Raw genomic sequence first — 72,089 nt, forward strand, 5'->3', positions numbered from 1 at the left:
TTTCTTTGTAAAAACCTTGACTTCAACATTCAAAGCTGCAGCAATTATTTGCGTTTCGCGAAATTTGCCTGGCTCTTGGAAAGGCCCGTTTCAAAGCTGTAAGATATAAATATCGAATACTTGGCTGCTACCTTTTACAACTAAACAGCAATAATAAATATTGTGTAAAGTTACTTCTACCCTCAAAATACCCATTCGTTGAGTGACAAAAAAAATGATCACATTTTAAAACTTCTAAAGCGGTATGCTCCGCCTTTTCTTTCCCAGAAACCTTACTCAGCTAAAAAGTAAAATATTTAATTTGGACCGCCAATCTCCGTTTTTTTTAATTATTAGCTCCGCTGAAGATGTACTAATGTAAAACATTAGTTTCCGCGGTCATAATTACACAGGCGAAAGAGTGCTTATTTTTGCGAATTCAAGTCAGCATGCTTGAAATTTTGAAAGCTTTCAGTGCCTTCATCTGGCCCTTTGTTAAAACATAGAAAATTTGAAGCATGGCAGAAAATAATCATATATAGCCTCCCCTCATAATTGTCACATACACTGTTCGTGTACACTGGCAACACAGCGCACAAAAGTGCCGGCAGTGTTGAGGATTAAACACGCACTTTGTCAATTAAAGAAAGCAAAAAAATTTAAACTTCATGGCAATTGATTACCTCTTTTGAAATCTGCGGATACTAGACTTCATGCGTTTGCAAATAAAAAGAACGAACACAATACCATACGAAGCAGGAATGTTGCAGTGACCCTGACCTGGTAGTCCCGAGCAGTATCCATTAAAACAACGGCTTACTAATTAGGCTCTCCACCATGCACTCTGGACCCCTGGAGTAACGGTCGTATGCGGCACATTATTCTCCCCAGGAACGACGCAAATTTTGTGTCCCTGCCGCCCCTCGGGAGAAGTGGGAAGTGTTTCACGGGCCCCATTTTACAGCCAGCCGGTCTTGCCCAGAGTTACAGAGGTCAGTACCAGATTACAGGACACCCCTACGAATCTGTTAAGTGCGGCTGCCCAATTAGTGCGGCCGCCAAATTAGTGCGGCCTTGCGCGTGCGCCGCGCTCTAGAGCTTTAGAATTTGCTACGTATTACTTTAAAAAGTTCATTCTGCTGCCGCGATAGTACATAGTCCACACCTAATGAGCAGCGGCCAAAGCAGTGGGGACACCTCTCTCTTCTGTGATAATTATCGCAAGAGTCATTATCATGCGCAGCTGTTTTTTTACAAAACCTGAGGATAACAGCCTCCGTTACATTGTGCCTAATCTGGATTATCTCATCGTCAGCTTTTTTGCACCTTTTTTTGTCAAGCTTGGGTATCCTTTTTAAAGTTCTGGCATTTAGTGGAGCCGCGAATGAAAGACAGCCCCGTGATTCGGTTTCACTGAGTGGTAAGCGATATGATTGCGAATATTTAACCACGATAAAAATTAATAATAAAAGGCGCACGAAATAAGGTACTACATTATCAAGCACCATGACAGGTTTAATTCAAGCATGCCATTGGTGCTGTCGCTATTTAAAGCAATCTAAATAAAAAAAATTTCTTTTAAAGAATAAAACCCATGACATTTTTGACCATGTTGAGGTTTCTCTTACAATGTGGCTCTCTGTTTGAAGCTTTTCTCTGAGTCTATCAAAATGCAGCAGCAACAACAATGCCTCTACATTAGCGAAGATTCAAGCAAGTGTCTTAAGAGAGCGAAGCCTGTATAGACTACTTAGTCAGCCGCCAGTATTTCTACATGTCCTAATATTATTCTTCTATTTCTGCATGCATTTTTCCAATTTAAAATCATGAGCCTGGAGTGTTAATAAGCATTGTTTTGGCTGAAACAGATCTGTGACCCTATTAGTTGGTCCATTTATTTCTAATGCGGAAGCCAGCATACAGCATGGTCTCCTGGTTCAAAACCAATATATCTTACGCGCTGGTTTTTACTGGTAACATGGCCGCTCGGAGAGATTCGATGGCGTGACAGTGGAGAGACAGATTGCGCAGGCATCGTGGTGAATTAACCTGGAATTTGACCATAATGATAACGTCACTGATCTCTCTGGCAAACACTGGAACAAATAGAGGAGGCGTTCCAACAACTGACCTTAGAGTCAATTTTATCCCGAAAAAAAATTAAACTTGTGAGGTGTCATTAAAAATGATATACTTTTCCTTTCTAGATATAATTAGGCTACTCAATCTTTCTTCAATCAGCACGATCGATGTAGAAGAGACCCATATATCAGTGACAGCTGAGCATCCTGCAGCGGGAAGGTGAAAAAACGAAGTGGAATAAAAAAAAAACTACAGGAAAGTGTTAAAAATACCACAAAATGTTTTGCCGTTTTATCGTAACGAGAGAGCTCTCAGTTGTTTTCAACTATTTTTTTTGTAGTACTGTGACTTTTTCTGCAGTACATTCTGCAGCGTGTAGTTCTGTAGCGCTCATCTATAGAAACTGCACAAAGTTTTATCTTTGCACCAGAATTTGTGCTAGCGCAACTTCAGGGCCCAAAACATTGCAGACACTGCGGTGGCTCGGCGATTGATTGTAAAACATTTTATTCGCCGGGAAGAGCTTGGCAAGAGGTCGCGTTAAGTGGTCGAGAGTACATAGCCCTCGACGACTTTGTCAGCCCACTCCACCGCCAAAACTTGCGTTCTGGGGTCAGAGCTAGCCAGCACGGTCTCCCACCGCTCGAGAGAAGGAGCTGTAACTAGATCACCCGGAGGTGGCTCTATTTTGCAGTCCCACAGGATGTGATCGTAGGTAGCACGTTGGCCACAGTGTTTGCAGTTTGGGTTGTAAAGATCTGGATAAATGTGCGTGAGGAGCGATGGGGTGCGTATCGATCTCGTCTGTAGACGACGCCACGTAACCTCTTGTTCTTTAGTAAGTCTTTTGTCTGGAGGGGGGAAAATTCTCCTCTCTAGTTTAAAATGATTGGTGAGATCATGATATGTGATCATTGAGTCCTTCGTGAAATTCAGGGAGCCAGACTCATCCACTGCCCGGTCGACGAAACCTCGGGCTTTATTGTGGGCTGCCTCGTTCCCCGGATTCCCCGAATGGGCTGGGACCCATATCAATTCGGAATAATTTGGTGAGAATTTGGTTGCGTTAAGGATTCTAAGGGAGGTGCTTGTAATTCGCCCTTTAGCGAAATTATTGATACCCATTTTGGAATCGCTGAGGATGATGCTCCCTTGGGTATGTGCTAGGGCGAGGGCTATAGCCGCCTCTTCTGCCGTTTCAGAGGATTTCGTTTTGATTGTCGCCGAGACGATGTGGTCACCATTCTCGTTCACAACCACAACTGCAAAAGCATTGGTATGTTTGTATTCTGCCGCATCTACATAAAGTGTTGCAGCGCACTGTCTGTATTTCTTATGTAAGGCTTTGGCTCGTGCTTGTCTTCTACCCTCATGGTGTAAGGGGTGCATGTTTTTGGGGAGTGGTTTGATTAGTAGGGCCGTCCTATAGGCGCGGGGTAAGTCTACTTTAGCATCGTTATTCGTAGGTTGAAAGTTAATTCCGAGCCTGGTAAGAATACTCCTGCCAGTTCTGGAATTGGCTAATCGCGCTGTTTGAGCCATTAAATGGGCTTCTTTCAGTTTATTGTAGGTGTTATGTATTCCTAACCTCATAAGCCTTTCGGTTGAGGCATTTAGTGGGAGTCCTAACGCAGCCTTATAGGCCTGCCGTATCATGCTATCCAATTTGTCCTTTTCTGCTTTCGAAAATTTCAGATAAGGGGTGGCATAGAGTATCCTGCTCAGTGCAAAGGCCTGCACTAGGCGGCATAAATCTCTTTCCCTCACCCCTTGTCTGCGGTTAGCTATGCGGCGGAGTAATCGCGCCGTCGCTTCTACCGTGCGTTTTAGCTTAGTGAGTGTGTCAGTATTTTTCCATTTGTTTGTAAATACAACCCCAGTATTCTCATGGTCTGTACCTCTTTGACAGATCGTCCATTAACATAGACGTTTATTTGCGGGGGGGATGTCGTGGTACGCCTACCTCTTTGTTTACGACGGATCACGAAGAGTTCAGATTTTTGCTCAGAAAAAGTGAGGCCGGAATCCCATGCGCATGCCTCGATGGTGTCCACTGCTGCTTGGAGTGTGTCTTCTATGTAGCCTTCGCATCCTTTGGTTACCCAAAGTGTGATGTCATCTGCATAGAACGTGTGATGTAGGTCTGGTATTTGTGCCAGTTTGGGGGGAATTTTGATGAGGGAGAGGTTAAAAAGGAAAGGGGACAGGACGGAGCCCTGTGGCGTTCCTTTACTTCCTAGTTTGATTGGGGCAGACTCTATTGTTCCGACCGTTATCACTGCTGTTCTGTTAGTGAGGAAGGATCGGATGTAGTTGTACGTCCTTTCTCCGGGGTTGATTTCTGACAAGTTTGTCAAGATGGCTTTGTGGGTGACGTTGTCGAAAGCTTTAACAAGGTCTAAACCCAATATTGCTTTCGTTCCTGTTCCCTCGTCAGCTTCAATTATGTCCTTGTTAAGCTGCAAGAGAATGTCCTGGGTAGATAGTTGGGCCCTGAATCCTAACATTGTTTCAGGTAGGAGGTTCATGTCCTCCGCATAGTTTTGGAGCCTATTGAGGATGACATGCTCCATGAGTTTGCCTAGGCATGATGTTAATGAAATTGGGCGTAGATTCTCAGTGCTGAGTTTCTTACCCGCTTTAGGAATAAAAGTGATTTTCGCGTGTTTCCACTCTGGTGGTATGTTGCCTGCATGCCAGTATTTGTTCATAAGGTCTGTAACCGCCGCGATCGACGTTGCGTCTAAGTTCCTGAGAGTCTTATTTGTTACTTTGTCTGGTCCTGCCGCAGATGTTGTCCGCAGTTTTCCAATTGCGTACCAGACCTCTGCGTCTGTGATGTCTGCGTCTAAATTTGGATTAGGAGTCCCCCGGTAGTCTGGTTGTGTGGTACTATCATCCGTGTTTAGATAACGTTCTGCTAGCTCTTTGATTAGGTCTTCAGTTGTACCCTCATATTTATGTATGAGTCTGTACAGTTGACTTTGTTGCACGGGACGTGTTTGTTCTGGATCGAGCAGGTGTCTTAGAAGATGCCATGTCTTCTTATTTCCGAGCTGTCCATTGACGCTTTCACATATTTGGTTCCATTGTTGTGTTTGGAGAGTAAGTGTATGTTCCTCGATTCGCCTCTCGATTTCAGCGATCTTTTTGCGTAGTCGCTTGTTGTGTTTTTGCTGATTCCAGCGTTTTTGGAGGCCTTTTTGTGCCTGCCACAGGTGTAACAGTTTTGAGTCTGCAATCTGCTCCTCCTTCTCAACTGGCACCACAACGCTAGTGGAGCTGACATCCTCATTCAGGGAGATAACCCAGTCGCTAAGGTTAGAGATCTCCTTTGGAGCTGTTTTGTCGCGAAGTTGCCTGAACTTGTCCCAATCCGTGGTTCGTATTTCTTTTGCTTTGTTTTTAAGTTTTGTCGTGGGGAAGGTGATGCTAAGGATGAAGTGATCACTACCAAGGTTTTGCCCGGTGTTGACCCACTTTGCGTCCTTGACGTTTTTAGAGAGGGATAAGTCTGGAGATGTGTCTACACATACACTGTTACCAATGCGTGTGTGGTCACTCGGGTTGTTTAGCGTTGTGAGCCCTAGTGACTGTATGATTTGCCAGAGCAGGTTCCCTTTCGGAGTTGCTTTGGTATATCCCCATGCTGGGTGTTGAGCGTTGAAGTCTCCCACAATTAATAGTTCAGCCCTAGCAGCCAGCTTTACTGTGTTTATCAACAAGTGTGGGAGTCCATTGCCTTTGTTTCTGGGAGGGTTGTATACATTAAGGATGAAGAGATTTGAGCCTCCTTTTTGCCTTGGTACTATTTCAAGTAGGGTGTAATCTTCTTCCGAATCATTTATAAAATGTTGAATTGCGGTGATATTTCTATGCACCAGAGTGGCTGTGAAGGAGCCGGCTGCGTTACTAGTATCATAATGAGGTGGCAGATATGCTTTATAGCCTGGCAGTGTAGCCCTGCCGCTAGCTTCTTGCAATGCAATCACGTCTGGGGTTGGAACAGACGGTGCTTGTTGGATGTGGAACTGCAAGTGGGCCCGCTTGCGGCGGAAGCCTCTGCAGTTCCATTGCCAAATTTCAAATTTTTGGCGTGGTGCCATGTTGGGTTATAGATGGTTGTGGCGTCGCGGACAGATCCAAGGTGGGGGGTATCCGGGCCTCGATAGTTGTAAGCCTATCCATTATTTGCTGCATGCAGGTGGCTATTTGGGATACCTGTCCCTCTAGTGTTGCAAAGCGAATATCTATCTCTGCAAATTTGGTAGTAACGAGGCCTTGGAAGGTTGCTTGTTCTGTTGATATAGCGCTAGTTCTCTCTGACAGAGTATTGATGTCTGCCCTGAGTTTGGTAGGCGCTTTCGACGGCTGCGGGGTGTCGGCTTCCGAAGCCTCGGCCTTTCTTTTGGATTCCTCGCCTTCTTTTGTAGGAGGCGGTCTTTTAGTTGCTATTCTGGCGTCTGTGTCCGTCGCGTTATGGGCTGAAGACTGGGACGCGTTGGAGGGAGTGTGGCAAATAGCGTCTGTTTCCATCGCATTATTGGTCGAATCCTGGGACGCGGTGGGTGGCATTCTAGCCGCAGTGGCATTCTGTACCTGATGCGCTTGTAACAGGCGTTTAATGTCAGTCAACTCGTTTTTAAGGCTGGCAATTTCTCTGTCTCGGGATTGTAGTTGGATCTGAAACTCCTTCTCTCGAGCGTCAATAGATTGGGAGGCCTCTGCTGGCCAGCTCACCGGCTCGGCGGTTATAGTGTTCGGCTGCTGATTAGGAAGACGCGGGTTCGATGCCGGCCGCGGCAGTCGCATTCTGGTAGAGGCGAAATGCTAGAAACCCGTGCACTTTGTGATGCTAGTGCACATGATGCTAGTTCTAGTGCACAAGTGGAAGAAATTACGGAGTCCTTCTTTACGGCGACACTCTTAACCTGAGTCGCTTCGGGACGTTAAACCGAACTAACGAAACCAAAAACATTATAGAAAATCTGCTGTGAATAGAGTAAGTTTTGTTGTGTGTTTTATACAAGCAAATAACGTAGATCATCGTCAGCAATGTGAAAAATAATCCCGGTAGTTTATTTCTTTATGACAGGCTCCGTAGTGAATGAAGTTGCGAGAATACTCGGAATTCAAGTACTTTTTCGAAACGTTGACTAAGCAAACTGAGGCTCCCCCTCCCCCCTCGACACTTGTTCCTTTGCTTTTGTTCCGTCAAAAACCCCGTCTTGCTGCTGTCTTTATAGAAGAGAGAATAAGTGGCATATTATCGATGAATCAGTGTTAAAAGAAAAAGAGAGCATGTGTTCTGGTTCTGCCTAATTTGTTCGACGTGCCTATATTTTTTTCGCAAATTTTTTTGCTACATAAAATCTAACTAAGCTATCACTCGCACCCGCGATTCTGAATATAAATATTTTACAATGTTTCTTGGAAGCGAAATACTTGCCACATTCGCTGGCTTTCAAGCCACGTTAGGCACTCCGAAAGCGCTTTCCGAGCCTGAGCTCTCTGTGCAGCGACAGTGGCGCTCATATAGCGCGACAAAACAACCTGCCGTGAAAAAAAAATTGATTCTCATAAACGTTAGACCGCTTTTCACAGTGTATCAAGTTTCAGAATATCAGTGGTCGCTCCTAAGAGCCTTCAAACAGATTCAATGCACTTTCTTGGGCAGTTTTTTAGCTCTGGGCGCGAAGTGTTTTACGTTACAGGTCTTTCTACAATCAAAGGCACTTCTTGTCAATAAGCTAGACTGTCCCTCAGTTGAATATGAGGCCGCAATTTGAATGGAGTCTCAAATAAGTTGTCTATCTGATCGGCTTTACCTAAAAATGCGTATTATACTCACAATTCGACATCCCACCAAAATGCTGCGTGGTGCGCGGCTTGAGAAATCGTGAACTAGATTTGCTGGTTACACGTGGTGCATCCTACTTGGGGATTGCATTTCCGACAATGCATTTCTATTTATTGTCTCGATTAAATATATGCTACTAAATAATTTTAATTAAAGAATTCTTCTCTCTCGCAGGAGGCTTCTCATCTTTGCTTATAAGGAGTGTGTGCTTGTATGAGGCCGTTCTGTCGGCATCTCGTGGTTCCCGTGTGAGAGCAAGCATTAAGTTCAGCGCACAGCAGATTATAATTTGGCAGTGAAATGACCTTCATCACTCTTAGGTACAATACAAACACATCCCAGACGATATGCAGTAGCGTCAATTGTGCTAAATTAAAGCGGACTAAAACCTTTTTTATTCAAAACTTGAAGTTCTGCCTGTTGCTTTCGATTCAGAGAACGGAGAAGCAGCGGGCTTCCGAGATGTGTTCTGATGACTTTTGTCTTCAATGCCATACTGCTGATCATTTAGAAATTCCAGGAAGAAGTTGCTCTGTGCACACTTGTCACCAGTTTACAGCCACAATCGAGTACTGGGTTCGGTAATCTAAATGTTACTTTATTTCATACTTTTTGTAAATTAGGCAGCGCAAAATTGTATTTTTCAGACATGTGTTTGTGCAATTTTTTTACAGTCAAAAATATATACCGGTCTCTCAGGTTAGTGTCCTGCAGAATAGTCCAGTAAGACGAAATGCATGCGCGAAATGTACTACGTGATGACACAGGAATGAACATACATTGCGTTTAATGATCTGAAGTCGGATCTAACGCATTGATTACATGCAATTCAGGCATTGAAATTCTAGAACAAGAGTGAGATTAGCAAAGAACTTAATAACTGCTTTTGAGATACAAGAGAATCAAACTGAGTTTGCGTGCGTTCCGTTTCACAGTGAAGCACAATTAAATGCCTTTTTTTTTCATTAAACAAGCAGCCACTCGTTTTTTTATACATTGTAACTGGCTGTGTGCCTTTCCCCTTCATTCCCTCTCTCGCCTATCTCCAGTTCTTGGATAATGAGAGACAGGCGATGGGGGACAGGGGTCGGGAAAGGCATACTGTCAGTTACAGCGTTCAAGTCATCGCGCAGCTGCTTGCTTATCGGTAATAGTTCTGCGTTCAATTGTGCTACACTCAGCAATGAAACGTTGCCTTGCAATGTAAATATTAATACCTTGAATGTCTAACGCAGTGCTTCATTTCCTGTTTTTTTTTTTGCAGCCGATATGCTTTTTTTCCCGTTTTCATTTAAAGAAGATAACCATGGGGCTTCGTCTGCAATAATAGCTTTATGCAGATAAAGATATCACGAACACCCCACTCTGTGCAATGAAACCGTGCACTCCTTTTGTTTTACCGCTCGTCTGCCAAGACTAGTTCACCCCAATGCCGAACCAAACGAGAACGAACAACAAATTGTGACCGGAATACAAGGAGTACATCCTTTTCACCCGGTCGCTTACTATGTAGAGTACGGTAAAAAAAAGCATAACTTCGTAAACGCCAGATAAAAATCAGCTAGGCGCCTTCACAGTTGTAGTGGCGAATGTGCCAAGGATCCGGAAACCGCACTAAAGTCGTCTTGCAAGCTCGCAAGGGAGCTGAGCAAATCGATTACAAGCCAATCTTACGGAGCTCCTGCAGGCGCGGGGCAGGCACTATCGGCGTCTCGGAGGCCGATTCTTCTTATCTTTTCTTTCTATCTTTTGTCGCATGCGGTTTTACTTCTGACTTCCCGCGACACACTCTTCTGCTGTCGGACCTTTTTCGTGCTGGAAAGTCAGAACAAACCTAGAAGAGAAAGCACGGAAGGATTTTTACGCCTTTAGCCATCGCTTTAGCTTCGGTGTCTTTTAGCCACTACATCGTTGGAGGTAGTTTTGCCCGTTACGAGCCGTTTGTACGAGTATTGTTCGGTGCTTTGGCAGCTAAGGCAACGTACGCCGCTCGCCTGTGGTCTGACTGTGGTGATAGTGCCGCCCATGGGGAAGCTGAAACAAACTCGGTTACTTGGCTTGCAGCTGCTTCTCGAAGTATACGACATAAAAGAGATGGATCCGAAACAGGGGTGTTGGATGGAAGGACAAACATTCCAAAGGAATGCAGGGAAGCTAGGCGCGGATGTCGGCAGGCTGTTGAAGAAAAAGGGCCCGCAGTTTCGCTACGGCTGCTTCCAAGTCTCCATTACTTTACTCCGATATAAGATGCAGCCAAGAGAATGCCAGATCCGTTAAATTGAACGCATCATGCTGGCTGGCTTCGAGATTATAAAATAATGTATACTTCGAATGAAATCGCACTAACTTAATTCTCCTGCCAGAGGAGGAAATAAAAAAACGTTTACTCCACACCCTTACTTTTGCCAGTCACGCATTGCGCACATGCAGTCACTTTCGACAAGGACTCTGGAGGTTTACTGGCGGAAGAAAGACATCGCTAACAAAAACAACAATATTTATGATACACGTTCCTTCAGGAGCCGATACGCGCGCACATCGCAGTTTTGGGTAAACTCCAGACTGTACTTCAATGAACCATAACGGAATTATTTGAAGTTCGCTAGGAACACTATTACTACCTTCTAATTGAACTTCAAGGCACGCGGATTGATGCGTCCCGCCGCAGTGCTACCGGCGTGATAAGTGACGCGCCAAGTGACGTCAGCAGTGGCTCTACAAAAAGCGAGCACCTGCATGAGCGCAGCCAGAAAGCATCCGAGCTGTCGCCCAGTAAAGTACTACGCAGCGTTCTTATCGCTTCTTCTTTGCCGGGACCCACGAGTAGCACAACTGGCGACGAGGAAGCAAGGCAAGACGCAGGAAAGAAGCGCTGAAACTGGGCAAACGAAGTAGCGAGGCAGCAGTCTGAAGAGCAAGGCTGGATTCAACCGCACCAATGGCGACATAACGTCAGAGATGGGAGCCTCTAGTCAGATTGATCAAGTAGAAGCCTTCGATGAAACTCTGAGTGATTGGCTATCTTACGAAGAACACCAAATTTCTTTTTTCGCGGTGAACAAAGTTCAGCAAGACCTCAAGGTGCATGCTTTGTTAAGCGTCATTGGACCGAAGTCATACAGCCTCTTGAAATCTTTGACTGCATCAAATAACCCTTCTGAAAAGATGTTCGAGGAACTAACTGAATTGCTTCGCAATCGCTTCACACCGAGAGTGTATGTGACCGGACAGCGAGCAAGATTTCACAGAAGATGTCAGTTGCAACATGAGAGGATCGCACAGTACGTAGCCAAGCTCAGAAAACTCGCTCAGACCTGTGAATTCGGCACCTTTTTGGACGAATCGCTTCGTGACTGATTTGTATGTGGTTTACTCCACACCGAAATTCAGCGATACTTATTTGCAGAAGACAAAACGCCGACATTCCAAAAAGCCGTTGAGCGCACACTTGCTTTGATCGAAGCTAAGAAAAATGTTCAGGAAGCGCACACTAGAGAAGCTGTCGCTGACTTTCACAAAATGAGCGCTGAAGGCTCAGCCAAAAGAAAGCATTCGTTCGATGCAGAAAAAAGGTTAGTACTGCGCGAATTAGACACGACAGGAGAGCAGGAACAAACATGTGTCGTGTCTAATTCGCGCAGTACTAACCTTTTTTCTGCAATGACCCAACTGGCCCGCAAGAACGTTCTACCATCGTTCGAGTGTTATCGCTGCGGCTCTGACAAGCATTTTTCCCGCGCCCATCCGCATATCGCAGATAGGTGCACGAACTGCGGTTAAAAAGACCACGTTCAACGTGCGTGCCGTGGTCCCAAGCAGAAGACAACGAGTTGAAGGAAGTTGATACGCAGTCCTGAAAGTGACGACACGCGAAACGTCCAGATGCTGTCTCCGAAAACCCGGCGTCCCATTACCGTCGACGTCGAAATTCAAGGTGTACCCTTGCGTATGGAGTTAGAGACAGGCGCTTCGATGTCTGTAATATTAAGGCAACAGTTGAAGACACTTAGACCGCCTTTAAAACTCCACTCACCGGAACTACGACTGAAAACATACACAGGAGAAGTTTTCCAGTCCTGCAGCATCTTCAGAGCAGCCGTAAGGTATGAACAAGGATAAAGTCGATGACCTTCCGTTGTGCGTCGTAGACTACGGCGGACCAGCACTTCTAGGACGCGAGGCGCTCGAAACTTAGAGCTTGTACTGGGACGAAATCTGCAGTTTGCACAATCTATGCAACAACTCGCACCTTGACGCAAACCAAGACAGATACAGAACGCGACTGAAAGTACTCCTAGACTAATATAGAACCGTTTTTGACGACACCCTTGGCAAAATAGCAGGTGAGCAAGCTTCCTTATTTCTTAAAGAATAAAGTACAAAGTCTCTCACAGCTAGAAACATGCCTTTCGCGCAACGTTCAGTGGATGAAGCAGCGGAGGATGAGCTGTGAAAGCTGGAGGAGACGGGCGTCATTGCATAAGTTTCTCCTAGCGAGTTTTCCACACCCATCGTGCCGGTTGTTAAAAAGAACGAGACAATACGTGTGCGCGGTGATTACAAGACGACTCTGAACCCTGTTTTAGACACAGAGCAGTACCCTCTGCCTAGGCTTGATGACATGCTATCTGCACTTGCCGGAAGGCGGTACTTTTCGAACCTGGATCTAAACAGAGCCTACCAACAAGTGGACATGTCGGAGGACTGTAAAAACTTCTCACGTAGAATACACATAAAGGGCTGTTTGCTGTAATCAGGCTATACTTCGGAGTCTCCTCAGTCCCTCCGTTATTTCAGCGTATTAAGGATAACATAATGAAGGGACTGCCAGGAGTAATATGTTATCTAGACGACATTCTTGTGAAAGGATCAACTGCCGAAGAGCACCTAAGAAATCTTGAAGCTGTGTTTCAACCACTGGCGCGAAAAGGTGTCCGAGTCAAGAGCCAACAATGCGAGTTTTTCAACAAAAGCCTTCAGTATCTTGGGCATGTTATTAGCAAGAATGGCGCCAAACCAACCAACGAAAAAGTTGAACCTCTTCTGAAAGCCCCGGCACCTACAAATGTGGCAGAGCTGCGGTCCCTACTTGGTCTCATCAACTACAATGGCAAATTTACGCCGCAACTGGCAACGTTTGCAAAACCCTTCTACAGATTGTTACAGAAGGACGTCTCCTGGTCCTGGGACCGAAAATGAGAGGACTCAATTCAAGCCATCGAAGCAGCGGTGTCATCAGCCGAAGTGCTTGCGCACTACGACCCGGCACTACCACTGTAGTTGTGCGATGCGTCTGCGTACGGTCTATGCGCCGTGTTATCCCACGTTATGAAAGACAACATGGTAAGACCAATTGCTTACGCTTCCAGAACTATATCGATGGCAGAAGAGAATTATAGCCAGATTGAAAATGAGGCACTTGCCCTTATTTTTGGCATCAACAAATTTCATTTCTTTATTTATGGTCGGCAATTTACGTTAATCACTGATCATTAGCCGCTACAAAGAATTCTTGGCCCGGAGAGCGGTGTCCCAGCGATAGCTGCCACAAGACAACAGTGGACTGTAACACTTTCAGCTTACAAGTATAATCTTGTGTACCGAAAATCAGCCGACAACGTGGACGCGGATTGTTTTTCGCAGCTCCCGTTAGGAACCACGGACGTTGAGGACAACACGAGTGACATTTTATGCGCATCGCTTAGGATCTCTTCAAGTGAAAAGCAAAGAGGTCGTGCGCCACACAGCTCGTGATCCTGTTCTCAGCCTAGTCTTGAAATTCAGCAAGAAAGGGTGGCCTTCGCATATTGATAAATTGCTGAAACCCTATTTTGACAGACGCAGTGAACTGACTGTCCACGAAGATGTCTGATGCATGAAATGTGAGTGGTCGTGCCATCAAAGCTAAAACATCCAGTTTTGGAGGAGCTACACCAGGGACATCCAGGTATCGTACGAAGCAAGAAACTCGCCTGAAGCTACGTATGGTGGCCATCCGTGGACAAAGATCTCGAAACTCAAGTGAGGCACTGCATGCCATGCCTGCAGCAGCGCAACATGCCACAAAAAGCGTCATTGCATCCGTGGTCGTGGCCTACGCGTCCATGGTCACGTGTTCATATTGACTTTGCGGGCCCATTCAGTAATCAAATGCTGCCAGTGGCTGTAGAGGCGCATTCAAAATGGCCACAGGTGTACGTCATGACATGTGCGTCCACACAAGCAACCATAGCAAGATAACGCGATTTGTTCACTCGATACGGTGCGCCGGAGACAGTTCTCAGTGATAACGGCACACAGTTCGCATCATCATAGCTCAAAGCGTTCATGAAAGAGCACGCCGCTCGGCAAGTTTTCACTTCGGCTTATAACCCGAGCATCAATGAACTGGCTGAAATGTTTGTGCAGACGGTAAAAAGCGCCTTACGCAAATGCCCGGCAACAGGAAGCCTTGAAGAAACATCGAAATTCTTGATGCCATATCGGAACGCACTGCATGTGACGAGACTTGAGACACCGTCTTATTTTTTTCCTGGGCCTGCAGCTGCGCACTCGTTTGGACGCTTTAGAGCCCTCCCTGTCGCGTGCAGTCATCGCAAGCAAGCTGCAACAAACGACGCTCCGAAGTGGTGATCATACTATGTTTCAAGTGGATCAACAGGTTTTGGCGAGCAATTTCAGGAGCGGACGAAGATGGCTCAACCCAGCTATCTCGCAGCGCAGCGGGCCAGTATATCGTAAGAGGTCAAGGTGCAGACACCCAAGGGATCCTGCACGTGGAGGCGACACAAGGACCATTTGCTGCGAGCCTCAGCTGCGACGACAACGTCCCCATTTGCGGTGGGGGAGGAGCCTGACCTCTGTTATCCAGAACTTTCAGATTGTCCGCCGCCATCAACTGCTGTCTCCGCAACTAGCCCTGCACCTGTGGTCAGCTGAAACAGCCCTACGGGGCGGTACCCTCAACGAGTCAGGAAGCCGCCTGATCGATATCAGCCATCGTGACTCTCCAAATTGCGGTGTAGGAAGTGATGCGTGCCGCCGCAGCGTTACCGGCGTGACAAGTGGCGCGCCAAGTGACGTCAGCAGTGGCTCTACAAAAAGCGAGCACCTGCATGAGCGCAGCCAGAAAGCAACAGAGTTGTCACCCAATACAGTACCACGCAGCCTTCTTATCGTTTCTTCCTTGCCGGGACCCGCTAGCACCACGCGGATATACTAGACCGACGTGCCAATCATTACGCTGCTGGGGACACATTCGAGCGAAAGAACAACGTAGGGAGAGCTGTTGTACAGTACATATTATTCGCTATCTTGCCAATGGTGAGGGAGTAGACCGTGTCTTTAGTGCTCTAAATACCTTTGAAGCGCGACCGAAATGACAGCTGGTCTTTATTATTGCCCTGAGTCCAATTTTAAAGTGTTTATCAAGTGTTTATCCTCCGCGCACGGCACGTTGTACCACCATTTACATTAATTTATATAGGACAGGCGGACAGTAGGAAAGCGGAAAAACCAGACTTGCCCAGAACCGCAGTGATACTCTGAATCGCTTCGTTGGAAGCGATCGCTCAGAGCAGTGTTGAACTCGACGCTGGTTAGAGCGTACGAGATTTGAATCTTCACTTGAGGGCGAAACACCTTTGCAGGCTGAGTGTTCGAAATTGGGTTTGCCCCCGCAAAGGCGCAGCTGGGTTTGCGGAGTCTTAAGCACCCTATGACAATGTACGTACATAAGGCCTGCACGCTCACTGACTGTACGGCGTTCGGGTCTGACCATGAGTCAACTCATTAGGTCAAGATAACGGCTTTCCATTTCCACAAGGCAAAACGCTAAAATGCCAATATATTGGAATTGCCTTTTTATGGTAAAGAACGTCGCCGCCCAATGGCTTTAAACCATCTGCTACGGCGCACTTTTGCAGCGTAAAATGTTGGTTCGAAATTTAAAACCCCCATAAAGCGCCGTAGTTTTCGTTCAGTGGTCAGTGTTATTTATTTGTGAGCAGGATTGATGATCAATAGAGAATCGGGTGGCACTGATTGTCTTTCTCTTCAGAAAGTTGAATGTTTTCTCATTATTTTTTTTCTCCTTTATATTGTTTCTACAGCATAGAGGCATATGCCACGGGACGTTATTTTCTATACTTTGACGTGACGTTATTGAAATACAGTTCGAGTGCAGACATGTATGCCTAGGACGAGTTGAATGAGAGCTGACGCCATAAACAATAAAACTACAATTCACGCCGTTCCTTCTGAAAACAAGCAGCCGTTCATAATTTTCTCGGAATTAAGTGTGCGGACAACAGCTTGATGACTTAATTTGCAGACGTGCTTTAAAGCTAGTACGGAAAGGAATGCCGTCCGCATTTATGGTTTCATTACGTTTGACGTCCACCCATGTTTATTAATATAATGAAAGGAGGCTACGAAAGCGTTCAGCAGTACATTGCAGGCGGCTGTCGCTGTTACCAAAGCGAGACAAAGGCGTGTCACGCGTTGTACCGCTTAATTACCATTTCAATATTCCTCGTGGTGTTTTGCGCTTGCCTGTCAAACCCAGAACGGAATTGCAACGCGCAGAATCACAGAAGGGACATCTGCGTCAGACGTAGAAAGAAATACTTCCGGAAGTAAGAGAAGAACTGGGCCAGATCCTGGCCTTTTTGTAATGCAATGCAAGGAAAGGCTATTTTTACTCGCTGCTACGACTATAATGCTAGGGCTTGTTCCGTTGCTGAACAAAAAAAGCGCTAAAAAACAGAGAGCAGAAAAATTAATCTAGCCCAGTTTTCTGTCATAATTGTTCCACTGCTCCACACACGGGGACAAATACTATCATCTTAACGAGGGAGGGGAGAGAAGAGGGTACTGAATGTGCGCCTTTTTTCCGACATCAGCATAGCTTCTATTGTAACGCAGACAATTTGGACTTTGCAATTTCATGAGTCTGACCACATTAGCTGCCGAGAAAGTGCCCAGTGAACGGTAGCTACTTTTGCACTTTTCTAGATTTCTTTCATGCCGTTCTCTCCGCTTTCTGTTTTTGGTGTGACCACAATCGTTCTGTTAACTTTCGCATTTAATTTCAACTGGGGCAGCAAATGATGCACTTTGGAATGTTGGAAATCAGATGGCGCTGCTGGGGTCATTCAGAACAATCCACACGATGGTGAACACAATAACAAAACGAGAGTTCGTCATTATAAGGGATGATAAAACAACGGGCGCGCAAGCAAAGACAACTGGTCACGTTAATGTAACTGGGTGGCGTTAAACTAGGACATTTTTAAAAAGAGAATAGAAGACAGCTGTTTTTTAGCAATGAAAGTAAATTTTGTTCAAAATTATGCCTTTTTTTTAAGCATACGACGGGAAATTCCTGTAAGATATTTATGGACGCAGCTTATGCCACCGGGCTTACATACACCAATTACAAGCACACAGATCAGTTTTAAAATTCGTAGACAGAGCAGCTGGCATGCACGCTAATAGTGAGAACCTAGAGGCGGCCACATTTCTGGCTGTTCAGTTTCGTAGAATCCTCAACGCACGCATGTGTAACGTTGAAAGCTAAGGCCTGTGGATGTAAAATTTTTTACGTGCATTTTGTAAATTAAGAGGTTAACGGCAGTCGTTCAACTCTCACTCAGTTTTTCCCAGGTGACATAGGATATGAGGTAGGACAGCTTTCACGTTTCACTCATCATGATATTGATTTTTAGCAATTTTGCGCGTCCTCTGCATTTGCGCCAAAAATCATGATTTCCGACAGAAGAAAAGCAAAGTGGGCGGCCTGAACAATCGTGACATTTGGCTCGAAAGGTAATACAGCACCACCCGTGCAGCAAATAGCGCTATAATATTTACATAGACGAGAGAAGGCAAAAAGCAGTTTTCAAAACATGACATGTTTACGGATCCGGAGTACCTGGGTTCGAACCTGACCGCGGCGGCTGCCTTTCGATGGAGGCGAAACGCGGAGGCACCCATTTGCTTTGTGGTGTCAGTGCACGTTAAAGATCCTCAGGTGGCCGAAATTATTCCGGAGCCCTCCACTACGGCACCTCTGTCTTCCTTTCTTCTCTTAGTCGCTCCTTTATCCCTTTCCTTACGGCGCGGTTCAGGTGTCCGCCGAGATATGTGAGACAGATACTGCGCCATTTCCTTTCTCCAAAAACCAATTTTCATTTTTGTTACATGACATGCATTTCTTTACTTGGGCACAGTTGAGCGAAGATCTTCGCTTCTTTCTTAGTTATGCAATATTATATCGGCAGATCTATAGCCTATGCAATTAAACTACCACAAGGAGTGGTATTATATCATATAGTTCAACGCTGGAATAACATTGCATGCACGGGCTTTCGAACGATCAGTTGCTACACAATGCTCGCCAAGCATGTAGCTTGATGCGAAATAAGAGAGAGTGCGATAATCGGAAAACGCATACAGAAGAAAGAACAGAGCGAATCATAGAGTAAGCGGGTGCTACTTAAGAACGGCTAGAAATCAGAATAACGGGAGATTCTTGTTCTAACCTCAGCACGATATGTCCGCTTGCTTGGATAGTCGGATTAAAGCCGCGGTCACTTTCAAAAAATTGACGGTGGTTTAGCTTTGGTTAAACCTGGACTGACGCAATAGCTGCAGCTGGCCGAGTGGAACTTGCTCAGTTGATATGAAAGTCAGTCTTTCGCCGCTCCGTTTCACTGGGCGTTCCTTCTTCATCTTCGTACCACTTGACACGGCGCATGCGCACAGCTGTTGCAGCTCGGTTTCGCCTGCGCGCCGTGCCGCCGGCAGCAGCAGCTGCGGGGCGCACCACGTGACCAGCCACGTGGTTGGTCAAGTGATCAACCACGTGACGAACCACGTGACCAGCCACGGCGCCGCTCCGCCGGCATCTGCTGCGTTCCACGTGACCAACCACGTGACAGCGTGCCGACGCAGCCACGGGGTGGTGGCGTCGCCACGCTGAAGGCTCGAAATGCTACCGTATCGCTACAAAAGGAACCACAAGAATATTCCATCGCCAAGGTAGCAGCATCTGCTGCTTTAGGAATAACAGATAAAGGAAGTAAGGATCTAGGTATTTATTTTTAACAGGAGGTAAATATTTGGGAGTGTAGCTACCTCTGGGAAAGAAAAAAATACTGCTGCATATTACGGAGGGCCTCGGAGCTAGTGTGCCAGTATGGGATGATTCTTTTGCTTCAACCAGATGTGAGTGCTGCGGTTTGAGCACTGGCGACATTGAATAGAAGGTGAAAGGAGGTTGTCTAAATATATGCTCCTTTTTAAAAATACAATTATTTTAGCTCCTCTCTAAGAAAAAATCTCGCTAGCATGCGTTCGCTAATCCGAATGATGTCCAGATGAAAACTGATATCAATACAGCGAGCAGGATTCAAGCCAGCATAGTGGCGCATCGGTTCTCGATGTCATGGATAATGCGGTCATCACCGCAGCCTATTCGGCGGCTTCGTGTTCTGATTGGTAGTCTCTCGCTTTGCGTGCCCTAAGTTGTTGTCTACATCATCTGATATCTCTCCTGCGCTTGTAACTGATGGGCGGGAGTAGTGCTACCTCCTTGGTTGGACAATAGAGCCGCATGAGTCAAGAGATAGAAATGATTACTTGTGTCTTTACCTGTAGCCTTACGTAGCGACATATAAAGATGAAAAGTGTAGCCAGGGGATTGCACGCGTCGCTTAGGCACGAAGAGAGCCGCCAGCAAGCAGCGAAAACAGCAACGGATGGTGCGGGCACTGCACTCCGCGATCAAGATAAGCAGCTGAACGTGGCGACACGCAAACATTGCAAACAAACTAAAACTGGCGTATCATTGATCCTTCGGTGTTTTTATCAATCAAAGACTTAGCTTTCTTAGGGGCAAGGCAGATTGCGAAAGTTTGAAACTTGTGCACTGTTTGGTAGGTTTTTGTTGTTTTTTATTTTTTATATCTTTTATATTTTAATGTTTGTATTGTTTTGGTTTTCTTCTTTCCTTGACACATCATGACCTTGACAAGATAATCATTGTTAGTTGTTTGTACGTGCGCAATACCTCACCTTTATAAGGCTGTCAGCGCCAAATAAAGACCATTCAGTGGAAGTAAGCGCATGTGTTGTGTCCTGTGTATGCTGTGCGCCATGAATCCTCATGCTGTTTACCCACTAGCCCGAACACTGACCTTTCTAAGTTATATTTCTAGTTCAACGGGCACCTGTCCCCCTGTTCCCTCTTATATGTTTCAACCTGCATTCCTTGTGACGTTAATTGCCATCAGTGTTTCCCGAGTTCGCACGTTCGCCTACTGCATCCGCGTCAAAGTAATACCTGAGGATGTTCAGGCACTGTTTGGGGCTCTTCCACCTTCCATCAATCATGCGAACCGGGTCTGCAAATTCATCGTTCGGAGTGGCAAAGACAAGGTCGCCTTTACGAGGATGCCCTGCATGCTCAAGTTTTCCGTCAACGTTCACCGCCAGCGTCCAAGCGACGAAAATGGAAAGCATACTGCAGCCTGATAGACAGCACCGCAGATAACCTATGGCAATCCAGCTTGTGGAGGCTTCGCTTATTGAAGAGGGATAGGAAACCTGGTCAAGGTTCAAGTGTCCACGTTTTCGGCAACGTAAGGCTTCCGGACGTTGTGCAGCGGAATGTTCAGCTGGGACCGAAGTATGCGGTGCCACCGAAGAAATCAGCGCCTGAACTCTTATCCTTCGTCAAACAAGTCTCAAGTCGTGCCCCGTCCGCAGAGAAGGAATGGTGCAACGTAGAAGGCCTGCATCTTCTAAACAATTGGAAGCCGTCCAGCACGTTGTGTTCCGGTGAGGAAGACAGTTAGGTACTTGAAGGACAATGGCTTGTGTATACTACAGTCAGATAAGGAGGGAGGCTTTGCAGTGCTTCCGATAGATTTGTATCGTAAGAGAGCACATGATGCTGTTAATTCAGTGTTTGATCGGCACCAACCTTTCTTAGTGCAAAAGGCAGTTGCACAAGCGAAGAAATTGTGTAAGCAGCTGGATCTGTCCAGGATTTTGCTCGCAATCACGAATTCAGGAAAATATGCACTTCAAATGTTTTTCTCAGTCAAGACCCACAAGCCAGAGGCGCCTTTTAGGGTCATCGTCTCCGAATGTGACTCTTGGCAGAAGGAAGTAGGCCTGTTTTTGCAGACTAAGCTGAAGCTGTTGAAACCTGACGACCCATTTATGATCAGAAGCTCAGAACAAGTTGTTGACTACCTGAGAGGGCTTCAGGGTGCAGATGTAGGATTTCTTTCAATAGATATAAATGACCTTTCCTACTCTTTGCCTCATCAGCAGCTTTAAAATGCATTGAAGACTGCATTCATAAATATGGCGCCGTATCGTTTCAAAATGAAGCTGGTATTTCAGTTGATGGTTTTTTGAATTTAGTGTGCCTGTACCTCTCGTCAACCTTTGTTAACTAGAATTAGGAAGTATATCTGCAAAAAAAAGGAGTGTGTATAGGTTCGTGCATAGCGCCTGCCCTTAGTGACTTGTTTCTTGCGAGCGCAGATAGGAGGATACAGAGTAATCTAGATAGTAAAGTGGTGACAAAAACGTTCCTGTTTGTAGATGATTACTTGGTTGTTCTTCAGAAGAGCAATGGAAGCCTTCTTCAGGTAGGAGAAAGCACTATATCTACCTTCGCGAAGTGTCTTGAGCCACTGGCCATTACTCACGAGCTTCCTGTTGAAGGAATGATCCGTTTCCTTGATTTAAATTTAGTTTCTGTGAGTCGGGTTGCTGGATGTATGAGCCTAGAGGGAATAAGGCTCTCTTACCGTTTACCTCCGCACATACGAAGTTAGTCTAGAGAGGAGTAGTAAAAACATGCCTGTCCAATGCAGGCAATAAGTCGTGCACCTGCCTAATGACAAGAAGTTTCAATAATCAGGTTCATCGCCTTCAGGAAGCGGGTTTCCCGAGGTACCTTGTAGTAGCAGTAGCAGAAAGCATGCGCAGACAAAAGAAAAACACAACGTTGACAGATAAAAAAGAAGGTACCCGCAAAATTGAATTAATACCTTATATTCACAGGATTTCCCACGGCCTCAAAAACGATTGGAGAGAAAATTAGTGTAAAAATTTGCATGTCAGCCCCAGAAAAACTGTCCCGCATGTGTAAGAACACATGTTCTGACAAGCAGGATAAGAATTCTTGCTCTGTAAGGCATCAGAACCCATTTGTAACTTGTGCCGATAACGTTATATACAGGTTGCCACTTTCATGTGGCAAGTTGTATATCGGGCAGACAGGCCGGTCGGTGCCTGAACAAGCGACTCAGCGAGCACCACAGAAGTGTTAGAGATCAGGGACCAGGTAATCTGGCTCGTCACTGCCGTAGTCACAAGTGCACGCCTAACTTCAAGGAGTGTTCAGTATTAGGAAAAAATAGCAATCAAAAAACGAGGGAAACAATTGAAGCGGCAGGGTTGGAAAAAGAGGGACTGAGAAATTGTATCAGTGATCCTTCGGTGTTTTTATCAATGAAAGACTTAGCTTTCTTAGGTGCAAGGCAGAGGGCGAAAGTGTGAAACTTGTGCACTGTTTGGTAGGTTTTTGTTGTTTTTTATGTTTTACTTTTTTAATGTTTTTTGTTTTGGTTTTCTTCTTTCCTTGACACATCATGACCTTGACAAGATAATCATTGTTAGTTGTTTGTACGTGCGCAATACCTGACCTTTATAAGGCTGTCAGCGCCAAGTAAAGACCATTCAGTGGAAGTGAGCGCTTGTGTTGTGTCCTGTGTATTCTGTGCGCTATGAATCCTCAGGGCCTTGCCAATACTCCAGTACGCCGACCACCATCAATGAGCAGAGTAAAATATGCTATGCCTTTCTTGAAGTGAACTTGACGCAATCAACAACTCTTGACGACGCGGTAGCCAACAGGTTTTTTTTTTTTTTTGGATAGGTACGGACCTGTTACTTCTTCAGAGTATTCTTTAGATGGCTTTCTGCTCAATAGAAACGTTCCGTAAAAAGGGGCATACGGATTTATGCGAATATATACTCATTTTAAGTGCATAATAATGCAAACTCATATGCTTTTCATATCTATTTTGTGTGACTTTAGAATCGTATTTGTATGCTTTCTGCATGATATTTACCTAATATGAATGACGTCTAACATAGCCGTCATGCGTGTCGACATTTCCATATGTGCTGGCCGCGTAATTCGTATAGAGTGCGCATGCTCCAAATGCATTTCATATTAGCCACACAGAAAGCTGCTAATTTATGAGAGTCGTTTTACGAAAAGTTACACAAGGTGTTCCTTCAACACGACGTGTGGGCGTCAGTCGAACATGCTTCTGTGTCAAGGGTAGGGCATATTTCTTCGTGAGGCGGAACTACGGAAATTTTCCAGGCGTCTATCTATATATGTGTGGTTACATTTCTTATTCTCCGTTTCCGACTTAAGTACATAATCTCTGCATCCAGATGTGATGCACCCACTAGTGAGTGAATCTAGGCGTAACAGAAAGACTCTATAGAAAAACATTCCCGCTATATCTAAGCATCAGTATAGGTGCGATTTATTTTGTGTCATGCTAAATTTAGACCCACTAGAGAGAGCCAATTTACTTAGGCCGTTTTTCTTAATAACAAGACGGCATGATATTGTAATAGGTATGTTTTCAACTGCAAAAAAAAAAAAACGGGTGTGATTGGGGCATGATTCGCTAATGATTGTCTTAACTAGCTGTGCTCAGAATCTTCTGCCTATGCTATATTCTTCTTTTCGCCCCGACTATCGAAGAAGCATAGAGAATATACACAAACTACCACATCCGAAATTATTTGTAGGCTATCTTTAAAATTTGGATAATGTGGACGTAGCTTGCGGTCCTAAAATGAAGAAACTTTTTGACAGCCTTAACGTGTTGTCGCAAGAAGCTCTTACTCGCTCTGAAAAAGAACCGGAATGCACTAAAAGCGTCGGTGGTTGCAGCAGAAAATTGAATCGAAATTCCATAAAAAGCGTTCCACGTAGACGGCGAACACACCAGTTGCCAAAGAAAGCTTCTTACACAAAGGCAATAGTGCGGCAGCATTCCTTATCGCATTCCTGGTAGGACTACTTGCTCATAGCGTGTAAATCACACAGGGCTGCAATGTTGGAACTCCAGAGCAGCCTGGCTAGAATAAGCAGCTATTCGCGAAGAATGAAAGAGCTCTGTGCAAAAAAGAAGTTAAGGACATTGCTCTCTGAGATCAGAAATACCAGAGGTCGTTTGAGGAAAACTTTGAGCGAAAAAAAGTGCCATTCAGTCTCGCGAAACTAAGCATGAAGGCTTCGCACTTATCGGTGCGCGTATAATAATAATAATTGGTTTTTGGGGAAAGGAAATGGCGCAGTATCTGTCTCATAGATCGTTGGACACCTGAACCGCGCCGTAAGAAAAGGGATAAAGCAGGGAGTGAAACAAGAAAGGAAGAAAGAGGTGCCGTTGTGGAGGGGTCCAGAATAATTTAGACCAACTGGGGATATTTAACGTGCACTGACATCGCACAGCACACGGGCGCCTTAGCGTTCTTCCTTCATAGAAACGTAGCCGCCGTGATCGGGTTCGAACCCGGGAACTCTGGATCAGTAGACGAGCGCCCTAGCCACTGAGCCACCACCGCGGGCCGGTGTGCGTATCTGGAGCGGTTTTGTCAAAAAGATGCTGGCGGATACCGCATCCGTTAAACCCCCCATATATGGTGCCAGTAGACAGTATTGGATTGGACCCCCCATCGCGAAATATTCCTCTAATAATAAGGTCCTGGATGCGTTCATGTGCAGTTTCTGCAATTCCAGAGTATGCCTTTAGGTACATAGATTCATGGAAAATTAGTAGACATCGTCTTTTGTGTTTGAAGAGCCAGCTGTGAGGAAAAGTTCCATACTGGCCACTGTGAAGTTATAATATTGAGCACGAGCAGTAGTGGCGAAACATATGCTGACAATAGCAGGCGGTTTAATGTTGTTGGGTTCTTCCGTTTTAAACTTTAATAGCTGGATAAAAAATTTCGCCAATCTTTACGGCGTAACTACGATTCCTCTTCAAGCGAGAGTATATTTGCTAGAACAAAAAGCAGCAATATTAGCAATTAGCGAACACGTAATGAGCTAGTTAGGCGGAGCAGGGAGTGATATGGAAAAGGTCCTGCGGCAGCGTTGCGCCACATAATCCGACCACTGCCTACTGCTGCAGTCACCGCATCGTTCGGTGCCGTACGTAGGGAACTATTCTTATGATTTGCTGGAACTGATTCGCACTGTCGTGCATGAAGAGCTTCACCATCTTTTGCGGACCTTCGCAGCCTGCGCTAGGCTCGATTTCAGCTCTGGTTCGCGATATGGTGCAGGAGGCGTCCCAGGATTCTTTTCCTGCCATCGACACACCAACTCTGCCGAGGGACTACCAACGTCCAACTTATGGCAAAGTTGCGATTCATGCGGCTCCCGCTTTGCTGCCTTCAATTGACTCACTGCCTTATGTCCCGCCGCCCTCGGTGCAAACTGTGCAGTAATTCGACAATATTTAAGCACCCCTATGCAAGCCGACGTCTGGTGCACACCTGGCAGTCGGCGCCTCTGCTTTCACAGAAGAGAACCCAGCCATCTTTACTGCAGTCGTTCTTATCGACGCCTCGGCCTGCAGGGTTTTCGCGCAGATTCGCCGAGACGCCGGTTTTGCTAACAATCCAGCGGCATAGAAGACTTCCTTGCAGAAAAGCGGATTCCATCCCGTACGCCGCATGAGTCGGCGTCATCTTGCCCAAGACGCTCTCCCTCGACCCCAGCTTCCTTCTTGAGTGCGGCACAAGAGCGATCGCCCCAGGCTTTGCGGGGAAAGCTGAGACCACCGAGCTTCGGGGTCGAGGTAACTGGAAGTCGCTGCGCTTTAGGCCTCTTGTTGCCACCGCTTCGTTCCAACCGAGAACTGACGGATTCTCATGCGATTCCGACAACCGCGTTTCTTTGGACATCCCAGTTTTTTCTTGATGGTCACATCGTGAGTGCGTATGAGTACAGTAGAGGTACTATTCAATTTAGACTGGAAAAACGGCGACTCTTCTGAAAAAAGTGTTCACCCCTTGGTCACTGGTGTATCTTTGTATCGCCGGTCGTCATTACGTTATCACAAATGGCACCTGCACGGCTCGCTTTAAGATTAACGCATCTTCGTTACCCGCCGCGGTGGCCCAGTGGTTATGGCGCTCGGCTGCTGACCCGAAAGACGCGGGTTCGATCCCGACCGCGGCGGCCGAATTTCGATGAAGGCGAAATTCTAGAGGTCCGTGTACAGTGCCATGTCAGTGCACGTTAAAGAACGCCAGGTGGTCGAAATTTCCGGCGCCCTTCACTACGGCATCCCTTATAGCCTGCGTTACTTTGGCACCTTAAACCCTTTAAACCCGCATCTTCGTTCATCGTAAGTTGCATCGTTATGTGTGATTGTTCCCACGATCTCTTTCTCGGCAAAAACTCTGCGGGAGGGCGGTTTAGTTATCGAGTTCCGCCAACGCATCGTTATCTTCTTGGCCGGCAAAGCCGCCGAACTCTACAGGTCCTGCCATCGCAGTGTCGCACTTTGCGTTTCTACAGGCAGCGTCACGTTGCCGTCATGGAGCAATGTTTTGTTTTAGATCACCTGTGACGACTTGCACGGCGGCGAAGCAGTCGCAGAAGCTAACCATTCACTACCGCTGAGGCAAGAAATCTGCGCCACTCGCTCTTACTGACGCTTCGTAGTGGCCGGTCTGTGATCCTTGGCACTAGTTTTACTAATTATCACCGGCACCTTTTCACAGGACTTGCTATCGCTTCTGTCGAGCATGTTGTAGAAGTTCCAATTTCTTTTTGCTCACGCCCCTGTGGGCACTGAAGAACCTTCCTTTGAAAACACCAACAGCAACTGCCAGGGGAAACGACAGACCTTTGAGCAACTGCTGCTGGAATTCAAGCCGTGCTTCGTTTCATCCTCGTAGGTTCGCCTAATGGCCATCACAAACTACCGCATCATCACCTATGATGACACTCGCCCTATACGACAATGCCCTCATCGTGTTTCCGCAGAAGAACGAGTAGTGATCCAAATGCAAGTTTAGGAGATGGTTCACGATGGTGTTGTTCAACGTGCCCAAAGCGTGTGGCCTTCGCATGCGCGCCTTGTTAATAAGAAGAACGGCTCATTCCGGTAATTTGCAGACTATCAAAAATTGAAGAAATTGAAAAAAAAGATTTATATCATTTGCAGCGCATTGATGTCTCGCCGGACTGGTTTAAGAGTGGCTATTGGCAGCTACTTGAAGAGTGGCTATTGGAAAATTGAAGTAGACGAACGGGAGCGCGAAAAACCGGTTTTTGCACTCTACATGATTTCTATGAATTCAAAGTTTTTTCCTTTTCGCTTCTGCTCTGGCCAGGCTACGTTCGAACGGATGATGGACACTGTCCTCACAGACCTCAAGATGTAAAACTGTCGTTTGCACACAACGTCAGCGTTTTTTTTAAACGTTTGAGCTACATCTTCAGCTAATTCTGGCTGTCTTCGAAGCCTTTTGTTCGACTTACTTTACGCCAATACCTCAGAAATACCATTTTGTGTAACAACAACTCAAATTTATGGGTCATGATGTGAGTTCTGAAGCTCTTAATGAGTGGGGTCTGACCCAGATAAGGCTTCCACCGTAGTGCTTTACCTTGTTCCTAACTGACTAGAAAGCTGGCCAGTGCTTCCTCGGTCTATGTTTATAATATTGGAGGTTTATTGCTGTATTCTCCAAGATTTCGGAGCCGTTCACGCCACTCACGAGGAATAACACCTTCATTCGGACCAGTCAGCAACAGACGGCTTTTTCTGTGCTCCGCCAGAGCCTTAAAACAACTGTTCTTACGCACTTCTGCAAAGAGGCCGGCACCGAAGTAAACACCGACGTCAGCAACATTTGCCTCAGAACTCTCCTTGCACAACAAAAAGACGGCCCTGAGAGAGTAATAGCCCAAGCTTGCTGCACTCAGTCAAGCGCCGGAAGTAATTCCTCTGCCTAGAAAAAAGAATGCCTTGGAGTTCTGCCGGCCACCATGTAGTGTTCTTTTCCGCATGGAGGAAAAACCTGGCACCTAGTATTGCCAATTAGCGCAGAGCTGATCTTGGAAAACGATGACGTTGCACTTGCGCTACCGCGTGTCGGCCGCCATTGTCTTATCGTCTTTCTTGCCTGGCTCCAGGTAGAAAAGCAATCCTCAATAATAACTACCTAACAATACCCTGAAGTATGAACATTTAATGGCGGATTATAGAATTATCTCTTGGTAGAGATCACTTGCCTTCACTTTTTAAATTTCTATATTGTACACAAACTGGAGCCTTAAAAAAGTTTATTTGCAAATAGCTGGCCAGCAATTTCTACTGAAATACTTCTATATGAGCCATGTATAATAAAAGAGTGTAATAGATAGCCTATATGACGCATAGAAAACGTTCAAAAATGTGTATGCTTTCCGTGATTTTTCTTAAAGATTTTTGTCTGATTTCCAGGTGGCTCTAGTTTGTTCTGCACGACGTCGTGCAGGGTCTGTATGTATTCCGAGCTGAACATCTCGGTTTTTCCGCATTTACAGCGCATAAATTTTATGTGGTTCACATATGTGACCTGCATAACCCACGGTATCAATATGAGATTCCGTATTAGTAATGGAGAAATAGTGCAGATTTATTTGCATCGCAATACAGTGCGTTAAACCCCAGAGAAATGTCAATAAAACGAATATTGCTTTTCACCTGTATATGACAATATATTTTACGTTCATAGAGAGCGGGAGCATATCCACCTTATTTGTTCCAAAAGACTTCAAAGTTCCAAAAATATCCGCTAGGAGAAGTTAGACGGAATGAACAGGAAAAAAGAAAGAGAGTGATACCAAATCACCAGAGTGAAATGATTTTGGTTTATGAGGGTGTAACGTCCCAAAGCGACTCAGGCTAAGAGGGACGCCGTAGTGAAAGGCTGCGGATAATTTCGACCACCTGGGGTTCTTCAAAGTGCACTGACATCGCACAGCACACGGGCCTCTAGAATTTCGCCTTCATAGAAATTCAGCCGCCACGGCCGGGGTCGAACCCATGTCTTTCAGGTCAGCAGCCGAGCACCGCAACTACCTAGCCACCGCGGCGGGTCAGAGTGAAATGAAGGGGTAGAATACGGGCGATAAGAGGTTAGAGAAATGTTCGGTGGTGAAGTTTTAGGGGCTAATAAGAAAGAATCCAGACGGATATTGACCGAGCAGGGAAACTCGAGAAACCATACTGCCAGCAAAAAAAAATACAGAAATGAAGATACTTTTATTATGGTTAAACTCGCGTCGATGAAACAAAAGAGGAAGTTTGAAGGTCGATGATTATGATAGGGCGGAACTCTAGATGGGGAAAACGTACAGAGTAGGGCATATCTCGATGGCATTGGACTTCGTTCACGAAGCAGTATTTTCAGACTTTGTGGTCGAGAGAAATAGAAAAAAGAAATAAAATGAACCAAAGATGTTTCCGTATATAGTACGCCGCTGAGACCCGTATACTTGGAACGTGTCTTGTCGGGCAAGAAAGCAAGGCATAAACCGAAAAAGCAACAAGTCGAAAACTTGTGGACTGTGATAGACAGCCTAGGGTCACAAAAGCTGCAGCCCGCGTCTCTGGTTCAGGTGGACAATTTTCAACGACGTTAGTTCGTTCCTAAAATCAGATATTCGTCAGCCAATTTGCAATCGTACGGTTGCGAATTATAGCGGCGAGCACAAGCACGAGCCTGTCAAGGTTTGTTGTTTTGCTCTGAGAGCTTCTAGAATTTGGCATTGAGTTTACACACGTCAACTTTACCGTGAAAAAGAGTGTCATATCTTTAGGAACCATACCTTGATTGTGTGTGAAATTAAGTAATGTCGCCCTAAAACTAGGTACCTCATTCACGACCAGCAGAACTGATCGAAGTTTGAAATGAGGGAGTACGCTGGGAGGCCCAATGCCGATATTATTCAGCATGAAATTGGACCGAGAAAACGTGTCGTCAAAGAGCCACAGTGATTGCCCACAGGAGATTGCTGAAGAGGCGTACTGCATAGGGCAGTCAAAAAAGAACTAAAATTTTTATTCTGAGAACACACGACATAAAGAAGCATTCTTACCACTTTTGTTTCTAAGCAAAGCACAGAGCTCGTCTAAAGAAGGTGCTCTAAAACTTCATTAATGCCTAAATTTTTAAGCACCAATTTCTTCTGGTTGACACGTGGCCACCTGCCCGCTCCATTTTCCGCGTCAATGTCAGTGCTGTATTTCATCAGCCAATACTGCAAATTCATTCTTAAAATTACTGAGGAGCTTGTACACCTCCTTGTGAGCCTGTACTGCTTGTTTTATCATCGATTAACATGAATTGCCTCAGAAAAAAATGAATGACCACAGAATGCTCTTCTATTCTGTACATTTCGAAGTGGGCGGCCACCTTGTAGCTACTCGGGGGATAAAAGTTTTCTTCCCATGCTGACAGATCGTGTAGCTCTGGACAACTCCACGGCTGATATGAAGGTATTGTCAGTAAAATAGTGCATTTTAATCAGAACTTTAACGGCCACTTATAACTTACTTTTTTGGCTAACCATCATACAACTGGTAGTAAACGCATACGCGGAAATGATTACAACAGTTGCGGAGAAAAGTCGTAACTGATTCTCAATAAAAAAATAATCCTCCGCTCCGGAATGAATGGAGGTTGAAATAAAGAAAAGAACGAAAAATTGCTCCCTCTCTCAATTTTTCCTCTATCATGTGCGGATTGGATATATCGGCACAGGGCGCAGTTAGTGCTAATTTTGAGGCTTCAATAAATTTGTTCCTTTTCGCACTAGAGCATCCGCTTTAACATGAAGGAATCAATGGCCACGGTTTCATCAATGCAATTTTCCCTCTACCAGAGTAGCAAGCTTACTATGTGTATGGTTCCTGAAGCCGCCATTCTCAACGGCGCGGCTGCCGATGTTGCGTCAGTGGCACGATTAGGCCCAAAAATTTAATAGTGTAGTTTTCTGGGCCGGCCGGTGAAGCGACATAACCAAGAAAACTTTGCGCAAACCACGACGGAACACGAGGCAGAAACACGCACACACACACAAGAGCGTTCGTGTGTGTGCGTGTTCCTGCCTCCGTCCCGTCGTGGTTTGCTACTTTCTTTGATTACACCCAAAAACGGCGCGCCGTAAGGACGCTTACCCGGTACTGACTCCTTACTAGTCGTTAAGAGCTATCTCAACTTAAAGGAACAATCATAATATAAAGTCATAGTTCATTAAGTCATCTGCATGCTCATCCACATCCGAAGAGAGCTGGCGGATCAGGCCTTCTTTTGCCGCGTTGCAAAGCGCAATTATGCAGAGTTGTCACCACCCAGAAACGCCACCACAGAGGCAAAGCGCGATGCATTCGCAGCCCGTCCGCAATTTGGTGATAGCCGTGGACCAGGCCTCCTCCTGCCTTTATCTAAGAGCTCGTTATTTTTGTTGCTTGGATACGTCCCAAAGCGAGTTGTCAGCTCCATTTCTTTGTGTTTTAAACAGCAAGCGTACTTGTCCATACATTTTCTTTGCCCCTTCTACTAGCAACATTGATACATACTGCAGCGTGTGACAGTATTCTCTACGCTGTGTGACCAGTAGAGGAAAAAAGTGCTTTTGCCTTAATTTCACCATGCTCTAAGACACCACGCCCATCATAATAAAAAAAAACGACGCAGCTCCTGTGCGTGGCTCTGTTTGTATTACCCTCACGATGCAGTGCCGTCATTTACATTATCATGAGGCGAATTTCGGTTCCTTGAAGGACATGTGCGTCTTGCTATCTCGTATGACTCTCATGCAAATAGGCAGGAAAAGTATCGGTGTATTTCTTGCTACACCTAGACTACTCCACTGAAGGTGCTGGAGTGCTTACGTCATAGCACAAAGTTTCAGCGTGTAATTTTTACAGGTAAGTCGAAGTGGCCGTTCCTTCTCGAGCTCTGGGCGAAGTATGGAGGCATTGCGACCAGCTGGAGTGTAGGCAACGAGCACATGCTTGAAAAGAGCGTATCCCATGCGGATAGGCTGGACAGCTGCAAGGCGCATGCCGAGCGAGTTTCACGGAACGAGCGCACGGTCACGTGAGGCAGGGCATGAAGTAGGCAGTGATAGAAACGTTGACCCTAGCTTTTACGCAAGCACCATAGAGGCCTTTAGCATAGCGTTTACAGCGACCGCGACCGTATCGTAAGGCGCCAATGCTGAGGCACTGATTGGTCAACATTACAAATGTGAGTGGTACAAAAAAAGCCGTTTAAAATATCTATAGAAGGGTGTTTTGTTTTTTAATAAGAATAAGCATTAAGAATAAGTGATACGCATTCTGCGCTCCGAGTTGTATTTTCGCTGTACGATCACAGTAACGCACCTTCCATCACTCAAAACTGATTACTGATCGCCGTCGTCATTTGAGCAGCTTTGCACTCGTCACTCTCGGATCACAATAGGCGTGTTCTGCTTATTACTAGAATATACTAATGGTACTTGCATAATGTCTCGTCGGCTGCGAACAAGGCTTCTCTATTTTATAACGCGGTGGTTTAATGGTAAGGCGATAAGAAGTGGTAGAAAGTGCATCAATGCAACCGAGATAGTTTTCTTTCGCTAATACTTGGTGCTACAAACGTCACGTGTTGTGTTTAGCCGACGTGTAAATACATCCCAATAGCGCAGAACCCAGGAGTCGTAAACACTCACGGAATAACACTAAACAAGTGTGCAAAAGCCGACAAGATGAAGGGAAATGCACTAAAAGCAAAGAAGGCGAAACACGCTTTCTTCGTAAGGAGTGTGTTTGTGCAAGGCGTGATCCCCATTTCCGGATGCAATCTCGAATTCTCTTTTGCCTTCCTGCATCCGATCCCGGCAACAATGGATCGTCTTCACGGTCGAAGTCTCAATAGGATATCTCTGTGATCAATAATCCTCCAGTGACGCTAATATAAGTAGCATTCTGATCTCATTCATCTATTAAGCGCCGAGGGTTCATTGAAGTCACAGCGCCATCAGTCAGCCGTGTTCGCATGTCGTCGCTGGCCACATGAAATGCGTAGCGTAATTTTTTCTCAAAAAACAGAAAGATTGCGAGAAACAAAATGGGAGGTCCGAAAAAAGAAATTATCGATGCTGGGTCTCTAATGTCTGTCGTATCAAGGCTTGCCTCTCTTTCATGAAAACTACGCGAAACAAGTACAGAGAGCTTCATTATTCTTTTGGTAAAATAGGAATAGACTTTACCAGTATTTATTCTTTTTTACACATCGCCTTTACTAAAAGTAGCTGTTCTCTCTCTCTCTCTCTCTCTCTCTCTCTCTCTCTCTCTATATATATATATATATATATATATATATATATATATATATATATATATATATATATATATATATATATATATATATATATATATATATATATATATATAAACTGCACTTGGACCGAAGCGGTGACCTAGTGGTATGAGCATCCGTCCCGCATGCGGGAGATGTGGCGTTCGATCCCCATTACCACCGGGTACCCACAGGTGATACAATTGGTACAATTAAGCTTCACCCTGGCCTGGTGCTGGGCTTCTTTAGTTTCAAATGCTTGGAAAAGGGGTCTTTGACCCCACCTTGAGACCCCACTTTGACCCCACCGGCATGGCGCTCTTTGGCCGTAGCAGCCCTTGCGCCACCAAAATTCGCAATCATCATAAAAGCTGTTTAGAAGGTTTTGATTAATGTCCATCATAATGCACCTACCTTGCATTACAAGAAAACAATTGCGTTTTTAGCTAAATATTAAGTAAATGCGAACGCAATTCGCTGCTCAAGGCAGAAGAGCGCTGTTCTAAAGAAAGCAACAATAACTTTATAATAAAGACTATCAAAAACAAGGAGTAGGGCCGGTATTACATACCCATTGCTTGTGTCCTTGTTTGCAAAACTTTCTTTAAGGTTTATTGCACCCTGTGACGAAAAACAGCAGAGTCACAAGGTGAGTCGTCAAGTTGGCACAGGAACACACATTGGTAAAAAAACAAGACGATGAAAGAATGGTGCATCTTTCAAAAAAATACAAATCAGTTCTGACAAAGTTCAACATAAATATATTCTCTTAGAACGTAATCTACACAGCCGTCTTTGACTACAGAGCCTTCATGAAAAGAAATGCGTTATCTTATCATCGAGACAACATGTCAGGTTAAACGCGCTTCAGAAGTCACTAGCAGTACTCCGGAACATCCGGAAAACGAATTCGAGATCACATCACCCAAAATTGAATGACAGGAAAAAGCATAAATCATTGCTAGTGCTTACATGTTACAGACAAGTATGTTCTATGAGTGCCTGATTTCATCTTAGTCTAAACTATGTTTTCATGGGTTGGTGTTTTTTGCCTTTAAAAGGAACCGGCTCAAAGATGAACCTGCTATTGTGTCCATATCTTCATTATAATCTAAATTTTAGCAAAAGTTTGAGCTCACTAAATGACCTTATCTGCTTTCCTTAGATTTCACCCATTAAAAGCAAACTGTGTTTACCTGTATCATAATATATCTTCAGGCTGAATAGAAACGCATGTTCCCCACGCAATAAATAAATACGCTCTGTTACTTCCACAAAATCAAAAAGTGCGTGGCGTGTTTTGGTCAAACTACGTAGCCGTATATTTTAATGCTTTCCTTTGAATACAAATTGCTTTCTGGCGCAATAGAAACAGAGGATATTGACAGTCCATTCCAGCCTAAGAATTTCTTTCTTTGCGTGCTTAGCACGGAATTTACATTTCCAATTCCTTTCTCTCTCTGTGATTTGACAACAAAGCACTTGATAAACAGCCTGATAACTAAAATTGCTTCGTGCATATCAGCCATTGCATCAGAGGCAACAGAAATTAATTCGAAATTATCGAAGGAATAAATCTGGAAATAAATTCTGAAGTATTGTTGGCCGCTGCAAACATTCGGTGACGCCTCTAACGCAAAAAAAAAAAAATATTTTGTCTGACGAGACAAGGCCAAGTAAGCAGATAGCGCCCGAGCCGGTGTGCTTTGAAACAATAAGCGCAATAAGAATAATGTAATTGTGCATTGATCAACACATGCCACTGACCTATAGAAGCCTATTGGAATGCGCAAATGCGTTCATCAGATTTTAAATAAACAAATTGACGACAGGGTCACCATGAAATCCTTCAGTAAGGCATTTTCACGCTCCTCAGTTCCTTCTAGTCAAGTAAGGCATAGTGAACAGTGTAGTTTTATCTGAGAGTACCATCTCTTTACCTTACACCGACTGGAGTACATTTCAGCATAAAACGCACATTACTCACAGTAGCCCGCTGTCGTTCCTAGCTTCTCCATCAGGAAGTTATCTCAAAGAGCGGCGGGGTGATGGCAATGCGCCCTTTCAAGAAACGCAACACAATGGCCTCTATGCTGCGCGAAAATTTTGTTCAGAAACGGCTGACTTCGTATCGTGTTGCCCGCCAAGAGGCTCGTGATACAATGGAAAAGAAAACAGGCCGCGGAGCAGCGGCCGGAAGAAACACATGGTAGGTATTGTGCCGTGACTGAACGGAGAAGAGTTCAACAATCGTTTCACTCGGCAATCACTGCCTCGAGTTCTTGAGTTTAGATGAAGGGCCATATCGACTTTTTTGCATATTCCGCACCTGGCACTTTTAATATGAAGGCAGTTTTTTTATTTTCGGGCAGCGGCTTTTGCATTCGAATCCCATTTGAAGGCCTGTTATACGGCCTAGCATCAGGCATTCAAAGCGCCTTCTTTCACGGGGAAATCACTTTTTTCTACAGTTTGATTCGGCCCACTATAGTTGTGTTCCTTCTGAAGCATAATTTCAGATGCGTTTGAAATTTTAGACGTCATCTAATTTAACTGCAGGTACAATGAATCGCCTCAATATATCGCACATACATGAAGTACCCCTTGCCACAACAATGCAGTGCCGGTTTCGCACCCAGCATGAAATTAGCCCGGTCACTGCTCATTCTTTCTCAATTCCTCTGCAGCCAAACATATTTAATTTTCCCTTTGGTCCGAGGCATAAAGGCTTTGTTGTGCATTTGGTCACTGGTCATGTTCATTAGAATCAGTCCTGGTCTGATGGGCACCATTCTACCAGAAATAACAGCCTATGTCTTCCATTTAAATGCGGTACCATCTAGTCCGGCTAACTGTGAACGCAACTGTACACGCAAGCACTTGCGGAACACTCCACAGAATAACGAAAAATTCCTTTGTTCGCCGTGGTGTGAAATAAATGAAAGGCCTGCTGAATGGACTCCGGAACTAGCACCTGCAATGACATTGCCCTTGATAGCGATGCAGTCTAATTTCACCCGCTTTACTTCAAGCAGCACTTGGCCCCCATTTTTCAGCAACATTGTTACAGATGCCGAGTCGCTTGAATCGCCGGTTAATGCTTCGCAGATGGCAGTATTGATTAACAGTTATTCGTATGGATAGAAACACTAACTGTGTTTATAAGAACACTTCACTGGTGCTTCATCGGCAGGACTTCCGTAGGGAATGCGATAGATGAAGTCGCAACGCAACAGATGCAGTGATAGAATACTGTTGCATACCATGACGCCGCTCGTAGATGGATTTCGTTTCGAAGGAATGTCGACAGGTAGCGCATCGACCGAATTATGTTTGCGACGTAAGGGTGAAATTGAGAAATCATACACGTGGTCACCTAAGCGACAGAACTCAGCGGAGAGAGACGGGACATGGAAAAGCCTAACGTCGATGACGTCATCAGAATAACTTGGGTGCTTTGCGGCGTGCTCGAATCGACGCTCGTGTCTATCCCACTCCTTGTTACCTTGTTAATTGCGTTTTGAGGGCACTCATGTTTTTCGACATACACCTGACCAGAGCGACCAAAGTTGCATGGGTGCAGCTACCGTATTAATGCTGCTCTTTTTTTTAATGACGGTTTGAAGCCTTCATGACCGCACCTACAGCACTATGACTCACACCGAGCAGCGCATGTTAATCAAACATGCCTGCTCTGTCAAGATTTCAATTTTTGAGGCTTAGGATGCAGCTGAAACGGACGAAGTAGCATAAAATACGCGAAACACGGTTACATTGAACTTAGGCTTTGCAGTCGGCATATTTCTTTCTACGGGGATGCTGAACTAATCAAGTTTTTAATTTTTAATTCATACTAGGAAATGGGACAAGTTCCAGACAGCCGAAAGATGACTGAAGTTTGGTTTAATCCCAAACACATGAAGCCTGTTAATGAGGACAATCTTTAATCTATTTATCTTACGTCTTGCCTAGGGGAACTCGTCGAGACGATGATTAAGACCAAAGTTTCTTGGAGCCGCAATAAAGAGAACCTGCTCTCAAATGTTTTCCTGATATTAAGGGACACTTGTCCCTTAATGAATTTATGACACAAATTCAGAAAGAAGAACTGAAACACCGAAGCAGGGAGGAAGTCAGATCAATCCTCACAGTAGACCTTAAAGGCGTGTTCGACAATGTTACCATTAGAAGCAAAACAGACGGTCTAAAACGAATTCGCAATGGTCGGCGAACCTTCAACTTCACTGAGAACTTTCTCAGAAACAGAATCGCAGTAATAAAAGCGGGCAGCTTAACTTCGAAGAAGTGTAAGCTTTGAAAAGAGGAACCGCACAAGCAGTAGTGCTCTCACTCCGGTTGTTGAACCTAGCCTTCATAAATTTACCAGAAGAATCGCACGAAACCTGAGGTAATCAACAAGGCTTGGATATAAACGATATTACTACTCCGTGCATCGTAAGAACTCCGCAGGAGGCCGACGCGATAGATCAGTGGTTACGGCTCTCAGCTGTAACCCAGAAGACGCGGGTTCAGTCCCACCCGCGGCAGTCGAATTTCGATGGAGGCAAACTTATAGAGGTCAGGGTACTGCGCGATGTCAGTGCACGTTAAAAAAATCCAGGTGGTCAAAATTTCCGGAGCCCCTCACTACTGCGTCTGTGATAGCCTGAGCATACCCAACATGTATGGACAAAAGCATTTTTGAGCGGAAAGCATTTATGAACGCAACTTTTTGATATAATTAATATATGACCTCACTATAATGATGCGCAGATCACCCGACGGAGTCTCCAGTTGTTTCTATTGGCGTTTTTGCTAACATCAAAAGCGTTAACCATTGGTTTTCTATGCCACTCTTAAGTGTTCAATGCGACCGGTGGTAAGAATTTGAAAGAAATATTTCGCTACATATGAGAAGAATGAACCGTTGCCTTTAATACCTTTCATTCCAAAATCTTACAATTTGCCAAATTTCAAAAATTTTGTCTCAGAATGTTGGAGATGTCTCTTTGGGACCTTGAACTCCATAAGCCATAAAGCAAACCAGAACTCTGCAGTCTATGACCAGGGCTCTGAATGAGGCCACAAAGGACCTAGAGGGGTGCAATGAGTGCTTCAACCTGACCTGGGCTGCAAAAATGTTTTATTGCTCTTCACTGGAGTCAACAATCTAACCTTTGGGATCAATGTGAAGTCTCGATAGGGGAATATCCGGTATGAAGTGCTAAAAATCTGAATTTCTTGCCTTAAAATTAAGGCGAACAAAGGTAACAGCTTCGCCTTATGAAACCTAAAGAAACGGCTGAACAACTCACCAGGATTACATGCCGAGTTAAGAGTAGAAGGCACGGAATGAAAGAAACCGGGCCTTCAGAAAAATTCCAGGCCTTCGCTGTATACAGAATCACGCAAGTGACGCCACATCTCTCTCTCAAAAAGAAAAAAAAAAGAGATCTCTTGAAGCTGAGCGCAGTCATGAGGAAAACCAGGAAACAAGCCTTTGGAGTTCCCATGCACACCCGAAGCCACCTACTCCTGAGGCTCGGCATTCACAACACGGCGCAGGGAGAGAGTGAAAAATATCAGACAGCACTTCGTTAGACAGCAACGGAAGGCCATTAATAGGAAGGGTGTTCATAAGCAAAACAAGTATAGCAACGCATCGCTCGGAAGCTTCTGTTTCCTAAATTCCTGGAAGTATATGGCGCCGTTTTTAGACTCGTGCGTTGCATTCTGCTAGCGATTCCACAGCTCCAAAGGAAGGCGGACAATGAGAACAATTTCCACTGCCAGGGAATTTGTTTCCTGAGCATGTTTCTATGTGAAAATGTATGCGGCACGAGTGATCTGCTTTATAGTGCGTGCGTTGCCCTTTTGCGACTATAGCTGCTGAAAGTTCTCTGAATTTGTGGTTATTATATAATAAGACTCGTATTCAAATAAAAGTTAAGTAAACAGTAGAGCTTCGTTTAGGTAACTTGTCAAGCAAAGAATAAAATCATCTTGCAGTCGTTGCAGTTATATCACGGAAGATATGACGCGAACGCATTATTATCCCCTCCAAAGGAGAAATACCAACAGGCGTGAACGCAGCCTACTTAAATGTGGGTTGCCAAAAATACGATTAGAAAAGACAAAAAAGAAAGAGGACATTCAGAAGTCACCCCCACCGCATGAAAAGAAAGGCTGCCTTTCGCCGTTTGTTCTGACGCGTACACGATCAGCTGTGGCCTCAGCAGATGTAAGCAGAAAAAAAACTGCAAAGTTGGTACAGAGGCAGGCGACAACACAAGACACACTCCCCGCCAATCGGGAACAAACTGTAGGCCGGCACTGTTAGCTGTCGTACAAAAACAAGTCAGCTATTTTTTTAAGGTCATTTATCGTAATCCTTCCTTTCCAAGTGGCGCGTTTACATGGAGCGCTGGCTGTGCGCTCCTTCTCATTGGTTGCCTCATCTACTATGGTCAAAGAGCGCCATGGCGCAAGGTATTTTAGGTTTCTCAAGGTGGGGTCAAAGACCCATTTTCAAAGCATTTCACCCCTGATAAGCCGAGCACCAGGGCAAGGAAAAGCTTGTTACTATTGTATCACCGGTGGGTACCCGGTGGCACTGGGGATCGTACCGCGCACCTCCCGCATGCGAGGCGGATGCTCAAACCACTAGGCCACCGCTGAGGTCCATCAACTTTTATCTGACTTCATACGTCAGTGCTGTGCAAATCGTAAAACAGTGAGGAAAGTTTATTGTGTTTTGATTTTAGATATAACAAGGCGAAGTATTCTATTGTGACAGGCAGATGCACTCTTAACGTAGGATTTGCATATATGAAATATGGTCACATCACCGAAATAAAGAAGATTTTTAAAGCATTTGTATCTCTTGGCTCAATCGACATAATATTTAATGCCCTTCTGAACTGCCCATTTCAACAGTGCTAGTAATACTGCGCCATAGTGGGTAAATATTCAAAATATATGGATACTCATAACAAAGTATGAGTGTATCTTTCATTTTTAAACGGCCTGTTATTTCTCCTTGCCCACGAAGGCAAAAGACCAGCCCTTTCTCCAAACATGATGATCTGATATGTGACATGTACAAGCCTACCTCTCCTTTACACTGCTGTGTCAAGACAGGCAGAGAACGTGGCTAGCAAGTTTCGTTCATAAAAATAAAAACCATAATGCAGGAGCCAAACATTAAAGAATGCCTGTTTTTGAGATTTTGCCGCTTCGACCTGACTCTGCAGGCTCATTATACATAGTAAATATGCACGTGCACTTAGTCGACTAAGCCTCAGTAGGAGAAGCTTCACATGCATGCTCGGTATTAGCTCGCGTAGTGTTCTACTTCAGATAACGACGAATCCTTCACGAGCACAAATTTTCCCGAGTGGCGGTGCCAGATAAGCTGGCAACTTTGGGAACTCTGATTGCTTCATGAAGGAAATTCGCCTTTTTTTCTGCCCATGGACAGCCACCTGTCAGGTTTGAATAATATCCTGAGCAGAGTCTTTATGCCAATGGCCTCTGCGACGCTCATGAAAAAGCATCATAAGGCGGCAAGGAGCACTCACAGCAGAATCTCTTCATTTTATGGCTCGGAGCGGGAAAACTGCATGTTTTTTGTCACCTGTTCTTTCTGGAGAGGGCTGCGGCACTTCGGAGGCAATTGTTTTCTGAAATTTTGTCAGCACTATTGTGATGAAATTCGTATAACGAAATGACGTGCTGCAATTATCCTTAAGTCGATATTCGGATTCTGCGCAGTGTAAATGCAAATAGATCGAAATAATCAACTTTGTATAATATTTATTTTATCGGAGCGTATATTGCATGCGAAAAGCTTTTTATAAAACTACTTCCCTTTCACTAGACGCTTTTAGTTCCGAGTTGCTTCTTGAATGAAAACATTTAATGTGAAACTCTATAAACTCGATGAATGTTAGAAATAATGCGGAAAATAAGTTTCTTTAGCCGTAGCTTGCTAAAAATACTTTTTGGTTTTTCTTGCGAGCTCCAAGCGCCATCAATACCTGTTCATAAACGTCAGAGGGGAGGTAAAACATCGCACCCACCTTAATTCAATGAAACCTATACTAAAGAAGTGTATTGACGCGCGAGGAACTTTTTGTTTTGCTTTCCCACGAGTTCTAATTCTTCTTTGCTTTCTATCGCCAAATCCTGCCGCAGCATGGAAGCACGCAGTGTCGAATTCTATGTTCGCTGAACATCCCGGAGAAATCCTAACGTGGAGGCACGTGTCACGATATCCAAGGGGAGGCCTCGGTTGTGCTGCGTTCGAGTTCGCTATCTCTGTCAGTGCAAATTCCCCGGACCCGGGTGCGGTGTATTCCGACAAACCCTGACACCACAGTTCTCGATGGATGCTGGAATTGCCTCCGCGCCGCTTCATTGGAAAGGAAAGAAAATTACCAATAAAGGAAGCACTGAAATTTTTCATTCATTTTGGCATCGCCGTTAATCACATCGCTATCGCCGCTTGCCCCTAATTCACTGAAAGCATTGCGGTCACTGTCAACCGTAATCACTTTTTACCGAAACCGCGAATACCATTAGACACACATAATAAAATAATATTAAAATTTTTATTTCCTCATTCCAATACAAATGCGGGCCTGCCAAAGCCTTAGAAGGCTTGAGTGGCAGCGCCCGGCAGCAGACGGCACAAAACGCATGCACCGAGCACAAAAACAAAAAAACAAAAAAGGGGGTTGAGAAAACTAAAATGAATTCGAAAACCGCGGACGCAAAAATGCACACAAGCGGAGAGAAAACAAACATAGAAAACGAAGAAAAATGTAAAATCATAGTATCAAACAGAATGCTGGAGCTAAGAACGTAATTTGTCAAGGCAAGCTTTCACTTTTTTTTTTTGGAGTTAGCAGGAAACATTTCTATAGGTAAGCGGTTGAGAACAGAACGAACATAATGTTTTCGCAGACGCTGGCCGTACCGGGTTCGCAATCTAGGCACGAGAAAGCGATCACGAGTTCGCCATAGCCATCACCATCACCATTACTGCCATGTGCGGGTGCGTGGGGATCTGGAACGACCATGTCGCCTTTCTCTCCTCTTTTTCGCTAACATTTCTTGCTCTCTTTACTTTTCTAGAGATAGCTACATTACGGTAGCATTTCGAGCCTTGAGCGTGGCTGCGCCACCACGCTCTCACGTGGTTGGTCACGTGGTGCGGAGCAGCTGCCGCCGACACGGCGCCGTGGCTGATAACGTGGATCATCACGTGCTTCGTCACGTGACCAAGTTCCACTCGGCCAGCTGTAGCTATCGGGTCACTCCAGGTTTAACCAGAGCTAAACCACCGCCAATTTTTGTTTTGTTTCGCACATCCAAGTGTACTGCGCAAAGAATGTGTATTATTTTATTTCCCATGTGCAACACAGGAATTGAGCTTACGCGGTTAACTCATAACAATACGACGGTGAAATTGACATATACTCTGGAGCCGTACTCAGGTGGACTAGCCAGCAATCTCTAAGCTTGTTACCAATCTTGATTATGTTCTTGTTCTTGATATTTGAAGTAAAGGTATGCCCTAGGACAACATCTTCAGGTTATTTAATAAAGGCATTTCTTTTTCAGCACCATCTTTTTCTCTTTATGTAAGCAGATTCAGCTGTTCTTTAATTAGCACAATGTCATTATCACTGACTGCTCCATTATAAATGTAAGCATAATTTCAAAACAAAGCACATCGCCTGCCATTCTACCGTGTCAAATTTGCACCCCACTATAAATGCGAATTATCAGAAAAGACTTTCTCTTCCATCCTTGCGAGAAATTTCACGAGGTTGCATTTCGATATGAACAGTCTGCGTAACCAGTGTGGATTTCGTAACGTGGTATGAAGGATGTTATTATGAAAGTGTTATCGACGAGCTTGCTGCCTTTAATATTCGGTCTCGTGCAGACATCACGAAACGTTCTCTTGAATGAAACCGGTCTTATTTTATAAATGAGCACATGCAACTAATAGGCACATGCCTAACAAGTTTTGATGTTAGCGAACGCTGATTGTCATCATGGTTGTACTTGTCTCTCAAACACCTCAACAAAAAGAAAAAACGGGAGTACCGATCAACTAAACTCATGCAGAGCTCTTTTTCAAAGTGGAGGTATGCTCAGAAAAAAATTGGCTGGCCGGTTAGCATTGCTAGAAACAAAATATTGCGCGACAGCAAAAGTTTTTGCAGGAGCACACCACCTGCACATACCTGAAAGCACGACTGAGGGAGCCACATATGCGCGTCTTCAACTTTTTCATCGTCAGTGCCAATTTGCCCAATGTAAGCCGGCTGCCTGTGCTCCAGTGCCGGTTTCCGCAGCTATGTTATCAACGTCGACATGTATTGGTCTAGTGGCGTAGTTCTGCCGCAACTTTTTCCACGCCAACACATGCAGCGCTCATCTCTCTGTCACTACCCCCGCATAGCTCAGAGCGCAAATATTAGTTTGATAGTAGTATTAGTGGATGAAGACGACGATGTGCAATGCACAGCGCGAGAGTGCGTTGCAGTTTATTAATAATATTATTATAAATAATTTCGAAATTAAAACTTTCATCCCTCTTCCCTTCATGAGGAAGAATCCGCCGGTCTTGTTTTCCCTCGTGCTTTTCATTTTAATTACCTGAATACAGGTGAATAGTCACCTGATTCTTCACCGATCCCCCAGTGTGGGTATGTGCCATCTTTTGATAGGCTAACAACAACAAATGAATGAATGAATGAATGAATGAATGAATGAATGAATGAATGAATGAATGAATGAATGAATGAATGAATGAATGAATGAATGAATGTTTATTCCAGGCAGACAGGTACAAAAAAAAAGAAGGTACACATCTCTCTAAGAAGCTGACAAAAAGGCACGGATGCCTGACGAGTGTCAGCCTCTCAATACACACAACACCTCAGCATAGGGTGTGAAGAGAAAAATAATCTGTTACATGCACTAAAGAGCAGAGAATAATGGTAAGGATAATACGGGCATTGACAAGAATCGGACTTGGAGGGTTAACAATATATATATATATATAGCAGGCATTCAAAGCAACCGGACATGATTAGGAAGCCAAATTTCTCCTAAAGTGACAACAAATAAGCATTCAACTTTTTTCTGAAGACTGCTACCGAAAATGATTGATTTACTAACGTCGTAAAGGCAGGCTGGCGATTTAAAAAATCTGGTATAAAAAAAGATTGCTGTTTCATGCCGTAATTAGTTCGTATTTTACCCTTGCTGTAAGTTGTGTACCTTGTACCATATTAGCGTTCGTTCGGGAGGTATTTTTGAAAATAATCTCTTTCATTAAGCTTGATTGCGTGGAATATTGTAATTGCTGTTTTCCTGTAAATGAGGTTTCCGATTGTTAATATATTGTTCTTCCTGAAAAGCGGAGTGGAATGACTCATGTAGGGTGCATTCTCAATAATGCGTAATATGCGTTTCTGTAAAACAAATAACTTATCTATATTTGTTTTTGTCGTCGTTCCCCAAACGGATAAGTACTATTGAAGGCGTGAATGCACTAGACTATTATATAGCTGTTTTTTTAATTGTGGAGGTTATAGGTTCCCTAGTTTATTTATAATTCCGATGGATCTTGCAATACTGGTTTTTATGTTGTCGATCTGATTTGACCAGTTTAAATGTTCTTCAAACACAACTCCAAGAAATCTATGAAATGAGCAGCGCTGGATGACTTCTTCCTTGTACTTTAATACTATGGGGTCATCGATATGCCTACCACGAGGCCGAAAAATAGTGTATTTCGTTTTCTTAGTGTTTAATTCTAATTTGTTTATTCTAAGCCACTCATACACTTTATTTAGCCACATATTAGCTTCTCGTTCCACAGCGCATAAATTTTTACCAGAAAAAAAAAGCGTTAGTGTCATCGGCATATAGGATTATGTCTGTAGCAAGCGGCACGTTAATGATATGATCGATGTATAAAAGGAAAAGAAGCGGGCCGAGAATAGACCCTTGTGGTACACCAAATTTGATTTCTCCCCGTGCGGATCGCGAACTGAGTATTTCCGTGTACTGTAGCCTGTTAGTTAGGTAACTTTGAACTAGGTTAAGAGCAATTCCTCTTATCCCATACTCATTTAACTTTAGTAATAAGATGTCATGCTTGATGGAGTCAAATGCTTTTTTAAAGTCAGGAAATATTTCTATTGTATACAGTTTATTTTCAAAGTTGCTTACTATTCTTTCTTTTATGTTTAGCAGCGCCGTTTCCGTACACTGCTGCTTCTGAAACCCATATTGTCTTTCTGTTATATTATTATTTACAGCGCAGAAAATCAGGATACATTCATTAATCACTTGCTCAACTAATTTAGAAAAAATTGGCAGGATCGAAATTGGTCTGTAGTTGTTAAAGTCATTCCTGTCACCCCCTTGAAATATTACCGATACCTTTGCAATTTTTGATTCATCAGGGAAAATACCAGTAGACAATACAGTAGACAACGCGAGGCGTGATCGGCTGCGGCGATAGCCTAGTGCTCTCGTGCAGTGGCCATCGAAGCTGATCAGGTCGCGCAGCCGCGGATTCGAATTCCAGTCGTGGCAATGTTTATTTACGGTTTGTCCAAGGTCGCCCTCAAGGTCAAGCTTCACGCAAACCGGAGAGCCGGATTGACCTTGGGAAGTAGTGCTTTCGCACTATAATGTTTGAATCGCCCCAAGCCAAACATAAATGTGTTTTCTTCTCCTCTAGCCACACTGCTTCACTCAAGCCTAAAACAGTTCTGGAGTATTCTTAGGCCTAAAGCTTCAAAACGTTTAATGTCATCAGATCAGAAAAACTGCCCTGTTCCTGAAGATAAGTTGCGGAATTGCTAAACTCTTTTCTCTGAAATATTAACTAGAGAATCAGACAAATACATAGCTAATACCAGTTTTCCCAACCATCACACAATGCCACATATTAAAGTAGAAACTGACGGCATTAGAAACATTGTCGAATCTCTAAAGCTCAGGACATCAGCAGGCATCAATGCCAATGATTCTAAAAACCAAAAAATATTGCAAATACTTCAAGTTTTTTTGCGTCGATTTAATTAGCAGTATCTTGCATCTAATGTTGTTTGGGCCAATTGAAAAGTGGGTAAATATCAATCAGGTTCCAGAAACTGTTCAATTACATTCACGTCAAAGTTACTGGCTCATATTGATCATCATTTTTCCTTCAAAGAAAATACAACACGAAACCTTTTCGAGCCTCATTAAATTATTGAAATACACGAACTTATTTCCACATAGTGGGCACAATTACCTAAAAGAACTACCTTGCGAAGCCAAACTAGCATTATTTATTAAGGATCTTAGTTCCTCTCTTGACACTACCATAGATATGAATCGACTTTTGACTGCACTTGAAGAAGCCATTTGTTAATGTTCGACACGGACTTCTCGTTTGAAAAAATTGATGTTTAAATATTAACATTTTAGTTTTGAAATTGCTATATTACTTCGTCACTGACAGACTGCAGTTCGTCTACGGCTACAAATGTTCATCCCATATGTCCCACGTAATAGCCTACTTCGTCTTTGCACTGCTGTGTCAAGACTAGTGAATAACACGGCTATCAAGTCTTGTACGTTACAAAAAGTCTTGTACGTGACAAAAAACGTCAAACCAGAAGCCAATCATCGTATACTACGTGTGTCTTAGAACTGCGGCTCTTCGAACTTACACTGCAGGCTCATTAGGCCTAGCAAATAAGCAAGCGTACTTACTCGAGAACCCAATAAGCCCCAAAAGATGAGCTTCATAGCCAAGCTCAAGCTCGGTATTAGTGCGCATAGCCTCCCAGTTAAGTTAACGACGAACCTTTCGCGAACACAAGCCGTGGCAACCGGTGGAGCCAGATAAGGTGACAACTTGAGGAACTCTGCCTCATCCAGACATACCACACTCCTACCCCCCTTCTCCGAAGTCTTCTGTCAGCCACGCATAATCTTGTGAGCCACACCTACATCAAAAAAACCTTCTGCCGGCGCTTACGAAAAGCATCATAAGGCAGCATGGTGCAATCGAATCAGAGTCTCCTTTTTTTAAGGTGTCAAGTGCCTGTGAATTTGAAGGCACAGTACATATGTGTGACTTGTTGCCTCTTGTGTTCATTGCGTCATTTTGGAGATAAATGTTGGGCAGAATTTTCTGCAGCTTATTGCGAATAAATTAGTATAACGAGAGTATGTGCTGCTAATCACATCAAGTAGGTATTAGTATACGCCTGCAGGTAGAGCAAAATACAAGTGAATAATCGCCTGACGGTCGCATTTCTTTATACGGAGCATATCTTATATGGAGTTACAACATTTCTTAGAATCTATTTTCATTTTGATTAAACAGTTTTTGCTTCTTGATCGCTTCGTTATTGATAATCTTTGCATGCGAAACTTACTGTTCTGGGCAAGGATAGTTCACAAATAAATTGCACTCAATGCTGGCAACTAACGCACTGCTTAGTGGTGTGTTACTAAACCCAACTTATGAGCTAAAATGCGAGCTCTAAGCAACACAGGAATTGAGCTTACGCGGTTAACTCATAACAATAGGACGGTGAAATTGACATATACTCTGGAGCCGTACTCAGGTGGTCTCGCCAGCAATCTCTAAGCTTGTTACCAATCTTGATTATGGTCTTGTTCTTGATATTTGAAGTAAAGGTATGCCCTAGGACAACATCTTCAGGTTATTTAATAAAGGCATTTCTTTTTCAGCACCATCTTTTTCTCTTTATGTAAGCAGATTCAGCTGTTCTTTAATTAGCACAATGTCATTATCACTGACTGCTCCATTATAAATGTAAGCATAATTTTAAAACAAAGCACATCGCCTGCCATTCTACCGTGTCAAATTTGCACCCCACTATATATGCGAATTATCAGAAAAGACTTTCTCTTCCATCCTTGCGAGAAATCTCACGAGGTTGCATTTCGATATGAACAGTCTGCGTAACCAGTGTGGATTTCGTAACGTGGTATGAAGGATGTTATTATGAAAGTGTTATCGACGAGCTTGCTGCCTTTAATATTCGGTCTCGTGCAGACATCACGAAACGTTCTCTTGAATGAAACCGGTCTTATTTTATAAATGAGCACATGCAACTAATAGGCACATGCCTAACAAGTTTTGATGTTAGCGAACGCTGATTGTCATCATGGTTGTACTTGTCTCTCAAACACCTCAACAAAAAGAAAAAACGGGAGTACCGATCAACTAAACTCATGCAGAGCTCTTTTTCAAAGTGGAGGTATGCTCAGAAAAAAATTGGCTGGCCGGTTAGCATTGCTAGAAACAAAATATTGCGCGACAGCAAAAGTTTTTGCAGGAGCACACCACCTGCACATACCTGAAAGCACGACTGAGGGAGCCACATATGCGCGTCTTCAACTTTTTCATCGTCAGTGCCAATTTGCCCAATGTAAGCCGGCTGCCTGTGCTCCAGTGCCGGTTTCCGCAGCTATGTTATCAACGTCGACATGTATTGGTCTAGTGTCGTAGTTCTGCCGCAACTTTTTCCACGCCAACACATGCAGCGCTCATCTCTCTGTCACTACCCCCGCATAGCTCAGAGCGCAAATATTAGTTTGATAGTAGTATTAGTGGATGAAGACGACGATGTGCAATGCACAGCGCGAGAGTGCGTTGCAGTTTATTATTATTATTATTATTATTATTATTATTATTATTATTATTATTATTATTATTATTATTATTATTATTATTATTATTATTATTATTATTATTATTATTATTATTATTATTATAAATATTATAAATATTTTTGAAATCAAAACTTTCATCCCTTTTCCCTTCATGAGGAAGAACCCTCCGGTGTTGCTTTCCCTCGTACTTTTCATTTTAATTACCTGAATACAGGTGAATAGTCACCCGATTCTTCGCCGATCCCCCAGTGTGGGTATGTGCCATCTTTTGATAGGCTAGCAACAACAACAACAACGCGAGGCGTGATCGGCGGCGGGTTCGAATTCCAGTCGTGGCAAAGTTTATTTACGGTTTGTCCAAGGTCGCCTTCAGAGTCAAGCTTCACACAAACCGGAGAACAGAAGCCAATCATCGTATACTACGTGTGTCTTAGAACTGCGGCTCTTCGAACTTACGCTGCAGGCTCATTAGGCCTAGCAAACAAGCACGCGTACTTACTCGAGAACACAATTAGCCCCGAAAGATGAGCTTCACAGCCAAGCTCAAACTCGGCATTAATGCACGCAGCCTCCTAGTTAAGCTAACGACGAACTCTTCGCGAACACAAGCCTTGGCAACTGGTGGAGCCAGATAAGGTGACAACTCGGGGAACTCAGCTTGCCTCATCCAGGCATTCCATACTCCTACCCCCCTTCTCCGAAGTCTTCTCTCAGTCACGCAAAATCTCGTGAGCCGCACCTACATGAAAAAAACCTTCTGCCCACGCTAGGAAAAGCATCATAAGGCAGCATGGTGCATTCGAAGCGGAGTTTCCTTTTTTTTATGGTATCAAGTGCCTGTGAATTTGAAGGCACAGTACATATGTGTGACTTTTTTCCTCTTGTGTCCAATCCGTCATTTGGGAGATAAATGTAGGGCAGAATTTTCTGCAGCTTATTGCGAATAAATTAGTATAACGAGAGCATGTGCTGCTAATCACTTCCAGTAGGTATTAGTATGCACCTGCAGGTAAAGCAAAATACAAGTGAATAATCGCCTGACAGTCGCATTTCTTTATTCGGAGCACATTTTATATGCAGTTACAACATTTCTTAGAATCTATTTTCATTTTGATTAAACAGTTTTTGCTTCTTGATCGCTTCCTTATTGATAATCTTTGCATGCGAAACTTACTCTTCTGGGCAAGGATAGTTCACAAATAAATTGCACTCAATGCGGGAAACTAACGCATTGCTTAGTGGTGTGTTACTAAACCCAACTTATAAGCTAAAATGTTAGTTCTAAGCGGAATCATTAGATTTTCTTCCACATAAGAGGCAAGGTAGAACCACCCGCCTATCCTAATTTAGTGAAGCCAAAAATAAATGTCAATGCTTGGCACTGAAATAGAAAGACCAGCTGAGTACTTTTAGTTTGGTTTGCTCTCCGCAGGTTTTGTCTCCAACCTTCTAGTTATAATTATTTGGTTGTTCCAACAGTTAACCGCGTTTTCCTTTCACCACGAGGAGTCACGCAGTGTTAAATTCCACGTTCTTTGGACGTCCTCGCGAAATCCTAATGACGGATTTCAAGGCGATGCTTCGGCTGTGCTGAGCTGGTGTTCGAATTCGGCGTTGAGTCTCAATTCCTTTTAATCTAATACAATGAACTAACTCAATGAGCTCGGAAATTCCTAAAGGTAGTATGGCCGGTACGGTTGCGAGTAAACAAAATTAGCACTAGTGACGTCACAGCAGTGGCAGGTAGCAGCACTCGGCACTGCGGTAACGGAAACAGTGATAACAAAAGTGCCAGGTGTGCTCGCAAATAACAGCGCCGCGATACCCGCGCGGTGTAATTTTCGCTCCTAAGGTGCCGTCATTGTCCTAATTATTTTACTCGGAACTGTACACTTGTATTATGCGTGCGTGCGTGCGTGCATGCGCGTGTGCGTGTGTGTTATGTGGAGGGGGAAGCCAACGGTCAACGAAACCAATGTATATATGGGAATCTTTCTATTTATTTTTTTAATTTGTATTCCCATTCGATGGGCGAATAATACTTCGATTATGCTGTCGCTTAAAAAAATTGACTTATCAAGCAGCAGAGAAAACAACCATGCCGCCGGTGGGATCCGAACCCACGACCTCCGAACAACGCGTACGGTGCTGTACCGCCTGAGCTACGGTGACGGCTGTCCAATCTCGTGCTTTCGTGGGTATTTATGTTTATTGGGTGTAAACGAACCTTGAGAGTGTTCACCAGCGGCACCCTCTTCCTCCTGTAATACCGAGAGCGTGACGTGGAACGTCATGTAAGGTCAGCATCTTTATATATATATATATATATATATGACGTGACGTGGAACGTCATGTAAGGTCAGCATCTTTATATATATATATATAATATAAAATCATCAAAAATTGAAGAAACATAGCAGGATTTAATTCACGACGTTTCGGCTGGAGGACCAGCGTCGTGAATTAAATCCTGTTATGTTTCTTCAATTTTTGGTGATTTTATATAATATTGACCAAATCAGCTGCCAGAAATCACTTTTGGTATATATATATATATATATATATATATATATATATATATATATATATATATATATATATATATATATATATATATATATATATATATATATAATTGAGTTTCGAGATTTAGACTCACAACCTGAGTTTCGACTATACGAAGAACACACATATATTACACTCATCCCCCACACGTGCACACACGTCAGAAACGTCACATTGCATAAAATTAGGATCTCAGAATTTTCAAATGCGTGAGTAATTATCGAAACAAAAAACAAACGTTTCATTCATGTAGGAAGTCTAGAAATTTTCCGCTAAATTATCACTTTTTTTTAGTAACTATGCAACTGAAAGAGAATCTAACTTAAAACCGCTACTTGCACTATTCACAGAATTTTTTCTTGAAATGCCCACGCCGATCACGTCTCTTCTAAATTTCGATCCATTATAGGCAGTTTTGTCGCCATATAAACTACTTCTACCTCAAAATCATATTGTTTCTCGCAATTGTGTGTTTATGTTCTATACAAAATATATCGCTTTAGTTGGAGATACTACCACATTGAGTAACAAATTAAAACTGTGCTGCTCAAAACATGGTCATTAGTCTTATACCGTGGTCTGCTTATAATCATCCTGTAGCAGTCTTATTCGATAGATTAAGACTTTCGAATGTGAGTGATACATACAGTATTGACCAATATAAATATTCTACTCCTGAAACGCAGCAGCAAAGCAATTTTTTTGTCAACCTTAATGAGCTAGAATTAAAATGGCCTTCGGGCTACAAAACGCAGGACACTGCATACTGTATAAATACGTGCTTATCGCACTAATTAGGGACACTATTGTCTAAATATCGAATACTAGGTATCCTCAACAGTCCTCTAGGCCAAGATGTTAGTATCCTTAATATTGATATGTCATGTAAAAAAGTTTGTAAAGTTTTGTCATACACTACATTACTTTTGTGTTTAAGTTAATGCTTTGAGGTATATTTGTCGTTTATATTTAGCTACATTCTCGTGGAATAAGAGTTCGAACAGGCTTGGGCTTTTTCTGTAGTGGTATGCTTGTCATAATATGCAAAATTTATTCATCGCAAAGTACTAAGCAGTGCATGCTCATTATCCTATCCCTTTTGCATTCGTCGAGTACAAAGTCGGCGCTACTGTATATCCCCTTTGTCATCTCTCCCTCTTTACTAGAATAATGATTTAACAGTAAATGTATTGTATACACGGCTATGTGGTGATATTTTAAATCAACTGCTTTTTTCCCTTTGGGCCGCCACGGTAGATCAGCGGTAATGTTGCTCAGCTGTTGACCTGAAAAACGAAGCTTAGGCATGCCAATGTATTGTGTGCGGTCAGTGCGCGTTAAAGAAGCCCAGGTGGACAAAATAGACTACGGCGTTTTTCAGAGCATTTGTCACTTTATGATGTTAAGATACATAAACCAACTATTTCGTGCTTCTTATCCTTTGTCGATCTATGTCACGTTTCCTGGTGAGTGTGCTGTGTTCTTCTGTTTTGCTCTCGCGAGATAACGCCTAGTCAAGCTTTTTTTCACAGCTTTTTGCATTACGTGCTCTGTCATTTTGTTTGAAATTACCAATAAAGAAACGCCACATTTCTCAATTCAGTTCTGAGTTGGCTATGTGCATTAATCGTATTAATGATGAGATTTCATTGCCTCATAAACCATCAATGCCATTTCTCCTGCACGTAAAGAAGCATTGCTTGTGGGTGGACGTCCGCTCAGTGAACCCGGATTGGGCAAAACATTACAAATTCAAAATAAAACATTGCAATATATACTTCTGTCGTGTGACTTAAGCACAAATAACAAAAAGAGCATGTCAACAAAGTCGTTTGACATCTAGACCTCGTAATAAACAACAGATGTGAATACAAAAGCAGGCAGGAATCATTGGTTCAAAAACAACCACAGTAAAACAAGTGACTCAACTCTAAGGATACAAGCTTGAATTATTGGAAAGAGAAATGTAGATCGTTGTGCCACTTGAACAAGGGGCATATGTAAGTGAATAAATGCCGATTTGAGCATAGAGCTAATGACCGAAACAGTAAGGAAGCGATTACGAAGATAATAAAATGCAAGCGGATCATCAGGTCTTGGTAGGCTGTAATGAAAGTGGGGTTTAAGTGACTGTATTGAAGACCACTTACTCAGAGATTTCCGGAAAAATAAAAATTAAAGCCCGAGTGAAACGTGTTCATTTATTTGCTTTTGGCGGCAAATCACTTCTAATTCCTGGTTTAATCGCATCGTAATGGCTGTCGCCTAGGTCTTTCAGGTCTTTTACCAGCAGCGCGTATATCATCGTTGGCCAGATTTAAAAATTCTTTCGACTCTTCTTGCCTTCTTTATTTTCGCTTTAGTTTCGCACGTCCTGCTGAGCGGTTCGAGGGAGGCGTAATACTTTATTTCTGATGTGAAACAATGATCTGGAGTTAACGCACCACGCGCACAATGGCTGAAGATGATGTGTACCTTGGGTCGTCAATTGGTGCGGGCTTGGCAGCACTCACTAAGCAAGTTATCTCTGTCGCTGTTCTATTCTACCTTCACGTTTGCAGTAGCGGTATTGCTTTGAGCACCCTAACCTGAAGTTATTTCTAATTGCAATTTTTTTTGACATAGCTACGTGTAATGCGCGCAATTTTCCTCCTCAATGAAGTGTGAAAGGTGATTTTAGGTCAGCGCAGCGTAATTAATTGTTTATGCAAACCTGAACGCATTTGCACAATAAAAACACTGTTAATTCAAAAGCAGAACTGTAGCCATTTTACGGTTTCAAATTCCCTCATAGCATTAACTATTACAACAATAAACCCTTTTGTCCTGCATTCTAGACTGCAGTTTCCCGACGTTCACTTTAAATAAGGAAAGCCTGCATGTTTAAATGAGATCAAGAAAATCTGGGCGTGCAGGTATTTCTTCTCAAGGAAGCGCAGAGCGAAAAATATAAAGGCAACAAGAAAGGTGATAAGAATTGGGCAACCTAAGCAGCCGCGAACTCTAACGTTGTGCATGCAGGTGACAGAGGCATGATCAGGCATTCCAAAATTTTTCTCCCCTGCTACAAAGAAGTACACGGGAGAGGTTCTCGGAAAATTTGAGCTACCAGAAATGCTGGTAGTTATGGCGAAAGCCCTGTCACTTAATAAGAACTCATACAACTAACTGCGTAGGAGTTAATACGTGCTTGGACTGCGTAGCGTCAAGCGCCAGCATGGACATTCCAATCACGGCTGTGCGCCAAACTCCTAGCGCAAGCTAATCTGTCACCTCGCGTAATCAGCCGTGCGCAGTTGTCTTCTGGACACCATAATTGATTTCTTCATATTTTGCTTCTGAAGAAAAGTTTTTTTTCGTGACGAGTGGATAAAAGACCAAGACCATCGCCCGAAGTGGTATTCTGTACATCAAACATATAAACCAAGCTCAGACAAGAAATTTCGACATCATGCTCGAAAGTGTCAAAGAAATCCTCCTTTAGGAAATAGGCAGTGATATATGTAAATTGAGAATCCTTTTTCTGCTGATAACGACGCTGCCAAGAACTGGCCTCGCCGCTACCAACCATAGAGGGTTCTCCTCTTAAACATTTTGCCGGGTGTAAAAACAAACTTTGCATTTTTGTGCGTTTTGCAGTCTGGGCCACGCAAAGCATGCAGTAAAATTTCTTCGGGAGCCCTCCACTACGGCACCTCTTTCTTTCCTTTTTTCTTTCAAGCAATTTTCATTTTCAAAACTTCTTCCCACATTCGTCGCTTTCCTGGACTCCTCTTGCTGCACTTTCAGTAGTGTAAACTTTTCGACTTTGCTGAAGGCGGTAAACAATACGCTTTGTTTTTTCATAGCCGGATGGCGTCAAATCAGCCGCTGAGTTTGGGCAGTATCTTCATTGATTAACTTAGGAAGCAGTAGTGTAATTCAAAGATCTAAAGGAATAAGACGTGCGATCAGCTTGGGCAGTCGTTAAGGTGATCAGAAATCTGGAACAAAATGTCAATTTGATCGAGAGTTGAAGCAGTCCATGGTAGTCAGTCGCAAAAACAAATACATTAAGCTCGAAATGTAATGAAGATTGTCATTAATGTTTGGCAATGATCAGGCCTGTGACTGCAATTTGAAATAAATATGGCGCTAAATACTGGTAGCATGAAGTAGTGAACAAATTAGTTATCCGTGCGGCAGTGTCAGGCATCATCTATTGCAAGTTTTTCCCGCCGTTGGGCTTCTGCGATGTTTCGTGCATTTTATCCAGTGAACAACATAAACCTAAACATAAACATAAATGGTGAACAACATAAACCTTAGTAATTATGGACATTGTCCAGTTCAGCGCTTCGCATAGGATACGCTGTGCATGCCTCCGCTCACGTTTGTTTGACACGATTTCCCTTCCCATATATCGTAAGGCTTCGTTAAGGTGGCGGTGTTCGAAGTCGAAGCGGGTTTTTTTTAATGTAGTGCTGTCCTCTTACAGCCTGAAAATGTTTCAATATTTCGATTATGGGCCCACGTGTTAAAAGGAGGAATTCTGTCTTGTTCAATTTCTGGTGCATCCTAAAGAATTCTACCAGGAATAAAGGCTAAAAATAAGTGACACAAAAATCAATTTCCTGGTGGGTTAAGCAATAAAATATCTTCGTTCCTTGGGAACATCACGGACAGTTTGCGCGTATATGCCTCACAAGATATATGCTTAAGGCGGAAAGGTTTCGTGAGCCAACTGAAGTGGCAAGGGAGCAGCCATTGCGCCAGCATGGCTAACACGCATCTGTTCTTCGCACCACAGGCGTTCCTGTCCCTGGCGACGTGTTGCCTGCTTGCTTCGCAGCCAGTCACACTTCATGAAGCTGGCTGTCTACCCGATGCCGATGCGACCGATCGCATTTGCCACGCATGCGCCTACATCGCGGAACAATCTCCTGTCATCGTACCAGATATCAGTCTCTTCGCTACCACAGCGACACCGCAGCAGCCCGAGCACTTTAAGGCCCTGCAGCCCGTCACCATCTTCAGTGGGCAAGGGAGCAGCCATTGCGCCAGCATGGCTAACACGCATCTGTTCTTCGCACCACAGGCGTTCCTGTCCCTGGCGACGTGTTGCCTGCTTGCTTCGCAGCCAGTCACACTTCATGAAGCTGGCTGTCTACCCGATGCCGATGCGACCGATCGCATTTGCCACGCATGCGCCTACATCGCGGAACAATCTCCTGTCATCGTACCAGATATCAGGCTCTTCGCTACCACAGCGACACCGCAGCAGCCCGAGCACTTTAAGGCCCTGCAGCCCGTCACCATCTTCAGTGGGCAAGGGAGCAGCCATTGCGCCAGCATGGCTAACACGCATCTGTTCTTCGCACCACAGGTGTGTAACCGGCACTCTCTTTTCGTTAAGAAAAACGATAACAGATTCCTTATTTCGCTCCCTTGCCCAAGGGTGATTTGTGCTGTTGCCTGCGATTGCTTTGACTCTGCATATCTGTTGCTATGCTGCGGCGACGTCGAGTCCAACCCTGGTCCCAACACACGTACCGCCTCTGCCTCTACTGATCCGGAACGCGATTCTCAGTAAATGAATGAGATAATGAAGTTACTTGAAGGCATTGACAAAAAAACGTCTGAACTCACGACTGGCCAAACTAAACTGAGTGCAGACGTTAACACAATCAAATCAAGCCAGGCAGTCCTCCAAACTAAGTTGCTTGATGTGTTCAACCGTTTGGAACTGATCGAAAGCAGATGCAAAACTCTGGATACCCTAGAACTCGACGTCGCCGCAACTCAAGATACTGTCGAACAGCTGACTTCGCGACAGTATGAATTACAGGCTCGTATAGATGACCTTGAAGACCGTTCACGACGGAACAATTTAATCTTACGCGGTATACCCGACGCACGTGAAACCTGGGAACAGACTGAAAAAAAAATTATCACTGCATTTTCAACTTCTTTAGGCACTGATTTTGATCAACCGGTCATTGAGCGCGCCCACAGGATAGGTACGTTCTCACATCAAAAATGTCGGCCTGTAGTTATCCGGTTCGGCTCATTTAAAGACCGTGGCAGAATACTAGCATGTCGAGCTAAACTTAACTGACAACATTTCTGTATCAGAGGATTTTTCGCCAGCAACCCGTAACGCGCGCCAGCAACTTATTAATTTCGCTAAAAGCCTGCCTCAGTCACCAAAGTTCCAGCTTCGTTACAACAAACTCTACGTTAACAATAAGTGCTACATGTACGACAGCGTGACAAACAACATCGAACTGATAAAGGAATTTCCCACCGAAGTACTCGAAGAGGACACACCGCGGTCGCCTTCATCAAATGCCCAAAACACCGAGAACGCCCCGTAGCATCACGAGAGGGGACGTGGGCAGTCGTCGCCTTCACCACGCACATCTGTTCTTCTCGCTAACGTAAGAAGTATCGTAAACAAACGTGATGCATTTCATTCCGTAGCTGACACGTGTAACGCAGATATTATTGCACTTACTGAAACATGGCTTCATTCTAACATTCGTAACACCGAAATTTTCCAGGACTCATCCCGATACACTTTTTATCGCTGCGACCGCACGTCACGTCAGGGTGGTGGCGTATTACTTGCCATTTGTAAAACACTCCGGTCTTACGCTATTACCATCACAACAGATCTCGAGATTGTCTGGGCATGCGTGGAACTTGGACACTCTAAAATTGTTTTCGGGGTATGCTACCGTCCTCCCAGTCACTCTGCTAACTTCCTCGGTGATCTGCACGATGCCATAAATGCTGTTTGCACACGACACCCCCTGGCGCCTGTTTTCTTACTTGGCGACTTCAATCTTCCTAACATATCTTGGTCTTTTGATACCCCAGTTCAGAACCCTTCTTCTAACTTAAGCACCGATTTCTTAAACCTTTGTTCCACTTTTTCCTTTTCCCAACTAGTCTCTCAACCGACAAGAATTACTAATACCACTGCAAACACGCTGGACTTAATACTGACTACCCATCCCGATATGGCCTCAGAAATCACTTACTTACCTGGTCTCAGCGACCATCTATCGCTCTCATTTGACATTTGCATCGTTACTCCCCCAGCTGAGAAGATTTCTAAACACATCCGCGACTATAAAAAAGCTGATTTTCAGGCCATTAACAGGGAACTCGCCGAATTTATCGATTATTATTGCAACGGGTTTGATGACCGCTCTGTCGATACTAACTGGAATCTATTCGTTACCAAGGTTAAAGAATTAACAGATACATACATACCATTACGGACAATCTGTTCCCACTCGAGAGCCCCGTGGTACAACTCCTATCTTAAACGACTGTCCAATCGAAAAAAACGTTTCTACCGAGTTGCGAAAAGGTCTGGTAGTAACGCAAAATGGGAGGCGTACCGCGAAGCTAACGCCGTTTACGTAACTGCACTTAAAAGCGCAAAAATAATTTTCTTCACAATACACTTCCTAGTATTCTTTCCACTGATCCTAAAAAAGTTCTGGCGCATTGTCAACCCCAGCCACAGCGATACCATTAACTTATTAGACGAGAATGGCCTTGCCATCCCAGATGCAGAATGCCCGGCGGTACTGAACTCCACATTCTGTAAAAACTTTGTTCATTGTACTAACACCATTTTTCCACAAGCGCAGACTTACAACTACATAACTATGGATCCCATTTGCATCGAAGCTTGCGGTATTGAGAAGATTATTGAATCCCTTAAACCATGCTCCAGTCCAGGTACTGACTCAATCAACGCGAAATTTCTTAAGGGTTCTCAAACTTACTGTTCATTGCTGCTTTGCAAGATATTTCAACAGTCCCTCGACACCGGTGCTCTGCCTGCTGACTGGACGGTCGGGAAGGTGGTCCCAATCCATAAATCAGGTAACAAGAATTCACCCCTTAACTACCGTCTCATATCTTTGACAAGTATTCCATGTAAAGTATTGGAGCACATATTATACACAGGTATCGCGAACTTCTTGGAGTTAAATTCATTTTTTACAGACATGCAGCACGGTTTTCGTAAGCGACTGTCTTGCGAAACTCAGTTAGCATCATTTACGCATAAACTTAATCTCATCCTTGATCGCCGCTCAACAGCTGACTGCGTCTTCCTCGACTTCGCAAAAGCCTTCGAAAAGGTATGCCAAAAATTACTACTTTTTAAGCTAAGCAAACTAAACCTTGATCCTAGGCTTTTTTTCTGGCTCGAATATTTCCTTTGCAACCGCACTCAGTTCGTAACTGCTAACAATGCCACCTCTCCATCAACCCCCGTCCATTCTGGAGTGCCACAGGGATCCGTCTTAGGCCCTCTTTTATTTCTTATTTACATTAATGACCTACCTTCTTGCGTAACCTCTAACATACACTTATTCGCTGATGACAGCTTAATTTTTCGCGAAATTAACGACACTAACGACGTATGCGCTCTACAGAATGATCTGCTATATCTGCATGGTGCAACTTATGGTTAATGCAACTTAATTCTTCTAAATGCAAAGTTTTACGTGTCTCCCGCACATCATCTACTACAGGTGCATATTGTCTAAATAATACCATACTGGAGGCCGTCACGTCATATCGCTACCTCGGAGTTCATATATCTTCCACTCTAAATTGGTCGCTCCATATTAACGCCATAATTAACAACGCTAACAGCATGCTAGGCTACCTACGCCGGAATTTCTCCAATTCCCCTACCTCCCTAAAACTCATGTTATACAAAACCCTTGTCCGTAGTAAACTAGAATACGCATCTGCAATTTGGGACCCCAGCTACGCAAACTCAATTAATGCACTCGAGCTTGTACAAAATAACGCCGCCCGTTTCATCCTACTTAACTTCAATCGTACTGCAAGTGTCACCTCCATGAAAAACACGCTCAACCTCCCACCCTTAGCCTCCCGTCGAAAATTTTCATGGTTATGTCTATTTCATAAAATTTTTTACAACTGTCCCAATCTACGCGATGAATTGATATCTCCTCCGTCTTTCATCTCTCCACGGCTAGACCACGTTCACAAGGTCGGTATAACGTCGCACGAAACAAAAGCTTGTTCTCAGTCGTTCATTCCCCGTACATCAGCAGATTGGAACCACCTTCCCGGATCGACAGCCTGCATTCAAGACATCCTGCGCTTCCGTAGCAATTTAGCTAACATTGTATACTAAGGTTCACAACAAATGTACTTATCATTCTCAATTTCCTTTGTTTACTTTAGTTTCCCTTGTTTTGTTCTCTTACCTTGCACTTACATATTATGCTTACTTCTGAATTGTATAACCAGGAACATGACGCTTGTATGTTGAATTTTTGTTTTTGTTCATTTTCTGTGATTTGTAACCACTCCCCTCTGAAATGCCTTTGGCCCTGAGGGTATCAATAATAAATAAATAAATAAATATATCTGAAAACTTTGAACCAATCTGCTATTCATATTACTTAGCTCATAAACCTATCCGAAGAGCTAAGACAGATTTGCGCTGCCTTTCAAGTTAAAGAACTGCTCAGAACTTCTGTGCTGCGGAAACGTCGCTATTGTAATGTGACGCTGGTGACATCAACATCAACCCTTGTTCTCTTCACACGACATGCATTGCACCGATGGGGGAGAGCGGCCGTGGTGTTTGGGCTACATACCAGATAGTAATGAGCTAATAATTTACTTCCAAGCTACTTAAAATGTAACAAATCTATTAAATGTAGAACTTATTTGCCATCTTTCTTCCATTTACCTTTGGCCAAAGTAAAGCCATGCCTTACGTTTCACTTCGGCTTCCTCTATTTCTTATGTCCTTGATCTGCCAATCAGCTTAGCAAACAGAACAGACAGAAGTGGCTTCAAGGTGAAGAACTGCTGAACTGCACAGGTCCGCTGACTAACTTTCATCAGTAAACGTCTGTTTACCACTTGGTACATTTTGCGAATGATCAGAAGGCATGAGTAAAGTCTCACTTCTGCTATCATAAATAATAAAGGAAACACAGGACACGGTACACAATTCTATTCTATTTGCAAAAGGAACAAACCGTGAAATGCATTCATCCCTAGAAAGCAGAAACTTGGAAAATTTAGCCACGGCATTGAGTACCTTCCCAGAAGAGTTTTTGTATTGCGGAACGCTTCCCAACAAGGAGACCGGGCTAATATAAAACAATAATAAAGCTTCTCTCTCTTTCTGCGCAGAAATGATGAATTCTAGGAGTTTAAACTTTTCTGTTCTCCAGCTGCAACGCGTATTAAAAAGCATCTACGAGAAATATGTAGCTGACTTTATTGTACTTTCTTTAAGTCTATATTTGAGAATCTTCTAGTTGCGGGAAGCTTGCTGTAATCCAGAAAACAAGCTAGCCCAGCATCTTACTTTTTTCAATCAGCGCAATTTTGTGTTTTTCGTTCGTTGTATGTGTTTGGAAGCGCTGCTTATCTTTTGACGTATGCAAATTGACTGCGTCTGCCGATCTTAATGCGAGGGCAACTTCAAGTTTCCGGTGAATGTGGGTGCGCCCGATTGCTCGCATAGTCAATTCAAAGATTCCCGCGCTTCTGTGCGCCCCCCCCCCCCCCGGCATCGCAATTTTGTTTCCTACCCAGATTAAATTCTGCTGGAAGGGTCAACAGCGCTTGTTTTTTTTTTTCCTTTACGCAAGCTTGCGATGAAAAATCTAGTTTGCCCATCAGAATGTCGTATATAAACAGCTAATAAATGGCACCCTACCAGCAACCTGCTCACCAAGTCAGAATACTTTTCTTACTTCCTAGCATTATTTCATCCCGTCAGTTAATATCTTCGGACGCTATAAATTGCGTCTAAATATATTAACTGCTGTTAACTGTAATAGGCCGCGCATACATTGAGCATCAAAGCGGCTACTTGATATGCTCAAAAGCCTTGGAGCGTGACTTCAAACAGTCCATATTTAGGGTTGATTGCCCTGTATACAGTGATGCCAAAGAAGAATCCCTTCAATAGTGCCTCATTTCTCGTACCTAGAAGCTACTTTTAGGATTTACCAACACATTAACCTAAGTGTTAAAAGGCATTCTAGCACGTGTTGAAACATTTCGTGGCCTTCAGCTTTTTGCAATGTGAATTCATCTGTCTATACGGTGATTTTTCAAGCCAATATCTGGTTTATGCAGCTTTTGAAGCCTTTGGTTTCATTTGAAAAGAAAACCTCCGGAAGGATTACGGTCTTCTCGCGTAAAGAGAATGACACGCAACACCATAATTTGCTAGAATATATGCGCTTTAACCTCTCAAAGCGGAAGATTCGCTGTCAGAGACGCGCAAAAGCACTTCCATTGAAGGATAAAGGAAGAAAGAAAAGGCAATGAAGAACAAGAGGAACACTAAGAAAACGTTACGATGCGGAAATTACTTTTGGCAGCAAGTTTTCAATGCTTGCGGTGCGATATGTCACCCGCTCTATAGGAGCCCAAGCTGCCGTGTTTTTTCGCAGTCAAAGCAAAAATTAGCGGTGGTTTAGCTCTGGTTAAACCTGGAGTAAAGCGATAGCTACAGCTGGCCGAGTGGAACTTGCTGAGTTGAATTGCAAACTCAGTCTTTCACCGCTCCGTTTAGCTGGGCGTTCCTTCTTCATCTTCGCCCCGCTTGACACGGCGCATGCGCACAGCTGTGGCAGCTTGGTTCCGCCGGCGCGCCGCGCCGCCGGCAGCAGCAGCTGCTCTGCGCCACGTGGCTGTTCACGTGACCAACCAGGTGACGAACCACGTGATCAGCCATGGCGCCGTGCCGTCGGCGGCTGCTCCGAACCACGTGACCAACCACGTGACAGCGTGGCGGCGCACCACAGGGTGGCAGCGCCGCCACGTTGAAGGCTCGAAATGCTGCCGTAATGTAGTTATCTCTACAAAACAGTTAGGCCAGAACCGCAACGTAGACAGTTCAGCTATTAACTGAAAACATGAGCTTTCTCTTCGCGGACATTTAAGTCTTTTCGAAACGTAGAACCACACAACCGTGAGATCCATGTTGCACCGCAAGAATTACCGCAAGGTGTGTCGTTGTAAGATGTACAGAATTTCTTGTTTTTCACAAAAGAAAAATATCAATGAAAAAAGGTCTTTTTGCTTTAGGATGGGAACGCTACAACTAATGCCACCGGCTTCTGAAGGAATATGTGGTCACAGTACGAGAAAAACTCCTGGCACTGAACGGCGCGAAGGGGCCGATGAGATACGTTCTACGCGAGGAGTTAGTGTTGTGCGTTACCAGCACCGCGCTGTTGACGATTCGGCGAGGGCATGAAGGAAATGAGCGCAATATCGACGGCAAAAGACTAACGCAGGGTGATGCTATGCGATACTTTTGAAATAATTTTAACAAATGGTCAGGATGGACGTGAATTTGAAGGATGACGATGGCGAATGGGTAAAAAACTACTACAGGCACGGGACGCATGAAGAATGGTATCGCGCCAACTGTGCGTGTTCTTTGCATACGTTTTATACCAACGGGGAGACTTACTTTATTTTTTGCTGAGTATCTTTTAACGCGGCATTCTGCGAATTTTTTTTTTTTCTCGAAGGCTACTAAAAACTGAGACTGGAGCTCCGTGACGGAAAATAGTCATTGTCAGCCTTTCAAATATCTGACACACTAGCGCATTACATATCCCGTAACACTTTGCAAAAAAAAATACAGCAGTTGAATGCGTAGTACCCATACATTACATATTGCAGGAATGTTTGAGTGATGTTCAGTGTCTCGATGTCATGTATTGGCAAAGAATAGCAAATGAAAGTTGTCATTAAAGAAACATTTCTGCACTTCTTTCGTACGCCACTTATAAGTACCCGGGAGTGACATAGCGTGTACGTTCACTGCGCTTAGAATAATCGTCTGCGATCGAAGTCACATGCCAAGGTTTTATTTTTAATTTCATTTACTTTGTAGTTTAGTTGTTCGTTCCCAATGAGATCGCAATGGATAAATCAAGGAACGCGGTTGATAGCTTTGGCACAAGGATATAGATAAGTTATGCAAGCGACGAGAGAACCATACACGAAAAGAGCACTCTACTCGAAAAGAAGAAAGCGAACAAACCAGCACTTGCGAGGAAAGCTACGAACGTCTGCTAGAGCATAATACAGAAAACATCACCATCAAAGACACCCACCGCGTTCCAAAAAATAATAAGCTGCAACATTTTCAAGCATTCTATCCCTTCAATAGGAGTATAAGTGTGCATTCATAAGAGGAGAAGATTTCCCTCTCATGCGGTGTCTTATATATGAACCCTGGCTTTGCATGTTGTGCATCGCTGCGTAGGAAATTGAAGCCAGTTTTAGCAACGCTGTCGTTGTTACTGTCGCACTTAATTCAAGTCTACTTCTACAGGAGCAATTGCCTTTCGCGTAAGCTTCTACGACCTCTATACAAGTACTGGAGCTATCTGTTGCTGCAGGAATCGGTAAATGGGGCATAGCGGCTGTGACGCGGCTGTCCCCTATATGTTTTCTTTCGCCCCTAATCTTAATGATGGCAAGCTAACTATTACATAAGCAATTACCCTTATTCTTAAGCATTTACTATCTGCATATCTATTTCAAGAAAAGGAATGTTGGAGACAATTGTTGCTGCAGTAACTCCTTCTGCAGGCATTGTAGCTGGGACGCCTACTTTCGCAATTGTTTATTTGCAACCAATTTCTTTCAACTTGCTTCTCCCTGCACTCGGAAGTGATAGTGACTCACTTGGAGACGGTTGTTTTCGCGTGGTGGGCACCAACGGTTATAGATATAGTTGCTGTGGGCGGACGGTCAGAAAAGTTTCTGCCGACAGAGAGGTGCAAGTGTAGCCGTTAAATCCGTCCCTGCTTTCTTGTTTTCAGATGTCAACGTTGTAATCTTATAGGTAATGTCCAGTTCATCTCCTAAAAACCAATCTTCCGTTTTTTTTTTTCTCATATTTGCTTCGCCGTCCGATTTCACTGCGCATTTAACTCCAGTAACGCGCGTTTTTGATGTTTTACAGGCAACCCCTGCTTCGATTTGGCTAATAGAATTTTCCGCGTGTTCACCTCAAGCTGATTGAAGGCGGTGTGTGTGTCCTGAGTGTGCACTGGTGTTATGGTAGAATAATTTATTGTCCCATCTCTTTCAGCGCAGCGCACGGCCGCTTGAGCGTGGCTACGCCCTACGCTTAATCGGGGACTCTTACTTATTAAAGCTAGCGCTGAATAAATCGGTACATACGTCATGGCAACAACAATATCTTGGTTTTACCGTCCAGAAGGGACCCGTAGACTTTGAGGGACGCTACAGTGGAGGCCTCCGCATTAATTTAGGCCACCTGGAATTGCTAGTTCACGCGGACGTTTACGTAGTTCGCCTCTATCAAAATGTGATCGATGCGCCCGGAATCCAAACTTGAGCCTCGATGTCTACAACTGCGTCAATGCCACTTAGCAACCGTTTCATAACCAAAAGAAACAAGTAGTAACTCTCGCTCACAGAACACCTGAACCGCACCGTGGTTGTAATTCGACACCACAACCTCGTGTACAGGAGGCGAACGTCGTTTAGCGCCGCTAGAGTAACTAGAAACCCGCACTTTTCTGACCTGGATATTTAAATCGGGTGCCCACAAGGGATTCCAGTGGTACGGCTGCGTACTGTGCACAAAACACAATCCACCTTCTCCACTTTACAAAATATTCGTTGGCCTCAAGCTGGCGTTCACAGAAATGAAAGTTTCATTATATTGTTAGAACACGTATGAATTTTTTTCCGCAAAATATAAGCCTTACACTACATTTTCAAGTGATAGAGCAAATGCATGCTGAAGTAATGATCTCAAAAACCTGCATAAATTTTGTCTCAAATGCTGCATGAAAATTTGCAGCCGCATTAATGTTAGTGACATACGTAAGGGCGCACTTGTCAGTTAGTTCTAAACCATTCTTAATGGGAACAAAAGTGTGAACACGACGGAAGCCACTATGTTTTGTCTTTTGATCTTATTTAAACGGCATCTGTATTCTAGGCAGAAGGTATGAGGCAGCAGCATTAGAAGCGTTAGGAGCGTATTACACAATAGAAATAGGGATTGTTCCAGGCGTACGTCAGTGACGCTATTGTTGTGGTTGAGGTGTACCAAGAAAATCAGAGGCGATAGGAAACGGAGTAAAAAGACACAGGCTCTTTTCACTCCACCTCCGGTGGTAGCAGTTGTTGTGTCCCCATGACTCATGACATCGAGCTAGTCTTTCTATTGGTCTGTGGTCTGAGGGGAGCGCTAAAACCATTCGAAACAAGCATTATTAACAATTTGCCTTAATGATCAGTTACAGCGGCTCTGTTTTGTTGGAGGATTTGTTCTGAACTTGTCCCTTTTCTCCCGCATAATAATGCAAGGTCCGTATTCTATAATCTGTCCATTTTCCGTTGTTCGTGTTGAGTCCATTCGGTACTCTGTCAGTGGTCACTCAGATATTACCTCAGCTTGAAGCCTCCGCGGCCAGCGACCCGGCCATTGGGTGGTTGGCGAGCGTACCTCACTATTGGCTCAAATTTAATGCAGTATGCAGCCAATGATGAGGTCCAGTCCCAACCAAAGTGATGTGACAAAAGTATGTCTGCTTTTATGCAAACAAAATGTGAGACCCGATAGCACCAGCAGGACGTTGCGCACATCGGGAATGACTTCTGCAGGAAAACACTTAGGTATTTTCGCACCGTTTGAAGGCAGTTTCAGACAGACAAGTATTGCGAAAATTAAAACAAAAACTGCCTTGCTAGGCACGTTTTTCTCCTTTATATGGCACGTAAAACGTCGTCTAGATTGTTCATTTGTTAATAACTGACGTCTTGCTACAGGTGTGCTTCTCAGTGTAAAAATGAGAGCTAAATTTTGTTCCCCGCGGCCTTAATTCATTACAAGCAATTGTGAAACAGCACCATACGGTTCACTGTAATCAGATAAAAAAGTCAGCTTCACCCAGCAAAGCTCAAGCGCAAAGGCTGACGTGCTGAAGAAATCTAAATTAGCAGTTGATTATGTTTTAACTGATATAAAAGGCAGCATTAAAATTGGCTCTTCAATGATTGATGAGGTGGAAACCATGTTCGTATTTTCAGCCACGCGTGTTCCTTCCTGCGTACGAGGGAGAAGAAGAAACCACATCTCACTTTTAGAGCACTCCTTGCCTCTCTACGTAAGTGGGGCGTCGTGTCCGTAGCACAGCGCGTAAATTACCAGCCTCTCCAGTCCTCCATTGTCGCTTAAGTAAATCACTCTCAAAACTGGAACCTAGCTTGCGCAAACGCAATTAAGCCACCCTTAGCAGAACGATAGGTAGCTTCTGCATGCATTGCAGAATACCAGTACAGGGAAAAATTTCTTCGTTGCTAAAACGCGAGCCGATTTGGCTAAAGGTAATATCTGACAAAATCCCTAGAGGCACAGTGAGCCAACCGTGTCAGTTAAGTCAGACCATTTATGAGTGATTAAAAATAGATGCCCAGCTTCTCTTGGTTCATTTTAATAAGTTTTCCTTTCAAAGATTCAAAATGCAAGCGAATATTTTAGTTGTCTATGAGCATATAAAGAATGAAACAGGAAAATTTGCTTTTGGCATCAGTGGAAGGGCTTGAAGGGGAGGATGTGAGTTGAAAGGTCACTTTCAACTTGTGCACTGAAATGAACACCAGTGTCCCCAGAGATTAATTTGTTTCTATTCGGCGTTATTGTATGACAAAAAACAGATATTGCTTTAGTTTCTTGACCGATGACATGGCTATGTACCCTTAAACCAATAAACGGATTATGACGAAATTAAAAGGCATAGAAGTCTTTAGGAAGGACCGTTTCATTCCTGCCGTGGCCACTTGTTTCTCGCATTTACCTGCAACGCAGTCTGATTGAAAGCGTCCAGTGGCCAGCGTGCATGTGCGTACAATACCTTGAAACCATGCGTGCTTATCCGCACGAGCAGAGTGCCCGTCGTGCCTCAGCTGAGGAGACCAAACAAGCGATCGCAAAATCCCCTCGCCGGCCGAACCGTGAAGAGGTGCAGCCTGTCCCTCGACGTATTTTTGTACAACGATGTCATAGCAATGTCCATCACACGCTCAGTTACGTAAAGAATGATTTTAGCCTTTCGTCGCACATGAACGTGTATTTCGTTGCGATCTGTCTGTTGCATGAGCACGGCTTCGCAGTTTACACTTTCCTCCTTGCGGCTGATCCTTTGTTATAAACCAGCATTGGTCACGCATCACGGGTCGTCGAATTTCATCTCAACTGGTCTTGCCCTTGCGGAGTCACCAGTCCGAAACTATACGTCAAGTAGCGTTTGGATTGCCTTGGTCACTGATAGCAGAATTATCTTCGCAGCTGCTAGCAATATACTCCTAACCTAACTGTTAGCGGACTTGACGCTAACAGCTGGATGAAAGCCGGCGGCTAACACGGAGGCAACTGACGCAGGAGAGCTAAGTTTTTTTCAGCCTGTTTAGTCTACCTTACCCCCTCTCCCAATCTTTACTCCACCATTTCTCTGCTCTTTTTGTGCCAGTCATCCATTAGGTAAAAGAGAGAAGACCCGAAGCATTTCTCTAAACCAGCCACGTGCGCACAACGACATTAGAGGGTTTTAGTGTAGCGCGCTCTGCGTGTTTGTGTGCGTAGCAAAATGGCTGACCCAGGGTGTTCATGCGAATAACGCTATTGGCAAAATAGCATTAGCCCACGCGCGCATTTTTCAAAAAGCAACATCGCGGCTTTTGCGCACTCTGCTTAAACACATGTCGGCGTTCATCGAAACGACAGCTGAAAGCTTCAGCCGATTAAGAGTTACTGCAGTTCTTGCCGCCGTAGTTGACGGTAACTACTGGTAATTATAACTTTAAGCGACGACTCCTTGCTTCAACTACAGGATTAAGTTGTAATTTGCTCCTGTCTCTGATGCGATCTTGATTCTGGCCCTCCTTGGCTTAATGAACTTAAGCCACGAGGAAACTGCTGCAAGGAATTTCTTCGCGCATTTTACTGGCGCTTAAAAGGGTTACTCTATAAAAGGCAGTTATGTTTGCCTTAAAATTAAATCGTCAATAACTGGCGCCCATGACGACCATATCAGAATGTCATTGCACAGTCATGTCAGGTAGTTCGCATTTTACGCTCTTGGAGTGCTTTACAAAAACTTTCCGTTGCGGCGCACGAACGCGTTATCCTTGAAGCCAGCTTTCGGCCTAACGCTACACTAAAACTCTCCATTGCGAACTGTATTTCTGTGTTATGAAGCTGCTGCCCAACAGCTTTTAAAACGTCTCCTGTAAGAGAGAAAGAGACAAAGTCGGAAGCACGGAACTCTGAGCCGCTCTCCCCATTTTCACCTATTTAGGCTTATTTCCTTCCCATCATATTTCTACCGACTTGTATTAAAAGGTGCCAACGGGGCGGCGCTTGCAGAAAATACATGTCGAGGACAACTGTGCCGCACAGCTGACGGAATTATTTTGGCGCCATTTCCTAACCCCTTTCCCCGAAATGGGGATGAAGACAGCTGTTGAGTCTGTTATTTGTGGGATTTCTCATTTGGGCACTGGCGTCCATAATGAACAGAAATACCAAATTCTATTCGCCTATAGGCATCATAAAGAATCTCGTTTGAAACGGTCCGCGAGCACAAATTCACTTATAAGTATAAAGGGGGTTACCAAAAGTCGCTATGCAAAGATTTTAATTCATACGAAGTCATTGTATAATACTTGAAATCCCAGTCCAAAATACGAAGTCTTTCATGCCGTCGGCGCATCGCGACCCTATCTCTTTTTCGTAAATTTTATTTTAGCTCACGCAGCCATGAGCCATGCATGTGGGCATCTCCGCCGAGCACATTCCATCACACTGGTCACCCCCTTCAAGTTACTTGTCCAAGCGCCTGTACCGTAACCTTTTCCGCCTCATTCTTACCACCAGCAGCGTCAGACAAGAACGGCCTCTCCCACTCCGTAGCTGCTATCACCTGCCCATCATCATGGAACGCCACCATTGAAATTTTTTTATCATCGTGACAAAATTTAACAAAGCTTTTGATTACCCCGCCCCTTATGTAATACCCCGAAAGTGCCTTCCACGTAAATAAATGAAATCAAATGAAATGACACTCTATTAAATCCGATAGAGCAAATAACTAAAACTGCTTTTTTTCCTCATATATTATGCGTAGCTCGAGGTAAATGTATTAGCATAATCGAATAATCGGTTTAAGCACACTGAAACTGTTCGCAAACTTAAAAAGCGTCGGCAACGAGTTCATTCACCCTCGCTCCGGACATTTGCTTGTGAGATTTGTTAGTTATCTAATCAATGCCTTCGCTGGTTCCCAAGAGTACCACGTCCTTGCTTATCTGTGCAAAACAGGAGCTAACGTGAATTGGAAAACAGTTTTAAAACTGCACTGCGAACATTGGCTCGACTTAGAAAATTAAACTTCGCCAAATTATAAAGTATTCCTTTTGAAGATATCCTATTTAAGTAAGAATATGCAGGATAGGAACGATAAAAAGTACAGCGCTCTGAAGGGCTCTTTCCAGGACCTTGATCTTCAAATTGGCACTCACGGAATAGAAATTTTGGTTTTTCGTTCCCTTATTAAGCAGCGATAATTCGATACTAGGTGCATTGTAGCAAAAACATCCTACGGTAAAAGTATACTAAGAAAATGAACTCAAAGCTTAACCTCACTAAATTATGTGAGAAAAATTGTCAGATAAGAACCGCTATTTACATGGGTTCTGTTCGGCGATGCTCTTTTTTCAACAAGGCTGCCGTTTAAGTGCCTTTAAGTCTTGCCCTCGCAGCATTTTTCGCAGTCTCGCAGATGCTCAGCAGCGCACCGAAGTGAAAAGCCGGCATAAAAAAGCGTACACATACTAGCCAAGAAAGTAAACGTAGTCAATACATTCTGCGTAATAAAACTCAGTGAGCAGTCAGTTTCCTCTTTGTTGAGCGAGAATATAACCACAGGCGCTCCTGCACTAGGTTACCGTTAGAGATGCACCTTCATCTTATGAGCAGTTAGTCTTTCAAGTGAAATACAACAAATGGGTCTCGAAAGACAAGCTGTGAAGGTAGCTTGTCAGGTCTCCGAGCCCCAGTAGGACAAATTAAAAAAAAGTGGCATCACTTGACGAAAAAATTTCACATGCTTGCCTGCCCCAGCAACAGAGTTCCCGACGCAAGGTGTGCAGCAGGGCAGAAAACTGATTTTGGTCGAAAGGAGTGCCTTACTTTGCTCTATAGTTCAAGCTTGGCAGCATTTTTTTATGTCCTTTCCTAAATGTACATAAGCCCTCCGGAGCGTGATCCTACCAGAGGCTTATTGCTGAGTACGTGAATGATAGAACGAGA

At 44.0% G+C, this 72,089-nt stretch overlaps 1 pseudogene; it reads left to right on the forward strand.

Moving 5' to 3' along the window:
• Nucleotides 1-11,440: 11,440 nt before the first annotated feature.
• On the forward strand, nucleotides 11,441-25,492 carry LOC144101583 (uncharacterized; annotated as a pseudogene).
• Nucleotides 25,493-72,089: the final 46,597 nt, after the last annotated feature.

This window comes from Amblyomma americanum, chromosome 8 (assembly GCF_052857255.1).
Source record: "Amblyomma americanum isolate KBUSLIRL-KWMA chromosome 8, ASM5285725v1, whole genome shotgun sequence".
Lineage (NCBI taxonomy): Eukaryota > Metazoa > Arthropoda > Arachnida > Ixodida > Ixodidae > Amblyomma > Amblyomma americanum.